Here is a 72,089-nt window from a genome sequence, read left to right as displayed (position 1 = left end):
AGTTCAAAACGTACATGTTTGGGATCGAATGTAGAGAATGACAAGTTCTTCTATATGGCATCTCTTCTATCTATTGGAGAGAAAGTTACATCTAGACATACCATTCTTTCCATAGTGGCTTCTATATTTGATCCGTTGTGATTCTTGGCCCCAATAATCCTCAGAGCAAAAGAAACACTACAAGAATTATGCAGACAGAAGTTGGGATGGGACTAGCCCAAACCTGAAAATGTGAGGCCAAGGTGGGAGAGTTGGATAAGAGACTTGCAAAACTTGAGAAAAGTTCAGATACCCAGATGTTTTGTGCTTCATGATTTCAGAAAGTACAAGAAAAAAGAACTTCATCATTTTTCAGATGCCAGTAGTTGTCACGGATGGTGTTGCAGAAAACAAGAAGTAACAAATCAAGATCCGACTGACTTGATCCCAAACTAAGGAACAAAAGAGTGAGCCCTATTAAAGCCCTACAGCTCTCCCTGACTGCTCAGCCCATGCAAAGATCTCTGTGATAGAAAGTTCCATGTCCACGTACCTAGACTGAGTGACACCTGAAAACCCTATAATAGTGAGGGGACACGACCACTGGATCCCTGCACTTAATACGGAGGGAGTCAGGGTCACCTAGAATCAAGCCAACAGGAAAACACAAATAAAGGGATAGACTTATCTGAGAAAGCAGCAGTAGAAAACTTCTAGCAGTGAGCACAATCCAGGAAGTAGTATAAACCGCAAAGTGAGGCAGTATGGGAGGGGATATAAAAGGAGGCAATCACTGCTAATAGATGACAGCTGGAAGAGGGAGAAGAGATGTCAAAGCGAAACCAAAACAAAAGAACATCATGCAGGAGGTACTGAAGAACGTCTGTCAGAACTTCTCAGAGATCTGGCGGTGACAATAGTTATGGTTATGGTCTGTGCTCCTACATCAGAGTAATAGGAGAATAATAGATGCACTGTGCCCTGGTTATGGGGAAGGCCAGTATTCAGACAATACCAAGACTTGAACTGACAGCAGCCGTAGTTTCAGCATCAGTAAGCAAGTTTCTGAGAGAAGAATTGAAATTGAAAATAGATTTAGAATATTTTCTGACAAACTCACAAGTTGTCCTAGGATACATAAACAACGAAGCTTGAAGATTCCATATTTATGTCGCCAACAGAGTTGAGAAAATTCGGGAAATAGCAAATCCAGAACATTGGCATCACATTGACACAAAGCATAACCCAGCAGATCATACTTCAAGAGGCCTGAAAGTAACATTGTAAAATTGGTTCACAGGCCAAGAGTTCCTTTGTGAAAAGGAAATCACACCCAGTAAAGGTTACACAGAATTGCCTATAGGTGATCCAGAAGTAAAAGCTGTACAAACATTGAGCACTGCTGCTAAGTGTCCAGATGACATACTTGAAAGGCTAGCAAGATGTTTAAAATGGAATATGGTCATAAATGTAGTAGCTCAAATTCAACATTTTGTAATCAGAAAGAAGGAATAGTTGAATGTAGAAGAAAGAATGAAAGCTGAAGAAACAGTTATAAGACTCATTCAACAGAGATTCTACAGTGAAGAGTTAAATAGACTTAGAACATAAAAGGCTTCCAAACAACCACCCATTGTACAAGCTTAATCTTGTTCTGCAGGATGGTATACTGAAGGTGGGAGGGAAACTGGAAAATGCATTGTTACCTAGCAGATTGAAGCAACCAGCAATTCTACCCAAGAATTCTACCTTCACAAGATTGATTATTGATATCTACCACAACAAATCCTTGCATCAAGGAAGAAGCTTTACCCAAATCTGTTTGAGAGAAGGTGGTTCCTGGATAGTGAAAGGAAGCAAAGTTATAGCAAAGTATATAAGTAAATGTGTAGTCTGCAGAAAGGCACGTAGATCTACCGAAGAACAAAGAATGGCAGATTTACCGGAAGATCATGTAAACCCATCACCATTTCTTTATAGTGGAATGGATTGTTTGAGCCCATTTATTACCAAACTGAACCGCAAGGAGTACAAGAGATATGGACTAATATTTACATGTCTGAGCTCCAGAGCAATGCACCTGGAAATGTTAGAGGATATGTTAACTAACGCATTAATCCACGCCTTGAGATGTATTATAGCCATTAGAGGCACTGTCAGAGAGCTTAGATCTGACCAAGGATCTAATCTTGTCGGTAGCAAAGAATGAATTGAAGAAAGCTCTAAAAGAAATTGATAAAGAAAAAGTAACTGAGTATTTGTTAGAAAAACAGTGTGATTTTCATAAGAATTCTCCACATGTAAGCCATACAGGAGGAGTTTGGGAAAGACAAAACAGAACGATAAGAAATGTGTTAAGTTCAGTGTTGAAAAAGAACGCCAGAAAAATAGATGATGCTTCGCTTAGGACCCTATTCTATGAAGTAATGTCTATTGTTAACAGTCGTCCACTTACAGTTGATAATATCAATGATCCAACAAGTTTGGACCCTTTAACTCCCAACCATCTACTTCACCTTAAGTCTGATTACATACAGCCACCACCTGGCAAGTTCATCAAAGAGGATTTATATGCTAAAAGGAGATGGCGAAGAGTTCAATATCTATCAGATCAGTTTTGGAATAGATGGAGGAAAGAGTACTTAGCTAATTTTATGCTAAGAAGTAAATGGCAAACACCCAGAAGAAATGTCCAAGTTGGTGACATAGTGTTAGTGAAAGAAGAAGATTTACCTAGAAGTCAATGGAAATTGGCCAAAGTTCTAGAAGTTAAAAAGGATGAAGACAGACTAGTAAGAAGAGTGTTGTTACAAATAGGAGACTCAAAACTTGACAAAAAGGGAAAACGTCTCACTACTCCTCTCAGGTTGGAACATCCTATACAGAAGTTAGTTGTTCTACATGAGAGTGATAAAAGACACTTGGAAGTTGAGAACCTGATGGAAAATTCCTCAAATTCATGTTCAGGTCCTACCACTAAGGACATAGAATTATAGGTAATTTTGGTGGGATTGTAGCTGACAAGCTAAGACCTGTCCTAGGTTGCTAATATAGCTTATATGTTTATATAGCTAAACCTGCCATAAAAAACCATAATACAGTTCCTATGTTTTTGTGTTAAAGATAAAAGCTATTTATGTGTTAAAGACAGAGTTATTTACAGTGACTTCATGTTTGGATGTCATAAAACTGTTATATATATTGTGTTCACAGAAGCAGAAAAGATAATATGCCTTTAAGATTTATTATATAATGTAAGGTAAGCTCAATGACACAGCAGAAACAACAGAAAGCATAGAGTTAAACTGTTGTTGCTGGGCAGGAGTCTCGACCAATCACAGCTGGCTTCACACACAGCCAGTGTGGGAAATTCCCCTAGCAGGAGTTGCTGGAATCATTATTCATCAGAGAGAGGAGCTGAACAGACACACACTCCACTAAGAGCTGTGTTTTATGGAAGCAAGAGGCCAAAATAGGTATTTAAAACAGTTATATAATGTTCCTACTGTTAATATAGTGATTAGAACTGTATACTGAACTAGTTATATATGTGTTTACTTACAGTTGTACCAATTGCAAATACCATACAAATGAACTACTGAGCCATACAATCATACAATCCAAACAAATTGCATACAAATGCGAACTGCTGATACCAGATCATAAGCAATAGTATAGAGCAAACTGCAAACCAAGTAGAGAAAGTAAAATATTGGTTAACCTCAGATATACCTCTCAGAGAGATCATAAAGTACTTAAATAACTAAAAGTGAGAGTAAAGATACTCAAGAGAGAAAGATATCCACCATTTTATGTTGAATGACAAGATTGAACAGTTGAACCACCATCTTATGCATACCGCCATTTTATAAATCTTTATGCAACACGTGTTTTGTACATGGACTATCTGCTGCAGAGGCGGCAGTGTTATATATGAAGAAAAGTTGAAGTTAATAAAGAAGTTATTTCAAGCATTTGGTGTGCTCTTTATACCTACTGTTTCCATAGAACGGCTTTAGAGGAATTACAGACAGTCTGGCTAGACTAAAAAGTCAGAGATATCAAAATTCTTCTAATGCCACAGCGCAAAAGGCACTTTATAGTGCTGCTCTTGCAACAAGCTGAGCTGTGGTACAGTGAAGCACTGTGGTACACTGGACACATAAAACACACCCCATAAACACACTGGGAACATCCTGCACCAAACACTGATATACTGGAAACAAAGAACACACCATATTAACATACAGGGCACATGCTGCACACACCAATGGTACACTGGACAAATAAAACACACCCCATTAACACACTGGGCACAGGCTGCAAACACCAGTGGTACACTGGACACATAAAGCATACCCATTAACACACTGGGCACATGCTGCACACACCAGTGGTACAATCGGACACATAGAACACGCTGCACACACTACTGGTACAGTGAACACATAAAACACACCCCATTAACACATTGGGCACATGCTGCACACAACAGTGGTACACTGGACACATAAAACACACCCCATTAACACACTGGGCACAGGCTGCAAACACCAGTGGTACACTGGACACATAAAGTACACCCATTAACACACTGGGCACAGGCTGCACACACCAGTGGTACACTGGACACATAGAACACGCTGCACACACTACTGGTACAGTGAACACATAAAACATACCCCATTAACACATTGGGCACATGCTGCACACAACAGTGGTACACTGGACACATAAAACACACCCCAATAACACACTTGGCACATGCTGCACACGCCAGTGGTACACGGTACACATAGAACACACTCCATTAACACACTGGGCACATGCTGCACATCCCAGTGGTACACGGGACACATAAAACATACCCTATTAACACACTGGGCACATGCTGCACACACCAGTGGTACACTGGACACATAGAACACACCCCATTAACACGCTGGGCACATGCTGCACACACCAGTGGTACACTGGACAAATAAAACACACCCCAATAACACACTGGGCACATGCTGCACACACCAGTGGTACACTGGACCCATAAAACACACATACACTGGAAACATAAAATACACCCCATTAACACACTGGGCACATGCTGCACACACCAGTGGTACACTGGACCCAGAAAAAAAAACACATACACTGGACACATAAAACACACCCCATTAACACACTGGGCACATGCTGCACACACCAGTGGCATACTGGACAAATAAAACACACCCCAATAACACACTGGGCAGATGCTGCACACACTAGTGGTACACTGGACACATAAAACACACCCCATTAACACACTGGGCACATGCTGCACACACCAGTGGTACACTGGACACATAAAACACACCCCATTAACACACTGGGCACATGCTGCACACACCAGTGGTACACTGGACACATAAAACACACCCTATTAACACACTGGGCACATGCTGCACACACCAGTGGTACACTGGACACATAGAACACACCCCATTAACACGCTGGGCACATGCTGCACACACCAGTGGTACACTGGACAAATAAAACACACCCCAATAACACACTGGGCACATGCTGCACACACCCGTGGTACACTGGACCCATAAAACACACATACACTGGAAACATAAAATACACCCCATTAACACACTGGGCACATGCTGCACACACCAGTGGTACACTGGACCCAGAAAAAAAAACACATACACTGGACACATAAAACACACCCCATTAACACACTGGGCACATGCTGCACACACCAGTGGCATAGTGGACAAATAAAACACACCCCAATAACACACTGGGCAGATGCTGCACACACTAGTGGTACACTGGACACATAAAACACACCCCATTAACACACTGGGCACATGCTGCACACACCAGTGGTACACTGGACACATAAAACACACCCCATTAACACACTGGGCACATGCTGCACACACCAGTGGTACACTGGACACATAAAACACACCCCATTAACACACTGGGCACATGCTACACACACCAGTTGTACACTGGACACATAGAACACACCCCATTAACACACTGGGCACATGCTGGACACACCAGTGGTACACTGGACACATTAAACATACCCAACTAACACACTGGACACATGCTGCACATGCCACTGACATACTGGACACATGTACTGTACATGTACTTTTAACAATACACCACATCACCACATTGCTACAAGATTCAGTTACGCACATAACTCACTGGTAACTCATGGCAAGCAGGATGGTGGCATAGACCTGAGGCACCCCTCCAATACTAACCTTGTGTACCCACTAGGCCATTCCCATTTTCACAAAGCTCCACCCATTAAATAAACGTACACCTCCTTCTTAACTCTCTTTCCACCTTATAGCCATAAGCCTCTCCAACTGCCCCCCATTCCCGTTACAGTCTGGTTCTGCTCTCCACTCATGAGCTGGGTAACGGTACAGAAAACAAGCCTAGCGCTGATTGGCTGAGGCTCCACTAAGCAGCACTATGCTAGATTTCTGCCCTGCCCCATAGCTTTATTGCAGAGTGTGCAGCATCTTCTAGTAAGATGTAATTTTGAACACCAGTGGGCAGCAGCCGCTCTGATGTTAATGCTGATTGTGCATGCATTCATCAGCCGGCCCACACTGCTCAACGGCCCATCTGGCATTTGCCTTTTTTTCTTTCTAGTTTCCATGGTTACAGACTACAATCAAACCTTATGTAGTCATATCCCAAAGTCACGTTTTCTCTCTTCCTAATCTGCAGTTTAGCAAGAACAGGACAAAGATGAAACAGAAAAACATGACAGCAGTTTTAGACTACACAGAATTTGTCTGCGGCCTATAATCACTGAGACACTTCTGTCTGTAAACAGAAAAGTGTAGTATGTGAGCAGACAGCCTATCACACACCTTATATACCCAAGCCAGTTCATGAGACGTGACTTCTTTCATGAACTACACATTGCCGACATCAAAAGTAGGAAATGGTCATAATACGTAATGTGACTCGATGGTATATCACTTGCATGTTAAATTAAGTGGGACAAAATTCTGCATCACAGCAAATTAGAGTACGTACAAGTAATTATAGTCCCAGAGGGGCAAAAAATCCAATATATGAGCTAAAAGGGTTGCAATAAAGTTCATTGGGTCTGACAGTAATAATAGCATGAACTACAGCTGAATCAGGCATAAAGCCGCTTCCGTAGTTTAAAGGTGTTTAAGAGGGGATCGATTTGCTGTGCCTGATAAAAAGATGAGAGTTCTTAATCAGAGTCTCATGGCTCTTGGTTAAATAATACTATCCAATAATTATTTTTGGTTTCCCTGATTTCCCAAGATAGCTGCCACCTTTATAAAATTGTCCCTCAGTTTTCCTTTCTTTATAGAGAAATTACACAGAGGGTTTCAGTTTGTATAAAGCAAAATTTCACCTACCCTACTTCCGCATCTGGGTCATTCATTTCTTAGTCAGAATGATTTTTTATTGAAATATCACAAGTAAATATCAGCTTCGACATAAATGATACAAATTAAATGTGGGTTATTCATCACATGTTATTATTTGCATAACATTAGTGTACCCACATTATAGTACATTTGATATCATGTCTTGACGGTATATTTTATTTTTAAAGAAGGTAGAGTACAGTTAGCCTACCAAAACATTTTAACAATTGCCGTTATAAATTTTCTTTTGTCATTTTTGGACATATAAAAGTGTTATACATTCTCATAAATTAGTACAGGTTTATGTGACCTGTAATACATAACTGTATATAACCATACATATAACAATAATAACTTAGGGTTGATCGGCTCTTACCAATGTCCTATCTTCTGTTATTTTTCTGGAAAGTGCTTTAACCAGGTATCCCACTTTAGTTTTGTGTAATTGCTTTTCCCTGAGCATATCCCATACAATTTTTCATTTAAGTAGTTCTTTGAAACCATCTCGATTAGAGTTGAGCGAACACCTGGATGTTCGGGTTCGAGAAGTTCGGCCGAACATCCCGGAAATGTTCGGGTTCGGGATCCGAACCCGATCCGAACTTCGTCCCGAACCCGAACCCCATTGAAGTCAATGGGGACCCGAACTTTTCGGCACTAAAAAGGCTGTAAAACAGCCCAGGAAAGAGCTAGAGGGCTGCAAAAGGCAGCAACATGTAGGTAAATCCCCTGCAAACAAATGTGGATAGGGAAATGAATTAAAATAAAAATTAAATAAATAAAAATTAACCAAAATCAATTGGAGAGAGGTTCCATAGCAGAGAATCTGGCTTCCCGTCACCCACCACTGGAACAGTCCATTCTCAGATATTTAGGCCCCGGCACCCAGGCAGAGGAGAGAGGTCCCGTAACAGAGAATCTGTCTTCATGTCAGCAGAGAATTAGTCTGCATGTCATAGCAGAGAATGAGGCTTCACGTCAGCCACCACTGCAACAGTCCATTGGCATATATTTAGGCCCAGCACCCAGGCAGAGGAGGGAGGTCCCGTAACAGAGAATCTGTCTTCATGTCAGCAGAGAATTAGTCTGCATGTCATAGCAGAGAATGAGGCTTCACGTCAGCCACCACTGCAACAGTCCATTGGCATATATTTAGGCCCAGCACCCAGGCAGAGGAGGGAGGTCCCGTAACAGAGAATCTGTCTTCATGTCAGCAGAGAATTAGTCTGCATGTCATAGCAGAGAATGAGGCTTCACGTCAGCCACCACTGCAACAGTCCATTGGCATATATTTAGGCCCAGCACACACACAGGCAGAGGAGAGAGGTCCCGTAACAGACAATCTGGCTTCATGTCAGCAGAGAATCAGTCTGCATGTCATAGCAGAGAATGAGGCTTCACGTCACCCACCACTGCAACAGTCCATTGGCATATATTTAGGCCTAGCACACAGGCAGAGCAGAGAGGTCCCGTAACAGACAATCTGGCTTCATGACAGCAGAGAATCAGTCTGCATGTCATAGCAGAGAATCAGGCTTCACGTCAGCCACCACTGCAACAGTCCATTGTCATAAATTTAGGCCCAGCACCCAGGCAGAGGAGAGAGGTCCCGTAACAGAGGATCTGGCTTCATGTCAGCAGAGAATCAGTCTGCATGTCATAGCAGAGAATCAGGCTTCACGTCAGCCACCACTGCAACAGTCCATTGTCATAAATTTAGGCCCAGCACCCAGGCAGAGGAGAGAGGTCCCGTAACAGACAATCTGGCTTCATGTCAGCAGAGAATTAGTCTGCATGTCATAGCAGAGAATGAGGCTTCACGTCAGCCACCACTGCAACAGTCCATTGGCATATATTTAGGCCTAGCACACAGGCAGAGGAGAGAGGTCCCGTAACAGACAATCTGGCTTCATGTCAGCAGAGAATCAGTCTGCATGTCATAGCAGAGAATGAGGCTTCACGTCACCCACCACTGCAACAGTCCATTGGCATATATTTAGGCCTAGCACACAGGCAGAGCAGAGAGGTCCCGTAACAGACAATCTGGCTTCATGACAGCAGAGAATCAGTCTGCATGTCATAGCAGAGAATGAGGCTTCACGTCACCCACCACTGCAACAGTCCATTGGCATATATTTAGGCCTAGCACACAGGCAGAGCAGAGAGGTCCCGTAACAGACGATCTGGCTTCATGTCAGCAGAGAATCAGTCTGCATGTCATAGCAGAGAATGAGGCTTCACGTCAGCCACCACTGCAACAGTCCATTGGCATATATTTAGGCCTAGCACACAGGCAGAGGAGAGAGGTCCCGTAACAGACAATCTGGCTTCATGTCAGCAGAGAATCAGTCTGCATGTCATAGCAGAGAATGAGGCTTCACGTCACCCACCACTGCAACAGTCCATTGGCATATATTTAGGCCTAGCACACAGGCAGAGCAGAGAGGTCCCGTAACAGACAATCTGGCTTCATGACAGCAGAGAATCAGTCTGCATGTCATAGCAGAGAATCAGGATTCACGTCAGCCACCACTGCAACAGTCCATTGTCATAAATTTAGGCCCAGCACCCAGGCAGAGGAGAGAGGTCCCGTAACAGAGGATCTGGCTTCATGTCAGCAGAGAATCAGTCTGCATGTCATAGCAGAGAATCAGGCTTCACGTCAGCCACCACTGCAACAGTCCATTGTCATAAATTTAGGCCCAGCACCCAGGCAGAGGAGAGAGGTCCCGTAACAGACAATCTGGCTTCATGTCAGCAGAGAATTAGTCTGCATGTCATAGCAGAGAATGAGGCTTCACGTCAGCCACCACTGCAACAGTCCATTGGCATATATTTAGGCCTAGCACACAGGCAGAGGAGAGAGGTCCCGTAACAGACAATCTGGCTTCATGTCAGCAGAGAATCAGTCTGCATGTCATAGCAGAGAATGAGGCTTCACGTCACCCACCACTGCAACAGTCCATTGGCATATATTTAGGCCTAGCACACAGGCAGAGCAGAGAGGTCCCGTAACAGACAATCTGGCTTCATGACAGCAGAGAATCAGTCTGCATGTCATAGCAGAGAATGAGGCTTCACGTCACCCACCACTGCAACAGTCCATTGGCATATATTTAGGCCTAGCACACAGGCAGAGGAGAGAGGTCCCGTAACAGACAATCTGGCTTCATGACAGCAGAGAATCAGTCTGCATGTCATAGCAGAGAATGAGGCTTCACGTCACCCACCACTGCAACAGTCCATTGGCATATATTTAGGCCTAGCACACAGGCAGAGCAGAGAGGTCCCGTAACAGACGATCTGGCTTCATGTCAGCAGAGAATCAGTCTGCATGTCATAGCAGAGAATGAGGCTTCACGTCAGCCACCACTGCAACAGTCCATTGGCATATATTTAGGCCTAGCACACAGGCAGAGGAGAGAGGTCCCGTAACAGACAATCTGGCTTCATGTCAGCAGAGAATCAGTCTGCATGTCATAGCAGAGAATGAGGCTTCACGTCACCCACCACTGCAACAGTCCATTGGCATATATTTAGGCCTAGCACACAGGCAGAGCAGAGAGGTCCCGTAACAGACAATCTGGCTTCATGACAGCAGAGAATCAGTCTGCATGTCATAGCAGAGAATGAGGCTTCACGTCACCCACCACTGCAACAGTCCATTGGCATATATTTAGGCCTAGCACACAGGCAGAGCAGAGAGGTCCCGTAACAGACGATCTGGCTTCATGTCAGCAGAGAATCAGTCTGCATGTCATAGCAGAGAATGAGGCTTCACGTCACCCACCACTGCAACAGTCCATTGGCATATATTTAGGCCTAGCACACAGGCAGAGCAGAGAGGTCCCGTAACAGACAATCTGGCTTCATGTCAGCAGAGAATCAGTCTGCATGTCATAGCAGAGAATCAGGCTTCACGTCAGCCACCACTGCAACAGTCCATTGTCATAATTTAGGCCCAGCACCCAGGCAGAGGAGAGAGGTCCCGTAACAGACAATCTGGCTTCATGTCAGCAGAGAATTAGTCTGCATGTCATAGCAGAGAATGAGGCTTCACGTCACCCACCACTGCAACAGTCCATTGGCATATATTTAGGCCTAGCACACAGGCAGAGCAGAGAGGTCCCGTAACAGACGATCTGGCTTCATGTCAGCAGAGAATCAGTCTGCATGTCATAGCAGAGAATGAGGCTTCACGTCACCCACCACTGCAACAGTCCATTGGCATATATTTAGGCCTAGCACACAGGCAGAGCAGAGAGGTCCCGTAACAGACAATCTGGCTTCATGTCAGCAGAGAATCAGTCTGCATGTCATAGCAGAGAATCAGGCTTCACGTCAGCCACCACTGCAACAGTCCATTGTCATAAATTTAGGCCCAGCACCCAGGCAGAGGAGAGAGGTCCCGTAACAGACAATCTGGCTTCATGTCAGCAGAGAATTAGTCTGCATGTCATAGCAGAGAATCAGGCTTCATGTCAGCCACCACTGCAACAGTCCATTGGCATATATTTAGGCCTAGCACACAGGCAGAGGAGAGGTTCATTCAACTTTGGGTAGCCTCGCAATATAATGGTAAAATGAAAATAAAAATAGGATTGAATGAGGAAGTGCCCTGGAGTCCAATAATATATGGTTATGGGGAGGTAGTTAATGTCTAATCTGGACAAGGGACGGACAGGTCCTGTGGGATCCATGCCTGGTTCATTTTTATGAACGTCAGCTTGTCCACATTGGCTGTAGACAGGCGGCTGCGTTTGTCTGTAATGACGCCCCCTGCCGTGCTGAATACACGTTCAGACAAAACGCTGGCTGCCGGGCAGGCCAGCACCTCCAAGGCATAAAAGGCTAGCTCTGGCCACGTGGACAATTTAGAGACCCAGAAGTTGAATGGGGCCGAACCATCAGTCAGTACGTGGAGGGGTGTGCACACGTACTGTTCCACCATGTTAGTGAAATGTTGCCTCCTGCTAACACGTTGCGTATCAGGTGGTGGTGCAGTTAGCTGTGGCGTGTTGACAAAAGTTTTCCACATCTCTGCCATGCTAACCCTGCCCTCAGAGGAGCTGGCCGTGACACAGCTGCCTTGGCGACCTCTTGCTCCTCCTCTGCCTTGGCCTTGGGCTTCCACTTGTTCCCCTGTGACATTTGGGAATGCTCTCAGTAGCGCGTCTACCAACGTGCGCTTGTACTCGCGCATCTTCCTATCACGCTCCAGTGCAGGAAGTAAGGTGGGCACATTGTCTTTGTAGCGTGGATCCAGCAGGGTGGCAACCCAGTAGTCCGCACAGGTTAAAATGTGGGCAACTCTGCTGTCGTTGCGCAGGCACTGCAGCATGTAGTCGCTCATGTGTGCCAGGCTGCCCAGGGGTAAGGACAAGCTGTCCTCTGTGGGAGGCGTATCGTCATCGTCCTGCCTTTCCCCCCAGCCACGCACCAGTGATGGACCCGAGCTGCGTTGGGTGCCACCCCGCTGTGACCATGCTTCATCCTCATCCTCCTCCACCTCCTCCTCATCCTCGTCCTCCTCGTCCTCCAGTAGTGGGCCCTGGCTGGCCACATTTGTACCTGGCCTCTGCTGTTGCCAAAAACCTCCCTCTGAGTCACTTCGAAGAGACTGGCCTGAAAGTGCTAAAAATGACCCCTCTTCCTCCTCCTCCTCCTCCTCCTGGGCCACCTCCTCTTCCATCATCGCCCTAAGTGTTTTCTCAAGGAGACATAGAAGTGGTATTGTAACGCTGATAACGGTGTCATCGCCACTGGCCATGTTGGTGGAGTACTCGAAACAGCGCAACAGGGCACACAGGTCTCGCATGGAGGCCCAGTCATTGGTGGTGAAGTGGTGCTGTTCTGTAGTGCGACTGACCCGTGCGTGCTGCAGCTGAAACTCCACTATGGCCTGCTGCTGCTCGCACAGTCTGTCCAGCATGTGCAAGGTGGAGTTCCACCTGGTGGGCACGTCGCATATGAGGCGGTGAGCGGGAAGGCCGAAGTTACGCTGTAGCGCAGACAGGCGAGCAGCAGCAGGATGTGAACGCCGGAAGCGCGAACAGACGGCCCGCACTTTATGCAGCAGCTCTGACATGTCGGGGTAGTTGTGAATGAACTTCTGCACCACCAAATTCAGCACATGCGCCAAGCAAGGGATGTGCGTCAAATTGGCTAGTCCCAGAGCTGCAACGAGATTTCGCCCATTATCACACACCACCAGGCCGGGCTTGAGGCTCACCGGCAGCAACCACTCGTCGGTCTGTTGTTCAATACCCCGCCACAACTCCTGTGCGGTGTGGGGCCTGTCCCCCAAACATATGAGTTTCAGAATGGCCTGCTGACGTTTACCCCGGGCTGTGCTGAAGTTGGTGGTGAAGGTGTGTGGCTGACTGGATGAGCAGGTGGAAGAAGAGGAGGAGGAAGCCGAGAAGGAGGAGGTGGCAACAGGAGGCAAAGAATGTTGCCCTGCGATCCTTGGCGGCGGAAGGACGTGCGCCAAACAGCTCTCCGCCTGGGGCCCAGCTGCCACTACATTTACCCAGTGTGCAGTTAGGGAGATATAGCGTCCCTGGCCGTGCTTACTGGTCCACGTATCTGTGGTTAGGTGGACCTTGCTACAGATGGCGTTGCGCAGTGCACACTTGATTTTATCGGATACTTGGTTGTGCAGGGAAGGCACGGCTCTCTTGGAGAAGTAGTGCCGGCTGGGAACAACATACTGTGGGACAGCAAGCGACATGAGCTGTTTGAAGCTGTCTGTGTCCACCAGCCTAAATGACAGCATTTCATAGGCCAGTAGTTTAGAAATGCTGGCATTCAGGGCCAGGGATCGAGGGTGGCTAGGTGGGAATTTACGCTTTCTATCAAATGTTTGTGAGATGGAGAGCTGAACGCTGGCGTGTGACATGGTTGAGACGCTTGGTGACGGAGGTGGTGGTGGTGGTGTTGGTGGTACATCCCCTGTTTGCTGGGCGGCAGGTGCCAACGTTCCTCCAGAGGCGGAGGAAGAGGCCGAGGCGGCAGCAGCAGAATAGGCCGAGGCGGCAGCAGCAGAAGAGGTAGCAGGGGGAGCCTGAGTGACTTCCTTGGTTTTAAGGTGTTTACTCCACTGCAGTTCATGCTTTGCATGCAGGTGCCTGGTCATGCAGGTTGTGCTCAGGTTCAGAACGTTAATGCCTCGCTTCAGGCTCTGATGGCACAGCGTGCAAACCACTCGGGTCTTGTCGTCAGCACATTGTTTGAAGAAGTGCCATGCCAGGGAACTCCTTGAAGCTGCCTTTGGGGTGCTCGGTCCCAGATGGCGGCGGTCAGTAGCAGGCGGAGTCTCTTGGCGGCGGGTGTTCTGCTTTTGCCCACTGCTCCCTCTTTTGCTACGCTGTTGGCTCGGTCTCACCACTGCCTCTTCCTCCGAACTGTGAAAGTCAGTGGCACGACCTTCATTCCATGTGGGGTCTAGGACCTCATCGTCCCCTGCATCGTCTTCCACCCAGTCTTGATCCCTGACCTCCTGTTCAGTCTGCACACTGCAGAAAGACGCAGCAGTTGGCACCTGTGTTTCGTCATCATCAGAGACATGCTGAGGTGGTATTCCCATGTCCTCATCATCAGGAAACATAAGTGGTTGTGCGTCAGTGCATTCTATGTCTTTCACCGCTGGGGAAGGGCTAGGTGGATGCCCTTGGGAAACCCTGCCAGCGGAGTCTTCAAACAGCATAAGAGACTGCTGCATAACTTGAGGCTGAGACAGTTTCCCTGGTATGCATGGGGGTGATGTGACAGACTGATGGGGTTGGTTTTCAGGCGCCATCTGTGCGCTTTCTGCAGAAGACTGGGTGGGAGATAATGTGAACGTGCTGGATCCACTGTCGGCCACCCAATTGACTAATGCCTGTACCTGCTCAGGCCTTACCATCCTTAGAACGGCATTGGGCCCCACCATATATCGCTGTAAATTCTGGCGGCTACTGGGACCTGAGGTAGTTGGTACACTAGGACGTGTGGATGTGGCAGAACGGCCACGTCCTCTCCCAGCACCAGAGGGTCCACTAACACCACCACGACCATGTCCACGTCCGCGTCCCTTACTAGATGTTTTTCTCATTGTTATGGTTCACCACAACAACAAATATATTATTTGGCCCAATGTATTGTATTCAAATTCAGCGGGATATAAATTTGAGGCCTAGTATTTAGGCGCTGGGTGACCGGTATGGATTTAGTGACAGAATTAGACTTGGAAATGCACAGAAGCGTGTGTGTGTGAAGTTATTCTGAATGACCCAATGTGCACCTTGAATATTATATACCCTTTTAGGGATAGATTTCAAATAGCTCTGATATAGCAGAAACCACTAAATTATGAAATTGCTAAATTGGGAATTGTATTTCAACCCAGAACAAAAAATGTGCTTTGACGGACACTAAATAACTTTCCCAGCCACAACAGGACAGCGTTAACGAGAGATTTAGCAGGATATAAATTTGAGGCCTAGTATTTAGGCGCTGGGTGACAGGTATGGGTTTAGTGACAGAATTAGACTTAGAAATACACAGTAGCGGGTGTGTGTGAAGTTATTCTGAATGACCCAATGTGCACCTTGAATATTATATACCCTTTTAGGGATAGATTTCAAATAGCTCTGATATAGCAGAAACCACTAAATTATGAAATTGCTAAATTGGGAATTGTATTTCAACCCAGAACAAAAAATGTGCTTTGACGGACACTAAATAACTTTCCCAGCCACAACAGGACAGCGTTAACGAGAGATTTAGCAGGATATAAATTTGAGGCCTAGTATTTAGGCGCTGGGTGACAGGTATGGGTTTAGTGACAGAATTAGACTTAGAAATACACAGTAGCGGGTGTGTGTGAAGTTATTCTGAATGACCCAATGTGCACCTTGAATATTATATACCCTTTTAGGGATAGATTTCAAATAGCTCTGATATAGCAGAAACCACTAAATTATGAAATTGCTAAATTGGGAATTGTATTTCAACCCAGAACAAAAAATGTGCTTTGACGGACACTAAATAACTTTCCCAGCCACAACAGGACAGCGTTAACGAGAGATTTAGCAGGATATAAATTTGAGGCCTAGTATTTAGGCGCTGGGTGACAGGTATGGGTTTAGTGACAGAATTAGACTTGGAAATACACAGTAGCGGGTGTGTGTGAAGTTATTCTGAATGACCCAATGTGCACCTTGAATATTATATACCCTTTTAGGGATAGATTTCAAATAGCTCTGATATAGCAGAAACCACTAAATTATGAAATTGCTAAATTGGGAATTGTATTTCAACCCAGAACAAGAAATGTGCTTGAACGGACACTAAATAACTCGCCCAGCTACAGCACTAAGGACAGATTTAGCTGGATATAAATTTGAGGCCTAGTATTTAGGCGCTGGGTGACAGGTATGGGTTTAGTGACAGAATTAGACTTGGAAATACACAGTAGCGGGTGTGTGTGAAGTTATTCTGAATGTACCCTATGTGCACCTTGCAATATGATCTACCCTTTTAGGGATAGATTTCAAATAGCTCTGATATAGCAGAAACCACTAAATTATGAAATTGCTAAATTGGGAATTGTATTTCAACCCAGAACAAGAAATGTGCTTGAACGGACACTAAATAACTCGCCCAGCTACAGCACTAACGACAGATTTAGCTGGATATGAATTTGAGGCCTAGTATTTAGGCGCTGGGTGACAGGTATGGGTTTAGTGACAGAATTAGACTTGGAAATACACAGTAGCGGGTGTGTGTGAAGTTATTCTGAATGACCCTATGTGCACCTTGCAATATGATATACCCTTTTAGGGATAGATTTCAAATAGCTCTGATATAGCAGAAACCACTAAATTATGAAATTGCTAAATTGGGAATTGTATTTCAACCCAGAACAAGAAATGTGCTTGAACGGACACTAAATAACTCGCCCAGCTACAGCACTAAGGACAGATTTAGCTGGATATAAATTTGAGGCCTAGTATTTAGGCGCTGGGTGACAGGTATGGGTTTAGTGACAGAATTAGACTTGGAAATGCACAGTAGCGGGTGTGTGTGAAGTTATTCTGAATGTCCCTATGTGCACCTTCAATATGATCTACCCTTTTAGGGATAGATTTCAAATAGCTCTGATATAGCAGAAACCACTAAATTATGAAATTGCTAAATTGGGAATTGTATTTCAACCCAGAACAAGAAATGTGCTTGAACGGACACTAAATAACTCGCCCAGCTACAGCACTAAGGACAGATTTAGCTGGATATAAATTTGAGGCCTAGTATTTAGGCGCTGGGTGACAGGTATGGGTTTAGTGACAGAATTAGACTTGGAAATGCACAGTAGCGGGTGTGTGAAGTTATTCTGAATGTCCCTATGTGCACCTTCAATATGATCTACCCTTTTAGGGATAGATTTCAAATAGCTCTGATATAGCAGAAACCACTAAATTATGAAATTGCTAAATTGGGAATTGTATTTCAACCCAGAACAAGAAATGTGCTTGAACGGACACTAAATAACTCGCCCAGCTACAGCACTAACGACAGATTTAGCTGGATATGAATTTGAGGCCTAGTATTTAGGCGCTGGGTGACAGGTATGGGTTTAGTGACAGAATTAGACTTGGAAATGCACAGTAGCGGGTGTGTGAAGTTATTCTGAATGACCCTATGTGCACCTTGAATATTATATACCCTTTTAGGGATAGATTTCAAATAGCTCTGATACAGCAGAAACCACTAAATTTTTAAATTGCTAAATTGGGAATTGTATTTCAACCCAGAACAAAAAATGTGCTTTGACGGACACTAAATAACTTTCCCAGCCACAACAGGACAGCGGTAACGAGAGATTTAGCGGGATATAAATTTGAGGCCTAGTATTTAAGCGCTGGGTGACCGGTATGGATTTAGTGACAGAATTAGACTGGGATATGGCCAAAAAATAACCACACTATTGCTGGTTAAATGCACTTGGTGATGGGCGCAGCTTGCCCCTGATGTAGTATATGGCCAAAAAATGAACAGACTATTGCTGGTTAAATGCACTTGGTGTCACAGCTTGACCAACCACACTACTGAGGGTTAAATGCACTTGGTGACGGGCGCAGCTTGCCCCTGATGTAGTATATGGCCAAAAAATGAACAGACTATTGCTGGTTAAATGCACTTGGTGACGGGCGCAGCTTGCCCCTGATTTAGTATATGGCCAAAAAATGAACAGACTATTGCTGGTTAAATGCACTTGGTGTGATAGCTTGACCAACCACACTACTGAGGGTTAAATGCACTTGGTGACGGGCGCAGCTTGCCCCTGATGTAGTATATGGCCAAAAAATAAACAGACTATTGCTGGTTAAATGCACTTGGTGTGACAGCTTCACCCTGATGTAGGCTTTAGCCAAAAAACAAACGCACCATTGAGGGTTAAATGCACTTGGTGACAGGCGCAGCTTGCCCCTGATGTAGTATATGGCCAAAAAATAAACAGACTATTGCTGGTTAAATGCACTTGGTGTGACAGCTTCACCCTGATGTAGGCTTTAGCCAAAAAACAACCACACCATTGAGGGTTAAATGCACTTGGTCGCAGCTTGTGCTGGCGCACCACAAGACACAAAATGGCCGCCGATCACCCCAGAAAAATGTGACTGACAAACGGTCTGGGCAGCCTAAAAACAGTGAGCAATTGAGGATCAGCAGCTCAATGATCCACAGCTGCAGATCGATCAGTTAATCAAGTCCTTTGGAGGAGTTAATCTGCCTAATCTCGCCCTACTGTCGCAGCCGCAACCTCTCCCTACGCTAATCAGAGCAGAGTGACGGGCGGCGCTATGTGACTCCAGCTTAAATAGAGGCTGGGTCACATGGTGCTCTGGCCAATCACAGCCATGCCAATAGTAGGCATGGCTGTGATGGCCTCTTGGGGCAAGTAGTATGACGCTTGTTGATTGGCTGCTTTGCAGCCTTTCAAAAAGCGCCAAGAAAGCGTCACAAAAGCGCGAAGAAAGCGACGAACACCGAACCCGAACCCGGACTTTTACGAAAATGTCCGGGTTCGGGTCCGTGTCACGGACACCCCAAAATTCGGTACGAACCCGAACTATACAGTTCGAGTTCGCTCATCCCTAATCTCGATCACATTCTCTATCTTAGGAATATTGTTTGATTTCCAATTTTTGGCAATCAAAGATCTGTATGCTATGCAGATGTGTGTAAGAGGGTATTGAGCTTCTGAGGTTATATTATCCATTTCCAGGTTTAGCAGCACCAATTCAGGGGTTGTTTTAAAAGGTTTCTCCATTATCATATTAAATAGAATCTCTAGATCCTTTTTAAGTTTGGTAAGTTTTGGGCATGACCAAAAGGTGTGCATTAGGGTGCCCCTTTGGTTGCATTTTCTCCAGCATTCATCTGAGCAGGTGTTATAGAATTGGTGGAGCTTAACCGGAGTATAGTACCATCTGCTATACATTTTAAAAAACTGTTCCCTGTGATTCGTGCAAATGGTGGCTTTTTTGAACAATTTTGCCGCCTTGTTCCAATTATTTAGTGTTATATTTCTGTTTAGATCTACTTCCCATTTCTTGTGATATGAGACACTTTCCTGCATTGTATCGTTATTGCAATAATCATAGATCTTTTTAAAGTTGTTGTCTCTTAAACCACTTATAGAGTGATCCAAGAAATCCGATAGTTGTTGTGGCATCTCTATTTCTGTTGAAGGGTATTTTTCCCAAATGATTTTTAACTTTTTGTGCATATCCCTATCTGTTTCTGTTAGGTTGTATTTTACTTTAAGTGACTCATACGTTTTGAAGTTATTGTCCTCAATTAGTTGTCTTATGTGGACTAATCCTTTAGAGGTCCAGTTTTCAATGTTTTTAAGTGTGATAAAGTATTTTAGTGATGCAATCTCTAAAGGGTGCTTAATTATGTTTAATGGTTTGTTATGTTTGGAGATTTGAATGTTCCAAACCTCCGCGGTGCTTTTTACGGTGGGCAGAATATTCCTTGTAAGTTCAGGGAGTTTGTTGGAGTTTAGTATGAAGTGTGTCCAATTTTTAATCTGAGTTGCCTCAGACTCTATTTCCACCCAAATTTTTGGTTCCTTTATATGTCTTATCCAGTCCATTGATTGTTGCAACATAATGGTATTATGATAAGCTTCTATGTTAGGAAGGGAAATTCCGCCAAATTGTATCTTTTTTGTGATAATTTGCATTGGGATTCTAGGTTTCCGTTTGTTCCATATAAAGTTGTTAGCTTGTGTTTGGAAATTTCTTAGTATGTATTTTGGAATAGAGACGGGTATTGTTCTGAATTTGTAGAGTATTTTAGGCAGAATGAGCATTTTGTAAAGGGTTAGTCTTCCAAACCAACTCCATTCTCTTAACGTTAACATATCTATATCTTTCTTGAGATTTTTGAGCAAGGTATGGAAATTTTCTTTTAATAAGAGATTTCTATCAGGTGCTATTTCTGATCCTAAAAATGTTATTGTTTTGTGATTCCATATATAGTTGAATTCTTCCATAATTTTGGTTCTGGTATCTTCATTAATGTGGATCCCCAATATATGAGATTTGTTTTGATTTACTTTATGGTAGGAGATTTTTCCAAATCTATTTAATTCTATCTGGGTTTCTCTAATGGACCTGAGTGGATCAGTCAGTGTTAGTATCATATCATCTGCGAATAATGTAGTTTTATATGACTTGTCAGTTATTTTAATGCCTTTTATATTCGGATTCATTCTTATGTGTGCTATCAAAGGTTCAATTGCAAGGATGAATATAGTTGGGGAAAGCGGGCAACCTTGTCTGGTTCCATTATTAATAAAAAAAAGTATCTGAGTATATTCCATTACATTGAACTCTTGCAGATGGGTTTTTGTATAATGCGAATATCGCTTTAATCAGTGATTCCGGGAAGTCGTATTGAGATAGGACCAGTTTGGCATAGTCCCATTGGATTCTATCAAACGCCTTCTCTGCGTCCAGGGAAAGTAGCAGAGAAGGCGTTTTCCTGGTTTTTGCCCAGAAAGCTAGATCAATGATCTTTCTAGTACCGTCATAAGGCTGTCTATTTTTGGTGAAGCCTACTTGGTCTAAGTTGATCAGGGACGGTACTAGATCTTTCAGCCTGTGCGCTAGAATTTTTGCGTAGATTTTGACGTCCGCGTTTATCAATGAAATCGGGCGAAAGTTTCCTAGGCTAGTGGGGTCCTTACCTTGTTTAGGGAGTGTAATTATGTTGGCTGATAACATTTCTTGAGGGAATTCTCCTTGTTCCATTGCTTTATTAAAAGTTTTAGTCATATGAGGGATCAGAATGTCATTAAAGATTTTATAATATTCAGATGAAAATCCATCTGGGCCCGGCGCTTTCCCTTGTTTTAAAGATCTGATAGCTAACTCTGTTTCTTTTTCAGTGATAGAAGATTCAAGCGATTTTTTAATTTCTGGGTTAATATTTGGAAGTTTGCATTCTTTTAGGTATTCGGAGATTTGTTCTTTAGTCGGTTGGTGAGTATTTATATCTCTTTTTAGGTTGTAAAGTTTTTCGTAATATTTGGCTATTGAGTTAGCTATTTCTATTGGATTTGTTATTTTTTCTTTTGTAATTTCGTCTATTAAGTATTGTATTCTGAACTGAGTTCTGATATTTTTGGATTGTCTGGCCATTAGTTTTGTTGGTTTATTAAAGTCCCTATAGTAGTGTGCTTCTATTCTTTTCGTTGTTTTTAGATGGTTTTTAAGTAAAATGTCGTGAAGTTTCAACCTAGTCTTAGTTAGGGCATCTAATGTGGAGAAAGAGTTGTCTGATTTGTGTTTACCCTCAAGATATTCCAATTCTTTTAATGTATTTGTAAGTTCTCTTTTATGAGATTTATTAAATCTGGCCGTCTGTTGAATTATTATCCCTCTTGAAAAGGCTTTGTGCGCTCTCCAAATCATAGTGGGGTCAGAATGTGAGGAGGAATTGAATTCGAAGAATTCTTTTAAGTTTTTCCTTATTACTTGGTTTGATTCTTCATTGTTGAGTATGAATATGTTATTTTTCCATGAGAAGGATGTGGGGGATGGTGCAGAGTTTTTAATTTTTAGCAGTATTGGTGCGTGATCTGACCAAGTTATATTCTTTATAGTACTCGATACGATATGATTAAATGTATCAGCTTTAGCTAAGAACATATCAATTCTCGCGTATGAGTTATGGCATTGTGAGTAGTGTGTGTAGTCTTTTTCAGAGGCATTTAAACATCTCCATATGTCGTATAATTCCTTGTCTTTTAGCCACTTGTCTAAGAAAATTCTGTTTTTATTTTTCTCGCTGTTTGTATCCAAGAGTGGGTCCTGTATTGCATTGAAATCTCCTCCCAACAAGAGAATACCTTTAGTTAGCCTGTCTATTTTTTTATATAATTTGTTCAGGAAATGTATTTGTCTAGTATTGGGGGCGTAGATATTCACTAACGTATATGTGGTGTTATTAATTTTGCCGTTTAGGATGATGAATCTTCCTTCGTTGCTTTTTGTAATTTTCTCCTCTTGGAAGGTTAGCGTATCCTTAATAAGGATAGCTACACCTGCTCTTTTGGTTGCTGCATTAGCATAGAAAGTTTTCGTATAGCCTTTGATTTTTATTTGTGGGTTGTCTCCTTCCTTATAATGTGTTTCTTGGATGAAAACTAAGTCTGGCTTAAGTTTCTGTAAGTCGTGTTTCAGGAACGATCTCTTTTGAGGGCTATTTAGGCCTCTTACATTGTAGCTAAGCAGTGTAAATGTCATTTTGCTTTCCTGAAACTAGTAAAAGCAAAAGGGCAGAATAATCTTAGTGGATATGCTGAGTGTGGGTGTAGAGTGCGTCCGGAGGAAGTCACTTACGTTTGTATTTTTTCTTACTTCCTTGAACGCGTAAGAATTTTTCAAGGTTTGAGATGAGATGAAGTCAAGTCTTGATGATGTCCTTTTTTCTGGATGATCTGTGTGTGGGTGTTTTGTACCTGTATATATAAATAAGTTGCAATTTAAATAAAAGCACAGTGTACGACAAGAGCCGATCAAGCCCAATCTAAGTGGTAAGTAAACTGACAATTAACAAGAGTATAAAATATTTAGGTCGACAGAAGTGAAGAGGGAGTGGTAAGTAAAAGTTATAAGATGCGTGAGCACCAGTGTGGCAACCCAGAAAGAGGGCAACCCCACCAGGGCCAACTAGTAATAGAGAAGGAAATAAAATAAAATAGGAATAAGAATAAATAAAGAAATAAAGAAAAAAAAAAAAATGAATAAATAAAAGATGAGATTATAGAGGTTATAGAAGAGTAGCCTTTGCTACACAATTGGGGGTCAATTGTAGGAAAGACAGGGGAAAAGAAAGTAAGAGCACTTGGAGTCTTGGTAATACATATACTCTAGTGTATACTGCAATACTGTAAAGATTGTCAACATGTTATAAACTGTTGTAAAAAGATACTAAATGGTTTTATCAACGCAGCCTCATCTCTTCATCTTCAGCGCGGTCTTTCTCTTTTTGATGGCCTTTCAGGTGGACGATCCTCTATTTCTGGTGAAATGTCCCATTTATTCAGTAGTTCCAGGCCTTGTTCTGTGGACGTAATTATCCTTGTTGTTCCTCCATCCGGTATCAATAGTTTCACAGGGAAACCCCATCTGTAGGGTATATTGTGCTTGCGAAGAGTGTTAGTTACTGTTTGATATTTTTTCCTCTGTTGGATTGTGTACTGTGATAGGTCTGTATAGACTTGTATATTTTTGAACTCTTCTGGGAGTTGTTTGCATTTTCTGAATTCTTGATTGAACTTTTCTTTGATATTATAAAAGTGTATTCTAGCGATAGTATCCCTTGGGATTGAAGGGTCTAGTCCTCTTGGTTTGGGTAGACGATGGGCTCTGTCTATTTCAAAATCCTGAGAGGAGCAATCTGGTAGAATCATGCCCATTAATTTTTGTAGGTACTGTGTTAGTTCCGAGGGCAAGACGGATTCTGGAATACCTCTGAATTTTAGGTTATTTCTTCTATTTCTGTCTTCTAAATCAGCTATTTTAAGTTGTAGCCTTTCAATTTCATCTGAGTTGCAGTTAATGGTGTCAGCGATCTCGTTATGCGATTTACAGATCTGGTCTATTTTGTTCTCTATGTGAGTTACTCTGGAGTCCATTTTTTCCAACTTTGTGTTAGTTGATAAGAAGACGTTGCTTATTTCCTTTGTAAAGGATTTGTGTAGTAGCAATATTGTCTCTTTTATAAAGGATTCAGAAGCTGCTTTGTCAGTGGCGATGATAGAGTTTAGGTCTATTCCCTGATTAGGCTCAGGTGTGGTTTTTGACTGATCTGTTTGAGGTGTCTGGGTTTCTTCATTTAAGGATCCGCTGAAAGATTTTTTCCTTGCTCTCTGTTTTTGAGGGCTCGCAGTGTCTGAGGAATTGTCAGAAAAATTTTCGTTTTCCGTGTTATCTTCTTGTTCCTCATTTCCCACGATTTTGTTGTTGATTTTGAGGTTCTTAGTTTTGGGGCCTTTAACCTTGTTTTTTTGCGAACTTTGCATGGCGTATATGTCTGGGAAATCTTCTTCAAGATAATTTTTTGAATGATAGGCTTTTTTTGATGAGGTTTGCCAAGCTTCAGGGGTATTTATCCCTCTGGTATGGTAAGGGTGATTATGCTTCTGTTGCATCTCACTCAATAGAGGGGGAGTTATACTGAGTAGTTATAGCAGGAATACTTTCTGACCTTTGTACTGCAGCAGGTTAAAAGTTCTCTTGCTACTGAAGAAGGACTTTTTGCAGTGACTCTTTTTGCAAGAGGTAGTATCTGTGACGTATCTTATATAATAGTATACCCCGTTTTTAAAATATCCCACAGTCCTACCAGGTTACTTGTTTTGGTTGTTGTGCAGCTGGGCGCTGGGACTTGAGGGGTTAATAAGTGCAATTCTGTTCCTGGTGCTGCTCTCTTCAGAACTGTGTCTCTGTATTTCAGTGCCTTGCTGACAAAGGCACTCTGGGCAATCTTTCCCAATTATAGGTCACACTGCTGCCAGGCTATGATCTGAAGACCGGGGTACCTCCTCTACAACCACGGTGCTCTGTGCGCCCTCCCTCTCGGTTACATGTGAGGGACGCGACCGCTGCGCTGTTGTCTGCTGCACCCCGTGACTGTCGTGACCGCTGTGCTCCCGTCTGTCGCACCTCCGATGCGCTCCCACTTACAGCTCGGTGAGTTGCGGCAGTCTCTCTGTCTGGCGATTAGCCCAAGATGTCGCTCCTTTCTCTTCCTATTGCTGGCTCCGCCCCTTTTGTGATGCGTTCTTTCGCGCTTCTTCCTTCTAGCGCCGCGGCTTTGCCTTTGAAGTAGAGATAAGTTCTTTTATCCTTATGTTTTCCGGAATATAAATTCCTTCAGGGCGAAGTTCTAGCCTCCAGGACAGCTTCTTGGGGTCCCCACGCTTATCTGACAATTGTAGGTTGCTTTATTTAGTAGCTTTAGCAGGTATACACCAGGAGCTGTGTCTAGCTGCTTCCTCTCTGCATGGGCTCCAAGCTCCGCCCCCGGTCATTCATTTCTAAGGGGGCGAATTAAGAAACATTTTTTATTGCCAACTTGCATCAGAAATTCAGAAATGAAGCAACATTGCAAAAAGTCTTGATTAAAAACGACAAATTATTTCCTACTTTTGATGTCGGCAATCGGCAGTGTAGCTCATGAAGAAAGTTACGTCTCATGAACTGGCTTGGTGGGTATATAAGGTGTGTGATAGGCTGTCTGCTCACATATCCCTTGTTGCTGACTGTTATGGGTAAAACGGGGTAATTTATCAGATTTGTAAAAAGGAATTATTACTTGTTTTCAGGCCAATGGTGGCAGTATTTTTGAATGAACTAGGGGGCTGCCAGATGTGTGTCTAAAACAACAGTTCACCCTACTGAACCCTACTGTGTATGGGGCTGCAAAGCACAGCACCTCTGCATCGGCAGAAAAGGTTTACTGTAACGGTCACGTACACACACACACAACACACACACAGGGGGGAGGATAGTGACCACTGCGCTCCACCCTCACCCCTGGCCCTGCCTACTTGCCTCACGAGTCCTGATGACAGGGGACAACTGGACGCCAATCCCTAACTTAGGATACGTGCGGGAAAGACAGACAAGAAAAATAACGGATAGTGAACAGACCGGGACAAAACCAAGAGGACAATGCAGTACAGAGGGATAAGCAAAGAAAGGTCAGGAGAAGCCGGGGTCATAAATACCAGGAGAGTTGAGAAGTACCAAAGGAGTCCGCAAAGAATAGTCAGGTGGGGCCCGAGGTCAATATACCAGGAAGGATGCGTACTACAGGAGGAGCAGGCAAAGGATCGTCAGGGAACAGGATCAGGTAAGTACACAGGTATCCAACAACTGCCAGGAACCTAAATTAACAGGCAATCTGTGGCCAGCAGGCTGCCTATATTTATAGTTGGAAGTGAGGGTCATGTGACGTGGCCAGCGCCACATGACCGACAGACCGACCAGTCGAGCACCGAGTGATCAGCTCGGCGCTCAAGGCAGACCTAGGAGCAGGGAGCCTCGCAGCTAGCAAAGCCGCCCTGGGAACGAGGTCAGACACAGATCCTCACTCCCGAAGCTAAGCATCAGGTCTGCGGCTGATGGGAGACCGAGTGTGCCTTCGGCACCCCGTTACAGTTACATTTTCGCTGCAGTATTGGAATTGGACCTCCACTGATTGGCAAAGGGTTGACTTCTCCAATGAGCTACTTTTTCTCCTTCATTGAATAGATGGATGTTGGCGTGTTAGGCGAGAAACATCAGAGAACAAAGGGACATCCTAAAACATTTAATGTGAAAATAGCTTATTGTAGCTTAATGTACCATAATGTGCCTAAACCTCAAACAATTGCCTTGAAACTTTGCACAACCTAAGATCTCAGCTTCCCAAACCTATCCTGGAAGTTTCATGGATTTTGGATACCCACAAGGCAAATGAGTGACATTAAGCTTGTTTTTTGGGGAGCTTTATGTGGCTTAACGTACAAAAAACAACTCAGATGTTAACCAATTTCCCACCAAACGCCGCATCCTACTAGATTCTCTCTATGCCAACATATTCTGAAGGTTTTGGGTCATTTGATGAAACATACCAAAAGTTATTCACATTAAACTTTTTTATTCCTTTTCTAAAACATTTAGCTTAATGTAAAAAGAGCTTAATGTACCATAATGTACCTAAACATCAATCAATTGCCTTAAAAATTCACACAACCTAAGATCTCAGCTTCCCAAACCTATCCTGGAAGTTTCATGGATTTTGGCTGCCCACAAGGCAAATGAGTGACATTAAGCTTGTTTTTTGGAAGCTTAATGTGGCTTAACATACAAAAAACAACTTAGCTGTTAACTGATTTCCCCCAAACTTCCTATACTACAAGACTCTCTCTATGCCAACATATTCTGAAGATTTTGGGTCATTTGAGAAAACATACCAAAAGTTATTCACAATAAACTATTTTATTCCCATCCTAAAACATTTAATGTGAACAGCTTAATGTAAAAAGAGCTTCATGTACCATAGTGTACATAAACCTCAATTAATTGCCTTCAAAATTTGCACAACCTAAGTTCTCTTATTGAGTGACGTTAGGCTCGTATAGCCGCTACTACCTTTTGTGCAGCGGCTATTAGAAATGTAAAGTATTATTCACAAAGCTAGCCGCAGGATCAGCCATCGCTCCGGCTCAGGTCTTAGTTTATCTTGGATGTGGTGACACAATGGGTATTCCAGAATGCATCTGTGGTTGTTGGGCCTCCAATGAGTCACTGCACCTTGTGAGGAGGAGTAGGCTACCTCCAGGTACACCTGCGTTTAAATTATCGACTGAATCAATATGCTCCCATTTGGAGACTCATATAAATAGAGCTAGGACCACACTTTACAGAGGTGCCTTGATGGTGCAGTGTGTCTTCTACATATTTTTGGCCAAAGGTTTGTGCAACTAAAACCTCAGCTTTTAATGTATACAGTTAGACAGGGTATTTGCCTGTGCTCCTATACATCTAAGTTGTTTTTTGTACGTTAAGCCACATTAAGCTCCCCCCCAAAAAAGCTTAATGTCACTCATTTGCCTTGTGAGTAACCAAAATCCATGAAACTTCCAGAATATGTTTGGGAAGCTGAGATCTTAGGTTGTGCAAAGTTTTAAGGCAATTGATCGAGGTTTAGGCACATTATGGTACATTAAGCTCTTTTTTACATTAAGCTAAATGTTTCCAAAAAGGAATAAAATTGTTTAATGTGAATAACTTTTGGTATGTTTTATCAAATGACCCCACATCTTCAGAATATGTTGGCATAGAGAGAGTCTAGTAGGATGGGAAGTTTGAGGGAAATTGGTTAACATCTGAGTTGTTTTTTGTACGTTAAGCAGTATTAAGCTCCCCAAAAAACAAGCTTAATGTCACTCATTTGCCTTGTGGGTAGCCAACAACTATGAAACTTCCAGGATAGGTTTCAGAAGCTGGGAACTTAGGTTGTGCAAAGTTTCATTGCATTTTATTGAGGTTTAGGGACATTATGGTACATTAAGCTACATTAAGCCATTTTCACATTAAATGTTTTAGGATGTCGCGAGAACAAACACTCCAGCACCATCCATTGCTGGAAGAACACAAGCTGGTGGTGGTAGCATTATGGTATGAGCAACTAGGGGTGGGTTTGCACTTGCATTATGGCATTCCGTTATAGGTTGAGTTTATAATGTAATATAATGGAATTCACGGATGGAATCCAAAACGGAAATCTTTAAGAGTTTGGTTTCCGATATGCAGAACAGAAAACAAAGTCCTGTTGACATGAAATCCAGCAGCGGATTGCAAGTAGCCCCCAAAAATGAACTTGAAGACTGTCTCAGCAGGTTGGTGTATTACAAATGACGTGTCAGGGACTGCTGAAATCTCTGAACCTGAAACCGTAGTAAATTACGTGTGTGCAGGAACTGATTGCTGACAGACATTTGGACCCATTGCTGTAAGTTCATGACAGACGAAGCTTGGTTTCATTTATCAGGTCGCATAAATTCTGAGAATACAAGGTATTGGTCTGCTGAAAATCCCCATTTGACTCACAAAACAGCACTTCGTGACCAGAAAATTGGCATTTGGTGCGCAGTGTCAGGAACACGAAGAGTGGGTCCAATTTTCTTCAAATCAATTGTGAATACTGCAATTTACCTGGACATCTTTGAACAGTTTTACAGCCAACTACTACCAGAAGAAAAAATGTCCTGCTTTTTCCAACAAGATGAGGAAAGATGCCTCACCTCACAGAACTCACTGGTACAGGTTCATGAACTGTTTACGGAAGAGCGAACTGTAAGCAAGGGGTTATGGCCACTACATTCCCCAGACTTGTCCACATGCAATTTTTATCTGTGGGGAAATTTAAAACAGAAAGTTTACACTAACAATCCACATCCCCTCGATGAAATCAAGGAAAACATCACAAACACATCGCTTTACTGGGCTTGCTGTACTAAGTGGGCTTGTGAATAAGTGGAGTTTAAAGAACCGGAGTTCAAAACAAGGAGCAAGAAACTAAGGTTTGCTAGGTTTTCCTTGTGTATTGTTGGCTTGATTCTAGCTAGTTATCCAACTGCAGAAGACAGGGTCTAAATCTTAACTCATATTTACCTTTTTCCTTCTTTACTGTTCATCCCCATCTAAACATGTGTTTAGATGCATGTGTCCTGTGCAATGTATGCGTGCCTTGAAGAGCCATTCGAAGTTGAATATGTTTGCACTAGATGCAAGCATGTTGCATAATTGGAAGTCCAGATCTTGGATCTAAGTAAGCAGTTTGAAATACTTAGAGGCATTGCAAAACTGGAGAGAGGCTTAGAACTCACTGTGCAGGCACTGACTAGGGTCAGTGAAATGTAGGTGGGATTAGGAGGGCAAGATTAGGACTATCAGGTCAGCTGCAACAAAGCAAAAATATTGTCAGCTTCAGGATGAGGATCATAGAAACGAGCCCTGGGTTGACTATAGAACGGAAATCTAGTAGATCAAAACCTTGTTATAGGTAATTCAAACATTCTGAGGAAAAAATATACTACTACATTATTTGCACCAAGTTAGAGGATCTGAGAAAGAATAATTACCATACATAAGATAGCTAATCAATGTGGCATAGCTAAGGGTGATGGGTGCCAGTGGGGCACCAACAAGCCACTCTGTACTAGTCAGGATGTTTAAATACAGGGCTGGATATTGACTCCAGTTGAGGAACACATAGTCATGCCAAGCCAATGACATACCAAGTGAGTGCTGGCATTTCTGTAGCATGTTATTACTTTCTATAGCACTAGTGGAAGAAACATGGTAGACTAGGAGTCACTAGTCAAAGAGCCAACACTATTTTATATCAGCCAATCAATAAAATTAAGTCAATATTGAGGTTCCAGAATCATATGGTGAATCTTTCCAACCTCCTGATTCAAATTCTGTAACAGGTCCCTCCACCAATTGTTAAATGGCATTTACAATGTAGTACTAGCTTCTAATGGCTAAGGAGCATTTAGGCCTCAACAGGCTCCCAGCTCTTGGTATCACTTTCCAATTTCTGGGTGAGTTGGATATAATATGTTGTCTTTAAATGAGGCTCCAATATTGCAATAACTTAATTTCATCTGCAATTAATTTAGAAACTCCACTAATCATGTACCACATCCATCAGGGCCGACCTGCCCATCTGGCAAATCTGGCAAATGCTAGATGATTTGGTGCCTGGGTGGGCCTCCCCAGGCCCCAAAACTAATTGCCACTACAGTAACAACTGTATTACTGAAGCACTATAAAGTGGCCTATATCAATTAGTGGGGCACTATATAGGGTCCTATATCAACTACTTGCAGCACTAAAGAGGGGCCTATAAAAACTACTGGTGACACTACAAAGAGGCCTATGATAACTAATGGGGGCACTATAAAAGGGCCTATGATAACTACTGGGACACTATTGAGGGGTCTATGATTACTGGGGCATTATAGAGGGGCCTATGAGGGGCAATATAAAGCGTATTTATTACAATTGGGGGCACTATACATAATTCCCATAGAAGAGAATGGAGAGGCTGCACCTATGCCCGACTGGCCACTCCATTCATTTCAGGATAGCTGAAGGGGTACAGAGCACCCATTCTTGTGATCGGTGGGGGTCCCAGTGGTAGGATCCCCACCGATCTAATCAGTGGCGTACATAGAGAAGTAAGTGCCCCATAGCAAGGATCAAACCAGGCCCCCCCACACAGGACAGAAGGGTTTCGGTTTTTGACTAAACCCTTTTCAATGACTAAATGACTATTTTCATTTACTAAAAGTTCTTCCTTTAGCGGGTAGAGTCCTGACCAAGTTTTCACCTCCAGTGGAAGAGGAGATAATGCCAACTAACACTGGGCCCCCTCTTGCCCTGGGGCCCATAGCAGTTGCATGGTCTGCTGCTATGGTAGTTACGCCCCTGGATCTAATAGTTATCCACAGGATCTGCAGGTTGGGGGACACCTGGGAAATAATGACCATAAAATAATAACCTTCAAATTATTTAGCCAACTAAGAGAGGTCATTGGCCTAACTAACTGGAACAAAGTCCTCAAAAATAAAAATACAGCCACAAAATTGGATATTTTTAAAAGCATCCTGAAATCTAATTGTGAGAGGTACATACCTTATGGAAATAAAAGGGCAAGGAACAAGAAAAAAATCCAATGTGGATAAATAGAATTTTAAAGAAAGCAATAAATGACAAAAAAAAAGCATTTAAATCACTAAAACAGAAGGGCAGAGTGGAATCATTGGAAAACTATAAGGAAAAAAATTTAAAAATAGTAAAAGACGACTAAAAGCAGCCAAACTAGAGACCGAAAGATTAATTGCTAAAGAGTAAAACTAACCCTAAAATGTTCTTCAATTATATAAATGGTAAAAAGTATAAATCTGAAGGTGTTGGGCCTTTACAGAGTGAAGAGGGGGGAGTTGCAGACAGCGATGAGAAGAAAGAAATGCTTTTAAATATTTTTTTTCTCCACTGTATTCACTCAGGAAAATAAACTGTCAGATGAAATTCAGAATGTAAAAGTAAATTCGCCATTAAAAGTACCCTGTCTGACCCAGGAATAAGTACAGTGACGTCTAAAAAAGATTGACAAATCGCCAGAACCAGATGGCATACACGCCCATATCCTAAGATAATTAAGCAATGTCATAGCAAGACCCTTATTTCTAATATTTAAGGACTCTTTACTGACAGGTAGTGTTCCACAGGATTGGCGCATAGTAAATGTGGTACCAATATTCAAAAGGGGTCCAAAAACAGAGCCTGGAAACTATAGGCCGGTAGGTTTAACATATGTCGTGGGTAAACAGTTTGAAGGTTTTCTATGAAATGCTATCTTGGAGTACCTCAATGAAAATAAGCAAATAACGCCATATCAGCATGGCTTCATGAGGGATCGGTCATGTCAAACTAATTTAATCAGTTTCTATGAGAAGGTACGTTCTAGACTTGACTGGGGTGAATCAATGGATGTTGTATATTTTTACTTCTCCAAAGCATTTAATACTGTACCACAAAAAAGGTTAGTATATAAAATGAGAGTGCTTGGGCTGGGGGAAAATGTCTGTATGTGGGTAACTGGCTCAGTGATAGAAAACAGAGGGTGGTTATTAACGGTACACACTCAGATTAGGTCACTGTCACTAGTGGGGTACCTCAGGGGTCAGTATTGGGCCCTATTCTCATCAATATATTTATTAATGATCTTGTAGAAGGCTTGAACAGTGAAATATACATTTTTGCAGATGACACTAAACTGTGTAAAGTAATTAACATGGAAGAGGACAGTACAGATGTATCTGGATGGAGGCTTGGGCAAATAAGTGGCAGATAAGGTTTAACACTGACAGATGTAAGGTTATGCACATGGGAAGGAATAATGCAAGTCACCAGTACATACTAAATAGTAAAACACTGGGTAACACTGACATAGAAAAGGACTTAGGAATTTTAGTGGACAGCAAACTAAGCTGCAGAAACCAGTGTCCGGCAGCTGCTGCTAAGACCAATAAAATAATGGGTACGATATTATTGGGTACAATATGGAGGGCACTACTACTAACAGGGGCAGTCTCGTGAAGCCTTATCACTGTAGGAGGCACTATTAGTAATGAGGCAACTCTGGGAGAGAATGAGAACTGGTAGAACTTTTCAGAGTGCTATAAGTATGGGGGACCATCTCTATGGCACTGTTATTTCTGCAGTATAGTATTTGGGACAATTGAGGAGCACAGTGGACACAGTATTGGGGGTAGCAACAGGATGACTATATTGGAGCACTAGTTGGGAAAGCATGTTGAAAAACTCAGGAAACTAAGATTTTTGTGTAAACTCTGCAGTGACGAAACACAGCTGAAATATGTCATCATTATGGTCTTCTCCCAATGGAGAAGATGAGGAAAGAGAACATCTACATTAGAGGAGACATCTCTGGATGTAAGAGGTATGTGGTGCTGTATTCTCCTGGCTGTTTAATAGTGGTGAATGTAATGTAATGTCCATACAAATATACCATTACCACTAGGACAGGCGGGAGGGGGGTAAACACTACACAACAAGTGGGCCTATCTGTTTAAAAATGTGACATCAGCTTAGCTTGATACTATTATAAAAATATCACAGGAGAGACTGATCATAGCCAGATATTAATATACGGTATTTAATCATTAAAGGGTTTGGTCAGTAGTACATATATTGCATATATTGGTGGCCTACTCTCCACCCTGACAATCAGTTGCTCTAGCACATATGATTTTTGATCGGTCTATATTATGCTTTTTGTGAGGCAAGGCAACCAAAAAATGGCTGCTTTGACACTGTTTTTATTTTTTGCAATGTTCATCTGACAGGTTAGATCATTTATTATTTTTATAGAGCTGGTTGTTACGGAAGCAACGCTATAAAAAAGGTCTACTTTTTTTGTTTGTTTCATTTTTACATAATAAAGCATTTTTGAACAAAATAATTTTTTTGTGTCTCCATTTTTTTATTTTTTTATGCCGATCGTCTTGTGCAGGGGCTTGTTTTTGGCAGGAAGATTTGACGTTTTTATTGGTACAATTTTTGTGTACATATGATTTTTTAATCATTCAATATTACATATGCCCTTATGCAGGGCTCATTTTTTGCAGGATGGGGTGGCGGTTTGATTGGTACTATTTTGGGGTGCATATGACTTTTTGATCGCTTGGTATTACACTTTTTGAGATGTAAGGTGACAAAGAATTGCTTTTTTGGCACAATTTTTTTTAAACGGTTTTCACCTAAGGGGTTAGGTCATGTGATATTTGAATAAAGCAGGTCATTACTGACGTGGCAATACCTAATATGTATACTTTTTTGAATTTATTCATGTTTTACACAATAAATGATTTTTTGAAACAAAAAAATTATATTTTAGTGTCTCCATATTCAGAGCCTGGTGCCCACCCGATCAGCATGATGTAGTAGTACGTCATATTGTGGAAAGTCACTTCCTGCTATGACATACTATTACGTCATTGGTCGGGAAGGGGTTAACATATCCTTTTTTTTTTTGTATACGTTAAATGGATGGCAAAAAACGTGATGTGAACCCAGCCTAATAAGGATGAAGCGTCATGACTCGGGAACAAAGCCTCAGATCAACAAAAGAAAATAAGCGTTTTAATCAGGTAAATCACAGCTATGTGTCTATGCAAACAATTTGATAGGGAGGTTGCTGGTGGCAGATTACCTTCAAAACAACACATTATTTTTTTGCATCTTAAACAGGCCCCTCATGACAAAAAAATGTGTCTCCGCATCTGGGATCAAATACGCGCACTAAGTATAATATTAGTAGAAAGGAGCTTTGTAAAAATGAAAAATAATAAGCCTTTTCCTGCTGTCATATTGACCAGCAAAGCGAGGGTTAACCTGCAGATGTCTTGTGCAGAAGTATCCACCACTCCTGCTGATTCAGTAGCATGAAAGGCTTTTCTTAGCACGAGGACACCTGAACACGCAGTGATGTCATACAATGGCTGACTCATTTTCACTAGGTCTTCCCTCTGAATTATGGATGTCCTCCCAAGCAAGCCTCTCCGCTGTAATGATCCCAGAGTGACTCACCACTTAACAAATGGCTATTCCCACAGCATTTGTTACACAAATCTTACCAAATCTTACCATAATCTTACATGGAAAGCAGAAGTCAGGAGATGAACTATACACCCGTAACATACAACTAAGTATTTTTCTTTCCACTCCTTTTTTTTTTGTGACACCCTGTAAATTATCCTGTGACAGATAAAGTGACACTCTCCTTGTGACTAACATTGGTCACATAGTAAAATCCAGCTTCTTTGCAATATATCTGTATTATATTTCTTGATATTTTTCAGTTCTTTTTTGGGGAAACTGTCAACAAGCAGGATAGCTGATGATGGATCTTATTTGGATTGTAGATTCTTTATGATTATGTTTCTTACCTCTGAAGATCAACCATGCCCAACCAGTCCATTAGTGGTCGCCCCTAAATAACACTGTGTATGGCAAGAGAAACCAGCACGTACGCAGTGCCATGCATATGTTGGTTACAGTGCAGTTGACACATAGCTTAGAGGTTGCAGTCTCTGATGGCAACTCAGGTTGGCGTTAAGAACTGGTACAGAGCTCAAAGCATAACTGTTTTTTAGTCATCACAGGGCCACAGTGGGAATGACACTGTCTTGTTTTTTTGTCATAGGCTTGCCAGGGTGACATGGCTTAGACCCGTCCATAGTACTGGAGCACACTGAAAGTGGTCCGAGACCAATTGCAGGATACACAGGGCCTTCTCCGGTCTCTCTACACATTATACCCAAGAAATACAGTAGCCCTGTTCAAGATCAAGGAGCTGCAATTTGTCCCTAACCATTAAGCATGACCACTGATAAGGGTTGCATTACGTCATAAATATAAGCCTAAAATGATAGATCATCCAAGAGTTGTCACATAGCCCGTAAAGAAAAGGGGAAGTACAACAGGTGTGGGGTTTTAACAACAGAATCAAAAAATCAATATGTCTGCAACAAACCACTGTGGGTACAAAAATGAACCCCAACATCACAAGAGTCTTTGACCGAGAGATGAGCCTGTGGTGTACCACCTCTTGACCTAATTACCCAAAGATCAAAAACTCTGGCCTCAAAAAGCCGCCAACTTGAAGGTTTGACCTATTGTAACCTGAGGATGACCCCACAAGGTCAGAGCCCAATCAATATCATTTTGGAAATTCATGTTCAGTATACTAGGCCTATTAAATTTAGGTGCACCTCGTCTTTTTTTTTTTAGAGAATTAACTCCAATCAGGTCATCTACCACTGCCTGGGTATGGGTCTCAGAAACTAGGTGGACGTCTCCCCACTCAACTCTCATCACATCAGGTATAACCATCGTCTGGTCACTACCAATAACCACCTCAATTTCGCAAGACCTTAATATGGTAGCTACCCTCGCAGAGTTTCTAACGGTCACAGCACATACGTCACTTTAACTGCTCGTGCCATTATTAAACCTGACTTCTCGGGGCACCGATGAGATAACCCCCACCTGGGACACCTCCCCAGCAACCATAGAACCCCGTGGAGACCGCATATCCACCTCTGGTACGTGTGGTACCCCCTCTAGTATTGTCACACTTTCCTGTTAGTTCACCCCATTGGGGTCCCCCAGCTGTACTTTCTCAATACTCATCAACACCTTTGTCTTTTTTATAAGTTTTCTTCTAGTGGGCGCCATTCCCCTGACCACATCCTACGACGGAAAAGATATGTCATTATCATCACATTTTTCACAAGACATCACATTTTCATTATGCACTTTATCAGCACCATTGTTTCTAATGGTCACTTCAGTCCCAGTTGTCACCATAGTCTCATGTGCAGTGAGAACTACCTGACAGTCCGTTTTCATCGCAGGTCTTTCCAGCATATGTATCACTTTACCAGTCTCAGGTTTCACTATCATGCTACCTCTCACCCGGGCTGACATAGGGTCTCTAATTTTTGCCACCCCAAGCCTAGCCTTGGTCACGGGCATTTTGGGCAACACAATGACCTTCTTCCCTGCAGATTCCGCCGAGGGAGCCACCGCAACAGGCTTACCCGCCTGTTCAGACACTGCATTTTCCACTCCACATAGTCACATCTCCTTGCAACAGTTCCTTGCCTCTGCAACTTATTAACTACCAGCCCAGCAGGTAGCAACTGTCGTCAGCTCACTGTCACGGGTCTGCCTGTCCAATAAACACATGAATGTTCTTACCGCCTGATGTTGCGGATTCGGCAGTCTCGGGGGATGAAGATATTCCAAGGTCATCTCTGCCGAGATCTCCAGCCTTCTCAGGGTTCCCAGTACCACGACCACGGGCAAACTCCTTACTGCAACCGTTGCCACCGGAAACAACCTGGCCTGGAGTCCAGACCTTTCTCGGACGGTCACTCCAGCCGCAGCCTTTAGGACTCTGTACACAGTCGCAGGGAATATAGGAACTCCTGAGAATCGCACCGCTCTCCACCTCCTTGTTTTTCCGACGGCTGCCCTTGACAACGGCATACATCCGCTTTTCCCCCGGGACTCCCACAGCAGAACTTGAAGTACTCCCACTGTACTATATTTGCCCATTACGAACTCTGGCCTCAGGGTCTCGCATTTTAACAGCTCCCACTGCATGGAGCTATAGTCCATCACAAAGACCAGTGACACCTTAGTTTTTGTCTCTGGGCCTCTTGTTACAAAGTCCAGAATTGTGGGTAGGAAAAGAGACACTTGCTGGTGGGAATATAGTATAACCCCCAGCGGGATTCCCCCGATCACCAACTCGCAGGACTTTTCCCATGGGCTCCACCATTTTGCAGGTCAGTTTTATATCAGCACTTGCTCCAGCGAACAAAAAGGCTTCTAAGATGTCATTGCCCCTAGCAACCACTTTGCCTTGCTCTCTGCTGTAATTTTTCAGCATGGACACTTGCCGATGCCCTTAGCAACCAGTTGTCTCTTTTCAGCAGGGACGCTTGCCCGCATCCTCCACCAATTGTGAGAGATTAGCTCTATCTCTGGTCACAGATATCTCACTGAAAACCGTGTTGCAGTCCAAACAGAAATTTTTTGGGGGCACACCAGCAATACCAGAACAATGAAACAATAAACATACACCTGCCCGGCTGGGCACCTTGACTCAACTATATAGTGCTGTTCAGATACAGTGTCAGATCCGGCTTCCTCAGGCAAGCGTATACCAGCCCCCAGGCTTTAATATGGTCAGTACAGGCTATTTCCCAGCCTCATGCTTTCTCAGCCAAATCCCGGCTGAAACCACACATCCAGAGCCTCACCTGGTCTCTGGTTGTAGCCACACCCAACTGACAGTCTGGGATGGGCTTTTACTCCCCAGTAATGATTGTGGCACCTGGTTCTGCCTCAGACCTGCTGATTGATGGGGAAGAGATGGAAAAACCTGCCATACACCTCCCCTAACAGCCACGAGGCCTATCACTGCCTCACACTATGTATACATTGTTTTACTGAGAATACTATGAATCACTGATAATACCTCTCATGTGTAAACTATAAGTGACTGATATGTATACACATTTGCACAGAGAATGCTATCAATCACTGATAACACCTCACTGTGTACAACTATCAGCTATCTATGTATACACACTTACAGAGAGAATGCTATCATCACTGATAACACCTCCCCTATGTATGCTTTAAAGGGATTGTCCACCTTTTGGGAGTGTTTGGGTAGGCCTCCTCTCCTTTCCAGATCTGCAAAGGGAAGCATACTTACCTACTCCCTGTGGCTGGGTCCTGGCCCTTTCATTCCACCACTGCCTTGCTAAGGTCCTCCACTGTTAACATCCACTTTGATGCTTCCGCGGTGACTTGCTTCTCTTGCGTCATGTGACCAATTTGCATGACACAAGGGGGACAGGTCTTATGTATGGTCAGTCATCAGCTGCAGTGGCATCGAAGCATATGTTGACAGCAGGGCACCTCCGCGAGGAAGTGGTAGCAGGGGGACAAAGGTGCCGTGACCCAACGGTAGGGAGCAGGTAAATATGTTTCCCTCTGGCTAGGAGGGTAGTCTGCCCAACACCCCCAAAAGATGAACAACCCCATTAAGTAATAATTCCACTGGAATGACTGTTGGATCATTTGTTGGGCTGTTATGGGCTGCTAAACAGTGGAGACACTCTTCCCTTAATGCAATTCTACACTGATATCAGTCCTTTTCTTATCCTTCTGAATAGAGATGAGCGAACTTCTCAAAAACTTGATTTGGCTGAATTGCGTTAAAAAATGGCTATTTCCTGGCTGCAGCGAGCCTTTATAGTGGTGTAGAACACTGTACTGCCTTGCAGTAACACGCATAGGGAGTCTACTGAGGTACTGAAACAATACTGTGAGTCAGTATGAAATGCAGATCTTAGAATCTCTGCACACTTCTCCTATTTGGTCAGTCATGGGGCCAAAACTGACCAAATAACTCAAGTGTGGTCTCCTGATGCTGCTGCCACCTCCGCACTGTCACTGTGCCACTCTCTGGCCTCCTGATGCTGCTGCCACCTCCACACTATGTCACTTTGCCATTCTGTGGTCTCCTGATGCTGCTGCCACCTCCAAACTAGGTCACCTTGCCACTCTGTGGTCTCCTGATGCTCCTGCGACCTCAACACTATGTCACCTTGCCCCTCTGTGGCCTCCTGATGCTGCTTCCACCTCCACACTGAGTGGCAAGGTGACTGTAGTAACAGTTCCACATGTCGGCGGCACCGTGCACTTTGGCAGACACCGACAGGCTCAAATACTGCCCCACCTTTTGTTCTACATACGTGTGCACGGCTGGTACTGCCTTTTTGGCATATAAATGAAGGCTTGGGACCAGTGGCGAACACACAATCCATGGGGCCCCAGTGCGAAACTAATCCATGGGGCCCCCTCCCTGTCGCCACCCCCCCAACCTGCGTCCAGTCCTCCCGCCTTATGCGCGCATATGTATGTATGTATGTATATATATATATATATATATATTATATACTCAAAGCCAAGAAAAATCCAGCTTCCAAGATGCAAAAGGTGGAATCTTTATTGTGTGTTTAAAATCCAATACAAGACATCACAGGTTACAGTAACGCTTTTCAGACCACAAGTAAATCAGGGTCCTTCATCATGACCATGGTCCATGTGATGGACCATGTGATGACCATGTGATGAGCGCAGTGATGTCATCAAAGGTCCTTTAGCCAGGTCCTGAAGAAAGTAGAAAGAAGATCAGATCAGCTACGCGATCAAGTGGATGGGGAGTTAAGTTTGTTTATTATTCTTAACCCCTCAATGGACATTTTACTAAGCATTCTGTATTAAGAATTCTATTATTTTCCCTTATAACCATGTTATAATGGAAAATAATAAAATCTACACAACACTAATCCCAAACCCGAACTTCTGTGAAGTCCGGATTCGGGTCTGGGTACAAAGCATGCCGATTTTTCTCACGCGCGTGCAAAACGCATTAAAATGCTTTGCACCCGTGCGGAAAAATCTTGCATTTTCCCGCAACGCACCCGTATCTTGTCCAGCCCTCATACGCGACGCCCGTGTGAAAGAGGCCTAAGAGCAGCAGTGGCAGAGAGACAGGCCAGCAGCAGCCATTTCAGTCAGATTAGAGCCAAAGCTGCAGAGTGGCTGTAATCTGACTAAAATGGCTGCTGCTGGCCTCAGTGAGTCTCTCTACCACTGCAGAGAGACCTCATATCAGCCAACTCAGCCCCCATCAGACTTCAGATCAGCCCAAAGACCCCCATGAGACCCCCACTCAGCCCCCATCAGACCTCAGATCAGCCCAAAGACCCTCATCAGACCCCCACTCAGGCCCCATCAGACCTCAAATCAGCCCAAATACCCCCATCATCATCAGACCCCCATTCAGCCCGCATCAGACCTCAGATCAGCCCAAAGACCCCCACTCAGCCCCCATCAGACCTCAGATCAGCTCAAAGACCCCCATCAGACTCCCACTAAGCCCTATCAGACCTCAGATCAGCCCAAAGACCCCCATCATCATCATCAGACCCCCCACTCAGCCCCTATCAGACCTCAGATCAGCCCAAAGACACCCATCAGACCCCCACTCAGGCCCCATCAGACCTCAAATCAGCCCAAATACCCCCATCATCATCAGACCCCCATTCAGCCCGCATCAGACCTCAGATCAGCCCAAAGACCCCCACTCAGCCCCCATCAGACCTCAGATCAACCCAAAGACCCCCATCACCATCAGACCCCACTCAGCCCCATCAGAACTCATATTAGCCCAAAGACCCCCAGTCAGTCCCATCAGATCACAGATCAGCCCAAAGACCCCCATCAGACCCCCACTCAGCACCCATAAGACCTTATATCAGGCCAAAGACCCCCATCATCATCATCAGACCCCACTCAGCCCCCATCAGACCTCAGATCAGCCCAAAGACCCCATCAGACCCCCACTAAGCCCCCATCAGACCTCAGATCAGCCCAAAGACCCCCACCCAGCCCCCATCCGAACTCAGATTAGCCCAAAGGCCCCCAGGTCCCCCAATCAGCCCCCATCTGACCTGAGATCAGCCTAAAGACCCCACTCAGCCCCCATCGGCTCAGATCAATCACCGGCGGCAGCCCAGAGTGACCCCTATTCCCCCAGGCCCCAAAACTTACCTGTTCTGCGCTGCGGGGCTACTATTCCTCTTCGGGCCTCCAGCAGAAGTCGCTCTCCGCCACTCCCAGGCCACTTTATGGTGATGCTGCATATGTTGACGCAGGGACATGGTGCTAACATTGGCACCCTGGCCACACTTCACCTTCTGCCCACAGATTCTACAAATGGCCATGTTCACCTCATCAGGCTGCTTAACAAAAAACTGCCACACCACTTAGTAGATGATTTTACCCCTAACACTCTGCACTGACTGACTGCTACCGCCGTTGCTTCCGTGTACCCCTGCACCACTACTTTCTGGACAGGTAGGCTCCTGCAAAGCGGATGGTCTACCCTGGGGATATTTTGATCCCAACCTCCCACTGCTGCCACCCTGCTGACTCCGGGCCACGCTCGTGACTTGCTAGCTCAGCCGCTGCCTCATGGGCAAGCTGCCTCCTTCTGCCCTGAAGTGCAATAAGCTACATCATCATCGTTGAGTACTGTCTGCACGTCACTGATGTCCTCCTCAACAGTCTCTGGGTCAGGAGCCTGACCGCTTGCAACACCAGCTCCCATGCCACTCTTCTCATCATTACTTTCCTACCTGCTGGAGGAAGCGGCGGATGTCTCCTCCACATCTTGGCTGGCCAGTAGCTGCTGACTGTCCTCTAGTAGCTTTTCCTTGCTGTATAGTGGAGCTGAGCCCACAGCATATAATACTTCTCTGGCTGAAAAGGACAGAGGCAGGTTGAGGACAGGTGAGGACACAGGGCCTGTTCCAGGTCTATGCCAACTATGGGTTGTGTCTCATGAACCCACCGACTCTTGGCTGGGGGTGTCTGATGCCACTTGGGACGAAGTGGATAACCGAGTCAACCATTCAAGAACCGCTGGATTGCTGGTCAAGAAACGACCGCTAGATGACACCGGGAGCTCAGGCCTCTCGCTGCGACTGCTGCTGCTTTGCCCCCTTCCTCTGCTGCGTCCTGTGCCTGCGCCAGAAACATTTAGGCCTCTGTCACTCCACTCTGCAGGGCCTGTCACGTCTCTGTCTGACATAGTGTCAGATCAAATAAATAAATAAAAAGGAAATTCAAACACCCCCAAAAAGTCAGTAATTTTCTCACTTCACCACACAACGGCTAATAAGCCCTTTTTTTCCACTAATACACGCCAAAAAGTGCTTTAGAACATATAACTGCACCACTGAACGGCAACTAGGCCCTTATTTTTTTCCACTTATACACGCCACAAAAGGCTTTAGAACATATAACTGCAAAGCTAAATGGCAAATATATATTTTTTTGCCACTAATTCACGCCAAAAAGGGCTTTAGAAAATATAACTGCACCGCTGAATGGCAAATATATATATATTTTGCCACTAATACACGCCAAAGAGAGCTTTAGAACATATAACTGCACCGCTGAACGGCAAATAGGTCCTTACTTTTTTCCATTTATACACTCCATAAAAGGCTTTAGAACATATAACTACACCAATGAATGGCAAATAATATATATTTTTTGCCACTAATTCACCCCAAAAAGGGCTTTAGAACATATAACTGCACCGCTGAATGGCAAATATATATATATTTTGCCACTAATACACGCCAAAGAGAGCTTTAGAACATATAACTGCACCGCTGAACGACAAATAGGTCCTTACTTTTTTCCACTTATACACTCCATAAAAGGCTTTAGAACATATAACTACACCAATGAATGGCAAATAATATATATTTTTTGCCACTAATACATGCCAAAAAGGGCTTTAGAACATATAACTGCACCGCTGAACGGCAAATATATATATATTTTGCCACTAATACACTCCAAAAAGGGCTTTAGAACATATAACTGCACCGCTGAACGGCAAATAGGTCCTTACTTTTTTCCACTTATACACTCCATAAAAGGCTTTAGAACAGATAACTAGACCAATGAACGGCAAATAATATATTTTTTTTCCCACTAATACACGCCAAAAAGGGCTTTAGAACATATAACTGCATTGCTGAACGGCAAATAGGTCCTTACTTTTTTCCACTTATACACATTCCATAAAAGGCTTTAGAACATATAACTGCACCACTGAACGGCAAATAATATATATTTCTTTGCCACTAATACATGCCAAAAAATGGATTTAGAACATATAACTGCACCGCTGAACGGCAAATAATATATATCTTTTTGCCACTAATACAAGCCAAAAAGGGCTGTAATTGTCTCACTTCACCACACAATGGCAAATACTTTTTGTTGCCTCTAATACAAGCCAAAAAGGGCTTTAGAACATATAACTGCACAGCTGAATGGCAAATAGGCCCTTATGTTTTTTCCACTTATACACGCCACAAAAGGCTTTAGAACATGTAACTACACCGCTGAACAGAAAATAATATATATTTTTTGCTAATAATACATGCCAAAAAGGGCTTTAGAACATATAACTGCATCGCTGATCGGCAAATAATACAGGTGAAACTCAAAAAATTAGAATATTGTGCAAAAGTCCATTTATTTCAGTAATGCAAATTAAAAGGAATTGCATTAATGCAGCTTAAAATTCGAATTTTGTGAAAAGGTTCAATATTCTAGCTCAAAGTGTCACACTCTAGTCAGCTAATTAATCCTTACCCCCTGAGCAAAGGTACCTCAAAATTGTGACTTTAAGATTACATAAACTGTAAGCCATAATCATCCAAATTATAACAAATAAAGGCTTGAGATATCTCGCTTTACATGTAATGAGTCTATCTCATATGTTAGTTTCACCTTTTAAGTTGCATTACTGAAATAAATGAACTTTGCACAATATTCTAATTTTTCGAGTTTCACCTGTATATATATATATTTTTGCCACTAATACACGCCAAAAGGGGCTAAAATTTTCTCACCTCACCATACAATGGCTAATAAGCCCTTTTTTCCCCACTAATACATGCCAAAAAATGCTTTAGAACATATAACTGCACCTCACAAGGGCTAATAAGAGGTAGAAATATTTCCTTGTAATAAACCCTGTTAATGGCTGTATCAAACAGCACTTGCACCCCAATAACAAGAATGGTTTGCTGAAATTACAGAGCTGTATATTGGTAATTTGGATCCGCAGTCAGTGCAGCAAGGTGTAATAGGATTGTCCCTATTACCCAGGCTGTAAACTCCCCTACTGAACCCTGTTCTGCTCCAATACTGTGGAATGATTCCCCTGTATCCTTTCCCTGAACTTCTATACAGCAAAATAAAAGTTTTAAAGTCTTTTCTACCACTGTCTCTAGTGCCTGCTGACGTCTCTCCCTGGTCTAAGCACACTGGAAAATGTCTGAATCCAAGATGGCTGAGGCTATTTATAGGGCTGTGACATCACAGGGCTGGCTGGCTGCTGATTGGCTGCATGCATGGCATTGTGGGTGATCCCTCGTTCCCAGAGTTCCTTGCTCCATGTCCAAACACGTGCAGCATCCATTTTAGGGAAAAAATTCATTCGTTAGCCTGAAGCATGAGGAATATCGGATTCGGTGCGAATTGAATTGATCCTGAAATTGGGATCGAATTCTACTTTGTCAACTTCGATTCGCTCATCTCTACTTCTGTACCTTAAATAATACATAAAAATGTGGTCTGCTCGCCTCGTGTCATCACTCAGTAAGAGATCATGTAACAATTACGCAAAACTAATCTGCTATTTTATTTTAGATGCACTTTCATCTCGCATTTTCTGTTCAGATTTGCTGGTGACGAGGAAATTAACACATCAAAGAGAAGTTGGATGAAGATGTAGCTAATATCATGCTTGTCTCTACTTTTCCAAACATTATGGGCATTAATTCATTTATAAAAGCTTTGCGATGCACCAAAGCAAACTTACACTAATTTACAGGAATGTATCAGGCAATTGTATACATAGCAATTCCACAATATGATTTTGTAAGAGTTCATTTGGAGCCATAGGGAATTGAACAACATACATCTGCAGTTTCATAGACACAGAATATGCTGCCATAAAATGTAGATCAGTATGCAGCAGGTCAGCAGGGGCTTAATGCAGGGAATGAAAAGGCCGGCATCATGGGACTAGAAGATGTGAGACCCAACATGGTTGCAGCCAATCATGTTTTGAATATTTTTTTGGGAAGGGAAGTACACTTTAACCACTTCAGCCCCTCTAGCTTAAACCCCCTTAATGACCAGACCACTTTTTACAATTCTGCACTACACTACTTTCACGGTTTATTGCCTCCTTTTCTTCTCACTAATAGAGCTTTAATTTGGTGATATTTCATCGCTGCTGAAATTTTTACTTTTTTTGATATTAATCGAAATTGACCGAAATTTTTGCAAAAAAACGACATTTTTCACTTTCTGTTGTAAATTTTTTCAATTAAAACTACATTTTTATATAACTTTTTCTCTAAATTTATTGTTCTACATGTCTTTGATAAAAAAAATGCAATAAGTGTATATTTATTGGTTTGGGTAAAAGTTATAGCGTTTACAAACTATGGTGCAAAAATGTGAATTTACGCACTTGGGGCCAGATTTATCATTACTCTGACAGCTCACTCCACTATCACATATGGCTAAAGTCAGTTTTATCCAAGTCAGATTTATGATCGGCCCTTTAAGACTGTAATAAATGTGGTTTGACGGTAGCAGTTTATCCGTCAGTAAGCAGCTTTACAAAAGTCGCACATCTTTACGAAAAGTTTGCATGTTTTTATGAAAAAGTCGCATGTTCTATTAAAAAGATAAGCATGGACCTCACTGGAGTGAAATTGCGACTTTTTTGCGACTTTTTGAATAGTCCCAAAAGTAAATCTGTCTAGAGATTCATTTAGATAAGAAAACACGCCCACTTTCAGAAAACTGGCGAGCATAGTGCAGAGCAGAAAAAAGTCGCAAATTTGTGCGCAGTTTTAGCGTTTGGGACTTTTTCACTCCATTATTCTGACCTGAGCTAATGATAAATCTGCCCCTTTGACTTTTCTGAGCACCTGTCATGTTTCCTGAGGTTCTACAATGCCCAGACAGTAGAAACACCCCACAAATGACCCCATTTCGGAAAGTAGACACCCTAAGGTATTCGCTGATGGGCATAGTGAGTTCATTAAAGTTTTTATTTTTTGTCACAAGTTAGCGGAAAATGATTATTTTTTTTGTATTATTTTTTTTATTACAAAGTCTCATATTTCACTAACTCGTGACAAAAAAATAAAATTCTACATGAACTCACCATACCCCTCACGGAATACCTTGGGGTGTCTTCTTTCCAAAATGGGGTCACTTGTGGGGTATTTATACTGCCCTGGCATTTTAGGGGCCCTAAAGCGTGAGAAGTAGTTTGGAATCCAAATGCGTAAAAATGCCCTGTGAAATCCTGAAAGTACTCATTGGAATTTGGAAAGTGTCACACATGTGGTATCGCCGTACTCAGGAGAAGTAGGGCAATGTGTTTCGTGGTGTCTTTTTACATATACCCATGCTGGGTGAGATAAATATCTCTCTAAAAGACAACTTTTCCCATTTTTTTATACAAAGTTGTCATTTTACAGAGATATTTCTCTCACCCAGCATGGGTATATGTAAAAATACACCCCAAAACACATTGCCCTACTTCTCCTGAGAGTCCTGAGTACGGCGATACCACATGTGTGACACTTTTTTGCAGCCTAGTTGCGCAAAGGGGCCCAAATTCCAATGAGTATCTTTTAGGAGGGCATTCTTAGGCATTTGGATTCTCACGCTTTAGGGCCCCTAAAATGCCAGGGCAGTATAAGGCTACTTTCACACTTGCGTTCGCAATTCCGCTCGTGAGCTCCGTTTGAAGGAGCTCACGAGCGGACGCGAACGCCTCCGTCCAGCCCTGATGCAGTCTGAATGGAGTGGATCCGTTCAGACTGCATCAGTCTGGCGGCGTTCAGTCTGGCGGCGTTCAGCCTCCGCTCCGCTCGCCTCCGCACGGACAGGCGGACAGCTGAACGCTGCTTGCAGCGTTCAGCTGTCCGCCTGGCCGTGCGGAGGCGTGCGGATCCGTTCAGACTTACAATGTAAGTCAATGGGAACGGATCCGCTTGAAGATGAGCCCATATGGCTCAATCTTCAAGCGGATCCGTCCCCCATTGACTTTACATTGAAAGTCTGAACGGATCCGCTCAGGCTACTTGCGAACTTAGAAATTTTTCTAAGTTATTAATGCAGACGGATCCGTACTGAACGGAGCCTCCGTCTGCATTAATATGATCGGATCCGTTCAGAACGGATCCGATCAAGCGCAAGTGTGAAAGTAGCCTTAATACACCACATCTGGCCCCATTTTGGAAAGAAGACACCCCAAGGTATTCTGTGAGGGTCATGGCGAGTTCATAGAAGTTTTTTTTTTTTTGGCACAAGTTAGCGGAAATAGATTTTTTTTTCGCACAAAGTCTCCCTTTCCGCTAACTTGTGACAAAAAGTTTAATCTTTTTTTTTTTAATAGCGTTTATTTAATACTTTTCAAGTTATTACAACAATCCCAAAGGGAAACAGTCCAATATGACACAGTCGCTTGCATGAGCAAGTACATTAAATCCATCATCATCATTTTTATGACAATAGGGAACAAAAACCGTAAATGCGATACAGTATCTCATTGTCACCCCAGACGCCATTCCTCCAAGTGAGAGTCTGCCAATTCAGGAATATCCACCGACCATTTAACAAATGATCGCTTGATAGGAGACTCCTGCATCTTGATAATTTCAACATAAAAGGAGGAAATCGGCTTATGCGGTTTCTCTCTCCTGGCGATAGATTCCAGTGGCCCACACTCTAATTTCAGGGCTAAGGACTGAAACTGCTTCTCACATGCATGTCTCAACTGGAGGAAACGATAAAAGCTCGTGCAGGGTAGCAGGAAGTCTGCACGCAAACTCTCGAAGGAGCGGAAGACCCCGCCCTGGAACAGCTGCGTCAGATACTTCAGGCCCTTCCGCGGCCAAAATTCAAAGTCTGAAAGGTAAAAGAGCTCGGGGAGATGCTTATTACGCCACAGTGGGATGTACGGGGACCAGGTTTCTCCCGTTTGGCTAGTCATGCGCGTGTCCACAAACCTCTCCCATGCCTCCAGAACCGTCACCATAGCCTCCGTGTTACTTTTGGTACCCAGGCCTTTGCCTCCCCTATATACCAAATTCGTCAGGGCCTCATACGACCCTACCAGCGCCGCCTCCAACACCACTGCCGGATTATTGGGGTCCGCCCTGATCCACCAGGAAGCATACATCAAGCGAGTCGCTATATATTAAACATACATATCCGGGAGTTGTAAACCTCCCTGCAAATAGGAGGCTTTCAGTGTCTTCCTTGCAATCCTTGGGGACCTGTTACCCCACAGGAATCGGGTCATGACTTTGTCTAAAATATCGAAATGGGGGGGGCCTGGCCTGCGCTTGGAGGAGATGGCCGCTTGAGCTCACAGCTCTCTCCAGCCATAACGAAACTAGCGACTAAACCCCAGCAAACGGTGCCTTAACTTATCATCTTGGTCCGTGATTCAAAGTTAAGATGCCTAAGAGAAGGAAGACTATCGCAGGACCGAAGAAAATATCGGATTTTTACTTCTCACAGCAGCATGAATCTGCGCGGGAAGGAGCGATGTCACCTGCTTCTTCTTTTACATCCGAACCTGCGCCAGGCATAGAAGAAGAAGAGACCTCTACCAGGAGACGCAGCGGATCGGAGCCTCGGTCCCTTCCTGCACCAGCAGGTAATCAGAGACGATCTCCAACACACTCGGGGGGGCACGATGCAGCACAGGGCGGCAGCCATTTTGATGGCACTAACGGGCCGCGATCACCAGCCCTGCATACTACCTCAGGACAGCGAGAGGCAATAGGAGGAGAGATCACAGCTCCTCTAGCTCCACAACCCGGCTGTGTATTTGAAGATATGCCTGCCTCGGAACAGGCTGTTACTGAAGTCTCACTGAAGAACATGCTTCAGGCGTTTAAACATTCTCTGCATTCCTCTATGAGAGACATTGTTCAACCGCTTAAATCAGCTATATCTGAAGTGGAGAACAGAGTTGAGCATATTGAGACTAAAATGGGAGAACTAGTCTCTTCACATAACGAGCTCATTGATGCACACTACAGTCTAGATGAAGAGGTCAAAATGATGCAATCCAAAATGGCCGATCTGGAGGACAGATCGCGCCGCAACAATCTCAAACTCAGAGGAGTTCCTGAAACAATTCCACCAGCAGATTTACCAACATATCTGCAAGAGCTCATTAAAATTCTCCTGCCTCAGTCTTTGCCATCAGATCTTATCATAGATAGGATACACAGAATTGCAAAACCTGCATTTCTAGCTGAATCAGTGCCAAGGGATGTGCTTGCACGTGTGCACTTCTGTCATGTGAAAGAACGTCTACTTCAAGCTGCTAGAAATCAGGTCCCACTGCCTGAGCCTTATAGCAAAGTTACTCTCTACTCAGATTTATCCGCGGCAACCCTGCGGCAACGCAGAGAATTCCTACCAATCACTACGGCCCTGAAAGAAAATAATATTCTTTATAGATGGGGCTTTCCTACACGCCTAATTATCAAGTATAACAAAGATCTGCATGTGATCAAGAATCTTACTGAAGGTACTAAACTTTTCCAGGATCTCCGGATCAAAGCATCAGCGGAAATAAAGAGAAGACCTTCTCCGCGGCATGCAGTACCAGATTGGCGCCGTGCACCAGATTGATGGAGTGCACACATCAGCGCTCCTACATATCCAAGTTATTGGTTGGGGGGAACCTGTTATGAGTTCAAGTTGAACTTTCCCCTTACCTTTTGGGATGGAAAATAAGGACATAAACTCAACCCATCCTTATTACCAGATAAGTGTTAATGCAGATCTTCCTCTGCAATGTAAGCGTTTTGTTAACATACGAAAACGTATTGGCAGAGACTTTGCTTTTTTTGCTTTTTTTGTTGCTATTTGTTCAACATGTTTTACCTTTTTGTCTGTTCTAGCAGTGGGTAAGAGATCAGTGAAATTTAGTGTGAGACTGCGATGTATGTGGACAGTCATTGCTGTGGGTTTGGAATCTCCGGACATCCTCTGGTATCAATTAACCCTTAGGTATTAAAATGGTGCTGCACGTAACAGCTCTTAATGTAAATGGACTGAATAGTCCATATAAACGGAAACAAATGTGGATTGAGGCAATGAACCAGAAAAGCGATATTTTTTGTGCAGTTGAAACACACATTCTGCTTAAAGACGCACACCGTATACGGAACCGGGGATTTCCGGAAGTGTTCCAATCCCACTACTCTACTAAATCTAGGGGGGTCTTGATTGCAGTCCGAAATACTGTAGCATTTAAATTGATAGACCAGTGCACGGATGATCAAGGTAGATTTGTAATTATAATATGCTCCCTTAACAACGTTATTTACACTATAGCTGCGATATATGCGCCAAATAAATATCCGACACGCTTTTATACGAAAATTATGACCCGTATAAATAAGTTGAAGCAAGGTAAACTCCTTGTATTAGGAGATTTTAATTGCATAATAAACCCCCAGCTAGACACGACAACACCCTCTAGATATACTTCCACTAACTCACTAAGGTCGCTGATATGGCAGGAAGGTCTCTATGATGTGTGGAGGGCGCTACATGAGTCGGAGAGGGACTACTCGTTTCACTCGGCATCACATAACAGCTACTCTAGAATTGATATTATATTAGCTGACAAGGAAGTGCTCCTCCAGACCATCCAAGCTTCTATTGGCATAATATCATGGTCAGATCATGCCCCAATTAGCATTATATTGGAGGAAAGTTATAGGACCACGCCAGCTTCAGTATGGCGATGTAATTCTTTCCTCTTGAATGACCCATCGTCAAAAAAAGTTATTGAACAGGATATCAAAACATATTTTGAGCTTAACCACAATTCAGTTAGTGACCCGTTTTGTCTCTGGAACGCGCACAAAGCGGTTATCAGAGGGTCCTTTATAAAATTGAATTATTCAGTGAAGAAACTGAGATCCCAAAAACTAAAGTTATTGACCCAAGAAATACAAAATCTTGAATCTCAGAATAAAGCCCTTCAAACGACAGCTCTTCAGATGCAGTTACATACTCTCCGGTTGCAACTGAGAGATCACTTACTGGCAGACTACAATAAACAATTATTTTATACTAAAGCACGTTATTATTCACAAAACAATAAGGCTGGGAAGTTATTAGCTAATAGGCTTAAACAACAGATTCAAAAATCCCGAATCCCTTATTTAATAGACCAACATACGAAAGCAAAAATATCACATCCTACAAAAATTGCAGAGCAATTTAGACGTTATTATGAATCCTTATATAACTTAAAAGAGGACCCACTTACTATTCAGCCTTCTTCATCGGACATCCAGTCCTTTTTACAAAAAGCTAATCTCCCATCCCTCACTAATGAACAATTAGTCACTTTAAATGAAGCAATCTCAGTGACCGAGGTAACCTCAGCCATACGTAACCTACCAGCAGGTAAATCGCCAGGGCCAGACGGACTAACAGGAGAATACTACAAATCGTTTACCCACTTACTGGCGAAACATCTCCAGGTGATTTACCAACGAGCTATGGATGTGGGCTCGTTTCCGCGAGAAAACCAGGAAGCTTTAATAGTTACTTTACCCAAACCAGGTAAAGAACCTGATAAGCCTCAGAATTTCAGGCCTATATCTTTACTGAATATAGACTTGAAGGTATATGCCAAGATCTTGTCTGTGAGAATGGCTCCCTTATTACTGAACCTTATACACGAGGATCAAGTAGGTTTTGTTAAGACTAGACAGGCATTCGATAATACCAGGAGAGTGCTAAATGTATTGCATTATGTCACATCTTCCAAAATTCCATCTTTGATGGTATCCTTGGACGCCGAGAAGGCGTTTGACCGTATTGGATGGTCGTACGCCTTCTCGGTACTATCTCGCTTTGGGTTTAAAGATGGAATACTGCAAGCTATTAGAGCGTTATATTCGGCACCCTCAGCTAGAGTACTAACTAATGGCACACTATCGAATAAATTTGATATCACAAACGGTACACGCCAAGGTTGTCCGCTCTCACCATTAATATTTGTTCTTTGCATGGAACCGTTGGCTACTCTACTGAGGTCCGATCCAGATGTCAAAGGGATAAATATACGTGACCGGGAGCACACTATCTCCCTTTATGCTGATGACGTAATTTTGACCTTAGCAGACCCTGAAATATCGCTGGCCAAATCCCTGGAATGGATCAAACAATTCGGGCACATATCATTATACAAACTTAATACTTCAAAATCTCAAGCTATGCCGTTAGGTCTTACATCCCCTCTTATAGAACGGTTAAAATCCCAGTTCCATCTAGATTGGCAAACTGAAACCATTGGTTATTTAGGTACAAAAATTACCTCCACATTTAACCAGCTATATAAATATAATTACCTACCCATGCTATCCAATATCAAAGAAGAGTCAACCCGATTATCTAAATGTGAAATTTCGTGGACCGGAAGAATAGCGGCCTTTAAAATGCTACTGTTACCAAAGCTGTTATACCTGTTTCGTACAGTACCTATAAAAATACCGACTAAATTTTTCACGGATCTTCAAACATGCATATCCCGGTTTATATGGGCAGATCGCAAACCTAGGATTAAGTACTCTTTATTAACTAAACATAAATTATATGGGGGATTGGGTGTCCCTAATATGAGGGCATATTACATAGCTTCGCAAGTGGAAATGATTGCCAAATGGAAAAGCGAAGAGGTTACAAATTGGACACATATAGAGAATAGCCTTATATCACCGATAACACTACACGCCCTTACTTTTGAGGACAGGGACATAATGACCGAATTACCACTAATTTCTCCTTTGACACGAACCACATTGCAGTGTTGGAGGGAATTCCACAGAACTGTAGATGGGAAAGACAATATTTCTTGGGAATCAGTACCACTGCAGTATTTGACTATACACATCAGAGACTTGGATCTTTCCAATTGGATGAGGGGAGGTATCTCATGTGTATCTCAGCTGTATGATACTGGAATTTTGCAGACTTTTGAACAGCTAGTACGGAAATACCATATTCCTAATACTGACTTTTTTAAATACTTATGAATACGGCATTTCCTCAGCACTCATCCCAAAGGAATTAACATTGGGGATACAAAGGTAGCATCTATCCATAAGTTTAAATCTAAAATTATGAGACACGCCTATGGCTTAATAGACTCCCAATTTTGCTTCCAGAAATCTCAACCGTTTTTACGGTGGGAAGATGATATAGGATGTACCTTTGAAACTAAACAATGGGAATCTGCTCTCAAATTAGTTCAATTGGCTTGCAAATGCAGTACACACTACGAGGCTGCTATGAAAACATACTTACGTTGGTATATGACACCTGACAGGCTGCACAAAATTTACCCTACGACATCACAGTTGTGTTGGAGACATTGTGGCCAAAAGGGCTCCTTATTACACACTTTGTGGGACTGTCCTGTTCTTCGGAAGTATTGGGAGGAGATATTTCGTATCCTGTCTTCCATTGTGGGAGTGACAATACCTAATAAGGTTCATATTGCACTACTATATTTGGACCTAGAAAAACTGCCTTCAAGCAGTAGAATACTGGCATGTAAGATCCTAGTTTTGGCCAAATTGGTCATCGCCAGACATTGGAAAGATACGGTGGCTCCTGCAGTGGAAGAGACGATATCAGCTATAAATACTACCTGGAAATATGAAGGAGCGTTAACCCCTTCTATTTTCTCAACAAAATATTTCGATAAAGTTTGGCATTTATGGTCTATTAGTACATTTAGTACATTTACTATGTAACCCTACAATTGGAAATACACAGCTTTGACTGGAAGTTGATAGAGATGTCTCATGCACACGATATATATGATATACTGTACACAATAGCTCACTGATCTCATTGCTGTTGTTTTAGTTGACTTTTCTTTTCTCCCTCCTGTGTTTTGTTTTTCCTTTTTTTCTTTTACCTCTTTGTTTGTGTTTATAATTTTCCTTCAGTACTATACTGAAGGTTATTCGCACCAGGGTACCACAGAGTACGCTTACTAGAGGTGTTGTAAGATTTATATTTTATATGCCAAGGTGTTTAATTATTGTCAAAGTGTTACCCAGGTCACACTTCAGTGGCCGCAAACACTTGAATGGGAGAATGCCAGGTTGTTTGCATCCTAATGGATGTCCTGGATTCTAGCTATATTGTGAACAATATGCCTTGCTCTGATATTTGCAGTCTATTAATGCGATACTGGTGTTCTTATTGACTTTGCAATGAAAGCGGCTGTGTCCGCTACTTTTGCTGTATACATGTTTAAAAAACTAATAAAAACGATTGGATTTAAAATATCGAAATGGGCCTTAGGGATCCTCACTGGGGCCGCTCTATACACATATAATAGCTTAGGTAACAACACCATTTCAACAATGTTAATTCTGCCCACTAAGGTAAGGGGGAGATTTTCCCAGGCTTCCAACTTGCGCGTGACATATTCCATAGTGGGCCTCAAATTCAACTGACAGAACTGCCGAGGGTCTCTATGAATATGAATCCCTAAGTATAGGAAGCTGTCTACAACCTTCAGAGGGGACACTGGTGAGATGTCTATCCCATCCTCCACGTCCACTATGCATAGACTGGACTTAGGCCAATTCACTCGTAGTCCCGAGTACCTGCCATAACCATTCACCACATCTAACAAAGACTCAAAGGAGGGGCCAGGGTCAGCTAAATACACCAACAGGTCATCCGCATACAGCGATACCTTCTCCTGTATCCCAGCTATCGTCCACCCCTCTATCAGAGAGCTATTATTGATTAGTTGCGTGAGGGGTTCCATTATCAGGGCAAACAACAATGGTGACAGTGGGCAACCTTGCCTGGTGCCCCTATACAGCCAAAAAGGTCGAGACGTAACACCATTCACCCGGATACGTGCCGTAGGTGCCTGATATAACAGCTGGACCCATTTGATAAAGTAGGGGGGGAATTGAAGGCGGGACATCGTCTCCCAAATAAAGCACCACTCTACCGAGTCAAAGGCTTTCTCGTTATCAAGAGAAGCCAAGGCCCTCGATCCCGCATTATCATGTCTGACCTGCAAATTAGTGTATAGCCTCCTAAGATTGATGTCCGTCGTCTTCCCAGGCATAAAGCCTGACTGATCCGGGTCAATGATGGATAATACTACCCCACTCAGTCTTCTAGCCAAGATTTTTGGCCAATATTTTCGCATCAGTATTCAATAGGGAAATTGGTCTATACAACGCGCAGTGGTCCGGAGGCTTCCCAGCTTTATGAATCACCACAATGGTGGCCTCACCAAACGATGGGGGCAACCCACCAGATTCATAAGCATAAGTGAACAGTTTCAGTAGACGTGTAGAGTACAAATCAGCATCCAGCCCATACCATTCAACTGGGAAGCCATCCGGACCAGGGGATTTCCCTAATGCCATAGCCTCTATCGCGGCTTTGATCTCGCCCTCGTCAATAGGTCCCCCTAAGTACGTGCTATCCGTCTTGGCCAAGGGTGTAAGGGGGATGGTTCGAAGGAAGGATCAGATCTCACCCGGGGTCAAGCTGAGTTTAGAGCTATATAGGTCCGCATAGAATTGAGCGAATTGCTCGCAGATCTCCCCGGGCCAATGTACCTTCGAGCCATCACCACAGGTAACGTGAGGGACTACTGTCTGTGGCATCTCAGTCCTGGCCAGAAAAGCCAAGGCACTCCCATTCTTGTCCCCATCAGCAAAAACTACGCACCTCTGATAGAGTAACTTCTTCTGGGTATACTCTGTTAAATGTAAAGTGAGCTTCCTCTGTGCCTCATCCCACATCCTACGGCTCTCTACATTCAGGTCCTCTATGTATACCCGCTCTGTCTCCACCACCTCTTCCTCCAACTTGACCCTAGTAGCACTCAGTTCTTTCCTATGCGTAGTTATCGCCTGGATCAAGGTACCACGCAGCACCACTTTAAAGGCCTTCCACTCCACCGATGGGTTAGTCGATCCCTCATTAAATTCCCAGTAATCTTTCATCCCTTGCTGCGCCGCCCAAACTACAGGCAGGACCTCCAGCCATTTACTATTGAGCCTCCATGATCTTTCAGTCAGCGCTAGGGGTTGTCTCAGAATTACCAGTAAAGGGGCATGGTCAGAAATGCCTCTCGGCAAGTAGTCAGCACCCGCCAATTAAGGCAACAGGTCTCTACTGAGGAATACCAAGTTAATCCTAGATAGTGCCGCATGTGAGGCCGAGTGACAAGAATACTGACGTATCCCCGGATGTAAATACCTCCAGCCCTCTGTTAATGCGAATACCTCTGCCCAGGAACACAGTGCATCATTATGAGTGCCAGTCGGGCGAAGCCGGTCCAGTGAATGATCTAAGACCGCGTTGTAGTCCCCAAGCACAATCAGAGGCACCGGGGGCATGGAGGCTACACGTTTTATAATCTCGTCCAGTATCTCCCTACGAAAAGGAGGGGGAACATAAACACCCACTATCAAATATTCAATGCCTCTGATTGCAGCGTGAAGAACCACAAAGCGCCCCATCGTATCAGTGTATACCGAGAGCGATCGGAAGGGAAGGGATTTGGCAACCAGAATTGACACTCCTCTAGCCCTGGAGCTATAAACCGCATGATAAGCCGCGCCAACCCAGCGTCTCAGTAGCGCCAGGATTTTCTGCCCCTGCAGATGTGTCTTCTGCAATATCAGTACGTCTGGATTGTGATTACGCAAGAAGTTAAAAACCAGAGATCTCTTCAGTTGGTCATTAAGACCTCTGACATTCCAGGAGACAAAACGACAGAGCGTCATCATGGCGGCTTGTTAAAAGCATATCTCCAAAAGAAGCCGCACCGCCCAAGCCAAGCATTCACACACACATACCCACTCGTCACATTCAAACCAACAAACTCCCGAGATGCCCGGAACATCAAACCCAGCCCCCCACCCTGCCCAGATGACCCCAACATATCCGAGCCTAAGTGCCAACCCCCCACTTGCCTCACTAGTGAAAATAGGGACGAAGACCCTTACCCAACCCGCTAAACTAGGTAAACCTCTGAACCTAACCTAGATAGCAGATAACCTAACCGTCACACATTCAGCTCCATCATACAGTAAAGACATCTGACAGTATAGGCTGAGACCCCCATCACGAAAGTCTCCATATACTCAGCCCCTGCGGTCCAGCCAGTCCGAAGCCTCTTCAGGGGTAGCGAAAAATTTCACCAGCTCTCCATCTTGTACTCTGAGTCGTGCCGGATACATCATGGCATATATCAGTCCCTTCTCCCGCAGCCGGGTCCTCAACGCCGTGAACTGTCTGCGTTGCTTCTGCACTTCTGTAGAGAAGTCCGGGTAAAAGGAAATCCGGGCGTTATCAAACTGAATGTCCTTTAGACGTCGGGCAGCCGCCAGCACAGCATCCCGGTCCCTATAGTTCAGGACCTTGAAGATGAAAGGACGAGGTGGGGCCCCCGGAGGCAGAGGGCGGGTGGGATCCTGTGGGCCCGTTCTACCGCAAAAGTCCCTAAGAGGTGTATAGGGTCTAGGACCTGTTTAATAAGGGTTTCCGCAAATTCCTCAGGTGCTGTAAGGCATTAATCGCAGAATCCCCCCTCTGAGCTCCATCTTCCACCTCGCCCAGCCGTCTCTCAACCTCAGTGGTCCTTTCTCTTATCTTATCAATGTCATGCCTGAGGAGAGTAAGATCAGCTTGCACATGGTCAATCTTGACAGTAAGCGCCGTCTGACAGTTAGTAATGGCCGCCATAACTTTCGCTAGGTCCACCTCCGATTGTGCAGAAGAGGCCCCAACCTCCCTATCCTCCGTTTGGCTCATATTATCCAGCATCAATTTAGGCGGGATAGCTGGGCCTGGGGTGCCCGTTTTCCGGCCCATAAAGCGTCCTCCCGTTCACCAGCAGCAGGAATAGTGGCCAGCCAGCCGACCCTTTCAGTCCGGAACACAAGGGTGTCAGTCCCACCAATTAAGTAAGTGAGTCTCTACCTGGAATCCAGGGGCAGCCCCACCGCTACCCAGCGCAGTGATCCTTTCCACCGGGCACACCCGGTCTGTACAGCAGAGACAGACAAGCGTAATGGCAGGAGAATTTACGGCACCAATAGGTCCGGCGCCAGTCGCAGACAGCAGAGGCCTCAGTCCCCGGGCTCGCGGTTAATATGGCGCCTATCGCGCCAGACACGAGGGGGGAACAGAACTGCAGCTGTCACGGACGGTGTACAGGAAACAAAACAATGCAACATGCATACATGACTCACTGGATCCAAAGCTAAGGAACCAAAAGGGAGACCCCTGCACAAAACCTGGCACTTTCCCTGGCTGCTCAGCCTATGCAAAAATCCCAGAGGTGGATGGTTGCATATCCACGTACCTCAACTATATAACACCTGAACACCCTACAATAGTGAGGCGACACAACCACCGGCTCCCTACACCAGACACAGAGGGAGTCAGGGTCACCTGGGATCCAGCAAACAGAAAATAACAGATAAATGTACAGCACTTAACTTAGTAGCAGACTGGGAAATAGGATCAGCATGCACACACACTCCAGGAAGAAGTATAAGCCGCCCAGTAATGCATTATGGGGAGGAATTTAAAGGGAAGCAATCAGTCCAACTACATGACAGCTGAGAGAGGCTAACGAGATGAGGAACTGAAGACCACAACAAAGAAAACTCAAGGAGGAGGTTCTGAAAGGCTTCTGTCAGAGCTTCTCAGCTGTCTGGTTGTGACAGCAGCAGGCCGGCCGGTAGAGAACCTGGGGGTCACAACGACCTGCAGCACTCGCGTACCGCCGCCAGTGAATGTAATGTCTTCACGCCCCACTCCTCCCGCTCTCACCGAGAGTACCTCCGTCCGGGGTGTCACGCAGTAAGTAGGCCGCACTCAGGGGGAACCAGACGAGCAACGGCAGTCACGACCGCAGGGCAGGCAGGAGAACTGCCAGTAACCAGTCCGGGTGTTGAATAGCGCAGGGAGTCTCCAGCATAAGAAAACAGGAACCGAGCAGTCAGAATCACAGGATAAGCACAGGATACTAGCGGAGCTGAAGTAACATGCGACCTCACGCCATGACAGTCAGGCCACGCCCCCCAAAAAAAGTTGAATCTTTCATGGACTCAATATGCCCCTCAGCGAATACCTTGGGGTGTCTACTTTCCGAAATGGGGTCATTTGTGGGGTGTGTTTACTGTTCTGGCATTTTAGGCGGGGCTAAATTGTGAGCAATCCTGTAAAGCCTAAAGGTATCCTTTGGACTTTCGGCCCCTTTACGCACCTAGGCTGCAAAAAAGTTAGTAAGGAAGACTAATGAATCTTTTGATGCATGTGTCTTTACAGAGGAAGAGGTTCTAAGTCAGCTGTCTAAAATTAATACAAATAAGTCACAGGGGCCTGATGGGATACACCCAAAGCTATTAAAAGAGCTCAGGGCTGAATTAGCAAAACCATTAACAGATTTATTTAACCAATCACTGGCAACAGGAGTCGTCCCAGAAGATTGGAAATTAGCAAATGTGCCCATTCACAAGAAAGGTAGTAGGGAGGAATCGGGCAACTATCGGCCAGTAAGCCTGACATCAATAGTGGGGAAATTAATGGAAACCATACTTAAGGAGAGGATTGTGGAACATCTAAAATCCCATGGATTGAAAGATGAAAAACAGCATGGGTTTACTTCAGGGAGATCATGTCAAACTAATCTTATTCATTTTTTTGATTGGGTGACTAAAATAATAGATGGCGGAGGTGCAGTAGATATCGCTTATCTAGACTTTAGTAAGGCTTTTGATACTGTCCCACATAGAAGGCTTATCAATAAATTAGAGTCTTTGGGCTTGGACTCCCATATTGTTGAATGGATTAGGCAGTGGCTGAGGGACAGACAACAGAGGGTTGTAGTCAATGGAGTATATTCAGACCATGGTATTGTTACCAGTGGGGTACCTCAGGGATCTGTTCTGGGACCCATATTGTTTAATATATTTATCAGCGAAATTGCAGAAGGCCTCGATGGTAAGGTGTGTCTTTTTGCTGATGACACAAAGATTTGTAACAGGGTTGATGTTCCTGGAGGGATACACCAAATGGAAAAGGATTTAGGAAAACTAGAGGAATGGTCAAAAATCTGGCAACTAAAATTTAATGTTGATAGATAATGCACCTGGGGCGTAAAAACCCAAGAGCAGAATATAAAATCAGCGATACACTTCTAACCTCAGTATCCAAGGAAAGGGATTTAGGGGTCATTATTTCAGAAGACTTAAAGGTAGGCAGACAATGTCATAGAGCAGCAGGAAATGCTAGCAGAATGCTTGGGTGTATAGGGAGAGGCATTACCAGTAGAAAGAGGGAGGTGCTCATGCCGCTCTACAGAGCACTAGTGAGACCTCATTTGGAGTATTGTGCTCAGTACTGGAGACCATATCTCCAGAAGGATATTGATACTTTGGAGAGAGTTCAGAGAAGAGCTACTAAACTGGTACATGGATTGCAGGATAAAACTTACCAGGAAAGATTAAAGGACCTTAACATGTATAGCTTGGAAGAAAGACGAGACAGAGGGGATATGATAGAAACTTTTAAATACATAAAGGGAATCAACAAGGTAAAAGAGGAGAGAATATTTACAAGAAGAAAAACTACTACAAGAGGACATTGTTTTAAATTAGAGGGGCAAAGGTTTAAAAGTAATATCAGGAAGAATTACTTTACTGAGAGAGTAGTGGATGCATGGAATAGCCTTCCTGCAGAAGTGGTAGCTGCAAATACAGTGGAGGAGTTTAAGCATGCATGGGATAGGCATGGGATGGTATTCAGTATATTGGGCAGACTAGATGGGCCAAATGGTTCTTATCTGCCGACACATTCTATCTTGAAATGGGAGATGAGAACACTGGTAGGTCAATGATGCAAAATATCACTGGTAACATAGCAAATTAAAATGACTTCACTGATAGCATTATAATGGAAGATTTACATCAGTTATATGGTGATGATGGTAACACCAGCAGTAGGATGATAATGTGACCTGACATAACAGGCAACATGAGAACAGGAGATGATTTAGTAATTTAAGTAACTTGATTATGACATCATATAATAGTAGGAGGTGACATCACTGGTTACATGGTAATAGGACATTAGAACATTGGTAAGATGACGTGCAAAATTACATCACTGAAAACATAGAACTGGCATCAGTGATAATATGATAATAGAAGATTATATCACTTCTAACATGATAATGGAAGATGACCTCCAGTAATACTATAGTGGGACATAGGTAAAAAAAAAATGAAAAATGGAGATTCCAGAGCGCTCCTAATTTATTAAATTTATTAAAATAAAGCACAAAAGTGCTATTCATTTCAAGAGTGAACCACTTTCAAGAGAGTGGTTCACTTTTGAAATGTGTAGCACTTTTGCACTTTATTTTAATGCATTTGTCAACTTTAGGAGTGCCCTGGAATCTCAATGTTTTATTTATTTTCACCTACCTGCTACCTGCGCTGCATTTCTGACAGTCCACTAAAACCGTTAAATACTGCTGTTACATTGTTGGCTTTGAAAAACTCACTTTTTGTGCTAGATAGTACATTTAAAGCCTGCGCTGCATTTCTGACAGTCCAATAAAACCGTTAAATACTGCTGTTACATTGTCGGTTGAAAAAAACTCACTTTTTGTGTTAGATAGTACATTTGCGGCCTGCGCTGCATATCTGACAGTCCACTAAAACCGTTAAATACTGCTCTTATATTGTCGGTTTAAAAAAGCACACTTTTTGTGCTAGATAGTACATTTGCGGCCTGCGCTGCATTTTCTAACAGTCTGTTAAAACCGTTAAATACTGCTGTTACATTGTCGGTTGAAGAAACACCCTTTTTGTGCTAGATAGTACATTTGCGGCCTGCACTGCATTTTTGACAGTCCAATAAAACCGTTAAATACTGCTGTTACATTGTTGGTTGAAAAAAACTCACTTTTTGTGCTAGATAGTACATTTGCAGCCTGCGCTGCATTTCTGACAGTCCAATAAAACCGTTAAATACTGCTGTTACATTGTCGGTTGAAAAAAACTCACTTTTTGTGCTAGATAGTACATTTGCGGCCTGCGCTGCATTTCTGACAGTCCACTAAAACCGTTAAATACTGCTCTTATATTGTCGGTTTAAAAAAGCACACTTTTTGTGCTAGATAGTACATTTGCGGCCTACGCTGCATTTTCTAACAGTCTGTTAAAACCGTTAAATACTGCTGTTACATTGTCGGTTGAAGAAACACCCTTTTTGTGCTAGATAGTACATTTGCGGCCTGCGCTGCATTTCTGACAGTCCAATAAAACCGTTAAATACTGCTGTTATATTGTTGTTTAAAAAAAACACCCTTTTTGTGCTAGATAGTACATTTGCGGTCTGTGCTGCATTTCTGACAGTCCAATAAAACCAGTCAATAATGCTGTAACATTGTTGGTTGACAAATTCACATTTTTTGTGACCGTGAAGTAATTGTATTAAATTCGCCTGTCACACTGTGACCTCAAGAAATGTTTCCTCTTTATGACACCGGCACTGCCTTACTGTCCGTGAACTTAATTGTTGACTATTGGCGGTTACATTGTCGCCTGACATAAACCATCTGTTAGTTTGGTGAGTAAACGCATAGAATGAGGAGAGCGTCAAATAAGGGACGTGGCCCTGGTCGTGGTGCTGCTGGGTCTTGGTGGAGCTCCTGTTGCAGGAAGAGGACGTGGTCGATCTGTGCCAGCTACATGCACAAGTGAAACACCTTCCTCAGGTGCGAGTAGGCGACAGAACCTTCAGCGTTATTTGGTAGGCCCGAATGCCACTCTACGAAAGGTGAGGCCAGAACAAGTACAGGCAATAGTAGATTGGGTCGCTAACAGTGCCTCTAGTTCCTTCACATTGTCTCACACCCAGTCCCCTGCTGAAATATCAGAGTTGGCACCTTCCCATGGCCTTCAGTCTTACACCTCACCCCCTTGCAAATCAGCCAAGCAGTCTGAGCCCCAAGTCATGCAGCAGTCTCTTCTGCTGGAATCGAGGTCATGCGAGTGACCTGTGTAGTTCGGAGGAAGAGGCGGTGGTCGCACAGAGCCACCAGCACAGCAAAAGAGGGAGCAGGGTGCAAAAGCGGAGCTGCCGTCCCCTAGACAGTACGCCTGCTACTGCCCACCGCACCAAGGGACCGAACACACCAATCCAGCTCCAAGGAGTTCCCTGGCATGGTAGTTCTTCAGACAATGTGCTGACATCAAGACACGAGTGGTTTGCACACTGTGCAATCAGAGCCTGAAGTGAGGCATAAACGTTCTAAACCTGAGCACAACCTGAATGACCAGGCATCTAAGTGTAAAGCACGAGCTGCAGTGGAGTAGACACCTCAAAAACCAAGAAAGGTCTCTGGCTCCTCCTGCTTCCTCTTCTGCTGCAGTCTTGGCCTCTTCATCTCCCTCTGGGGAGACAATGGCACCTGCCACCCCGCAAAGAGGATCTGCCAGCAACGCCACCACCTCGGTCACCAAGCATCTCCACAATGTCCCATAGAAGCGTTCAGCTGTCTATTTCCCAAACACTGGAGCGAAAAAGGAAGTACCCCCCTACCCTTTCCTGATCCCTGGCCCTGGATGCCAGCATTTCCAAATTCCTGGACTTTGAATTCCGTCAGGCATTCCGTTTGTTGGACATGGACAGTTTTAATAATCTGATGGCAGTGGCTGTCCCACAGTACGTTGTGCCCAGCCACCACTACTTATCCAGGCGAGCCATCCCTTCCCTGCACAACCAAGTGGGGGACAAAATCAGGTGTTCACTGAGCAATGCCATCTGTGGCAAGGTCCACCGACCTATGGATACGTGGACCAGTAAGCACGGTCAGGGACGTTATATCTCCCAAACAGCACACTAGGTAAATGCAGTGGCGGCTGGGCCTGAGGCGGATAGCAGTTTGGCGCATGTCCTTCAACCACCGAGGATTGCAGGGCGTTTCTCTTTGCCTCATATTGCTTCCTCCTCCTACTCCGCTTCCTCATCCTCTACCCCCTCTTCATCCGGTCAGCGTAACACCTTCACTACCAACTTCAGCACAGAAAGGGGGAAACGACAGCAGGCAGTTTTTAAACTTATCTGTTTGGGGGACAAACCCCACACGGCGCAGGAGCTGTGGACGGGTATGGAACAACAGACTGATGAGTGGTTGGTGCCAGTGACCCTCAAGCCAGCCTGGTGGTGTGCGATAATGGGTGAAATCTCGTAGCAGCTCTGTTTCTAGCCGGTTTGACGCACATCTCTTGCCTGGCGCATGTGCTGAATTTAATTTAATAACTTTTCCCACATTTCCGCCCGATCAGATTTCAGCCATTGACCTCCCTTGGATGTGGTATCCCTTTCTCAAGCTCCCTCTCTGGCATGGAAACCTGATTCCCCATTACCTGTGATCACCATGGTAGGCGCATAAAAGAACATCGAAAGTTGATAGAGAAGATATCCAATTGGATCGTGGACGTCACGGGGACGTGCAATCAGGCAGAAGTTATCTAGAGTCAACAAAGCAGCAGCAGGGCCTCTCCTGTATAATGTTTCCTCATCCAAAATACCACAGTGACATTCCCTGTAATTTTTTATTACTCATTCCAACAACAGGGCATCTTAAGAGTTTTTTTATATTCCCCAATGTTTTGGGTCTACCAAAATTTGAACAAGAAAATAAAATAAAAAACAACCACCAGTGTTGGCTACCTCCTCCTCCTCCTCCACCGCCGTTTCCACCTACACCACCTCCTCAACCTCCTACTCCATATGTACCTCCTCCTCCTAGATCAAGATTAATATTTTATATTTTTACGTATTTTATGGTATTTTAAGTAATTTCCCTATTCACATTTGTTTGCAGAGCACTTGCCATGCTCTTAACCAAATTTTGCTGTCTTTTGCAGCCCTCTAGCCCTTTCCATGTTTTTTTACAGTCATTTCAGTGCTCCAAAGTTCGGGCACCTATTGACTTCAATGGGGTTCGGTTCGGGGTCAAGTTCGGGTACCAAACTCAAAATTATTTTGCGAACTTCGGCCGAACCCAACGAACCCGAACTTCCAGGTGCCCACCCAACTCTAGTGGTAACCTAAGATGTCATCACATAATAGATGAAGATTACATCACTGATTAAATAGCAGCGGGTGATGACCACTTTTACCTCCAGTCCAGGAAATCTGACAGAACACAGCTGTTAATCATTGGAATTTTTGGGTCCCTTTTGTAGTTTTCTTAAAACATTTACAACTAAAGTAAAATAAATGGAAATAAGCTACAAAAGCTGTATTTACTGAATGATTAACACATCTGTTTTCTCTCCATGCTGAAGCCATAGCTGTGTGCATCTCACATAGCCCTGGGAATATCAACAAGATGTAAAGGGAATTTAAAGCCTGTTCTTACTTTGGGGCATACATTTTTTCATGATACATACAAGTGCCAAGGGAAATGTCCCCATCTCTCTCTTTCATCATCAAAACAGTCATGCAATGTTTAATTCTATATGATTTTACTGGGGGCAGAACATTCCTATATTCAGCCATCTAGAATACATGAAGCTAGATGAAATCTCTTCATAGAATGGATCGAAAACACTGGTCCACTGATGTTTCTTGGAAGGCTGCGGGACTATCAGTTTGGTATGACAATTACAATTTTTGTATTACAGTCCATACACAACTCTTAGAATCCTGATTAATGTATATCTTTCTGCATAGATCTAGGAAAGCTGGATTGCCACCACCATGGAAATATGGTAATAGAGTCTTCTACCTTTTCCAAATCCAGAAATAGGACATAGGATCCCTAATTCCAGATCTTTATCAATAAAATCCAGACAAAGGAGTGGTTACAAAGAGTGTCTCTCTCTCTCTGCTGGATCAGATATAGCCAATGCGTTACACACATAGCCCATTGATTCTAATGAGCACTGTGTTATACTAAATTTCCCATGTGATGGCGCTGCAAGAGAAATTAACATTTTCTGTTGACAGATCACATTTGATGGGGTTCGCAGCAGAGTGACATCTTGAGACAATTTTCTTTTCAGAGGTTATTTCAAAATCAAGGCACTGTCCAAAATGGAGTTAAAAAAAAATGCTTAGAAATATTAATTTCCTTATATTAAAGGGGCATTTCTGACAAAAACACATACCTTAAATAGGGTGGTGGAAGCCTACTGGGAGGACAGTCTAGCTAAAGCATACTGGTTTGCTAGGTCTGTCATAATGTAAGCTACAACACTACTGTGAACATAGTCTTGGTCTGTAGCTTCTTCAATATCTGTTGATCCCTGCCCTTAGTTTACCATCCACTGTGTTCTGGGCAGCCCCTTTATGCACATAGGGGGACATTTCTGAAATCTGGTACACCACATTGCAAGTGTTGGTGCATTTTTTTTTTTGCAAAATGTTGCGACTTTTGGTCTCCTGCACCACTCCACAACACTTTCAAAAATCGGCACACGGTTAAGGCCAAGTTTGCAGATTAAATCACTTTTAAGCGTCATTTATTTTATCCAACATTCACAAAAGTCACAAAAATGTTGCAACTCTCGGCCATCCAAGCCCCAGTCGTAATTTAAATGATATAGGTGTAAACCACATTGCATTTGCGCCAAATACATTATAACTGTGTGCCATTTTATTAATAAAGCGTGCTGGCACAAACCAAAAATAGATTTAAAGGGGTTGTCCAGCCATATATATTGATGACTTATCCGGTCTGCTGTTTGAATAGGAGGCAGCGCTTCCTGTTCATTACATTGCACTTCGTCTCGGAAGTGCAGTGTAATTACAAGTACTAGCTCCATTCACTTGAATGGTGCGTGTACTTGTAATTACACTACGCCAACCCACAGAAGACGACATGTAGTGTAATGACAAGGAAGCAGCTCTCGCATGGAGAGCCTCCTACTCGTCAAACAGCTGATCGATGGAGGTGCTGGATGTGTAACACCCCAGAGTGGTGTTACTACACACCTCTACCCCGCTATTATCTTCTAAGAGCCTTTATACTGTCATCAGATGTAATTTATATTATGTCCTCCACAAATGCACAAATGTGCATACAAAACCATGTTAAATGCAATTGTTCATGTAATTTACCTGGTTACCAGTAGGTGGCAGCAACTCATTGGCAAGTACAAGTTACAGTTTAGTGTATCTGAGCTGAAATTGATTATTCCAGCTTAGCTCCCCCTCTGTGGAGAGGTGGGCTGGACCCATATCCTGCAGCATAGGTGGAGATAGAAGTTAGAGAGGAGTGTAGCCGAACCCCTGATAGGGGTAGGGTGTGTGTGTGGGTGTGTGTGGGTGTCTACTAAGGCAATCGCTGCCAGAAGGCAGCACACTGTGCAATTAACAGTGAGCACTGTCTGGGCATGGATCATGTTATAATAGAATAAATTAAGAAGATAACAGATGAAAGTGCAGAGTGCCCTCTAGTGGATGAACCTTGTAATCAGATATAGGATGACCAAGAATATATTAGTCAGACATAGCTGATAATTTTAACTTTAGAGGTTCCAGATACCACCATTATTTTTTAAGGACAAGAAATAAATGCTATATTTTAATATTAATGACACGTGTAAATCTAGGGACACTTATGGTCCTGAAGACCAATTGTAAATAAACTTATATAGTCCCAACACGTGTCAGGGAGCTATATGTAAAAGATGTTAGATTGTGTGGGTGGAGTTCCCCTGCATAGGGAATGCAGCAAGGACCTAGTCTCAGCTGAGACTTGGCCATATACCCAGCTAGAGCACCTTCAGCTCTGCTGGATGAAAAGCAGAAACTGCAGCTAAACTCCAGAGTTCCAGGAAGCAAGCATCCTCTGAGAATCCATCTGTGAGATAAGTCCAGAGACCTAGGAGAAGCTATTTCCTCCTCAGCTAGTCTGTCCCCACAAAGCAGAAGGTACCAGATAAGTGCAGACGCTAACCTTGCCACAATTACAGAGCTCCACATTTAAAGCAGAAGTACTCATTCCTGCCAATGATTGCCAAAACCTGCTGGGACCAAGAGACTAAAGCTGTATACTGCACGGATGAAAGTTATTTCAAGTAAAGCAACATTTGAACTTCATCTAAAGGTCTGGACATCATTTCTTCTGCAAAATTCCTCTGTTACTCCTACTTTCACTACACTCAAATTTATTGCAAGTTAGCCAGGAGCCAGGAGTCCAGCCGAACCCAGGTAGGAGACACTGTGACATAATTATCACTATCCTACACAGACATTATAGTCAGTGGCGTAGTTAGAAATGACTGTGCCCCACAGAATTTTTTTTGAATGGGGCCCCCCTCTCCCAGTAATTTTCTTGCAACCCCTTCCTTTCGTGCCACCCCCATTCCTGTGGCTAGTAAAGATCGTTCTCTCAGACCAAGCCCAGCAGCTGTTCTATCCATTTCGTACACTGTCTATACTTTCACTTTATATCAATTAATTGTGTAATACTGTTGAGGGGGCCCTGACAAAATCTTTTAGTCCTCCTTTTCCTGGATGGGTCCCTTTTGGGTCATGGCCCCAAAGCAGCCGCTTCCCCTGCTTCCCCTATAGCTACGCCCCTGAGTATTGGCCATTACACCACTCAGGGATTACTAATCTGGGAAGTGTGTTATAACACCTTGGAAGGGCCCTGGGATAGTACTCTGTGCACGCTGCAATTGGCGTCACGACACATACAGGATATATTATCCACCTGACCCGGCCACTGCACTAAAAGTGGCGTCAGCAAACCCATTCCCGGTCACTGCAGATGTCAGACCTCCGCCGATCAGATATTGATGACCTATCCTGAGGATAGGTCATCAATATGTATGGCCGGACAACCCCTTTAAATATGACACAAACAAAAACACAACAAATTCTAAATTCCCCCAATAGTATACTTCTTTTAGGTCTCATTCTCACAACTGTATTTTTGGTCCACATCAGATCTGCATTTTTTTAAGTGAACCCATTCATTTCTATGGGACCGCAATAAATGCAGACAGCACAGACATCATCAAAGTGCTGTCCACATCTGTGAGTCCTTTCCACAAATTATAGAACATGTCCTACTCTGGTCCATTTTGTGTACAAGAATAGGCATTTCTACTACAGGATGCACATGGCCGGTATCCGTATTTTGTGGACCACATAATACACTACGTGCAGAATTATTAGGCAAATGAGTATTTTGACCACATCATCCTCTTTATGCATGTTGTCTTACTCCAAGCTGTATAGGCTCGAAAGCCTACTACCAATTAAGCATATTAGGTGATGTGCATCTCTGTAATGAGAAGGGGTGTGGTCTAATGACATCAACACCCTATATCAGGTGTGCATAATTATTAGGCAACTTCCTTTCCTTTGGCAAAATGGGTCAAAAGAAGGACTTGACAGGCTCAGAAAAGTCAAAAATAGTGAGATATCTTGCAGAGGGATGCAGCACTCTTAAAATTGCAAAGCTTCTGAAGCGTGCTCATCGAACAATCAAGCGTTTCATTCAAAATAGTCAACAGGGTCGCAAGAAGCGTGTGGAAAAACCAAGGCACAAAATAACTGCCCATGAACTGAGAAAAGTCAAGCGTGCAGCTGCCAAGATGCCACTTGCCACCAGTTTGGCCATATTTCAGAGCTGCAACATCACTGGAGTACCCAAAAGCACAAGGTGTGCAATACTCAGAGACATGGCCAAGGTAAGAAAGGCTGAAAGACGACCACCACTGAACAAGACACACAAGCTGAAACGTCAAGACTGGGCCAAGAAATATCTCAAGACTGATTTTTCTAAGGTTTTATGGACTGATGAAATGAGAGTGAGTCTTGATGGGCCAGATGGCTGGATTGGTAAAGGGCAGAGAGCTCCAGTCCGACTCAGACACCAGCAAGGTGGAGGTGGAGTACTGGTTTGGGCTGGTATCATCAAAGATGAGCTTGTGGGGCCTTTTCGGGTTGAGGATGGAGTCAAGCTCAACTCCCAGTCCTACTGCCAGTTTCTGGAAGACACCTTCTTCAAGCAGTGGTACAGGAAGAAGTCTGCAAGGTAAGAAAAACATGATTTTCATGCAGGACAATGCTCCATCACACGCGTCCAAGTACTCCACAACGTGGCTGGCAAGAAAGGGTATAAAAGAAGAAAATCTAATGACATGGCCTCCTTGTTCACCTGATCTGAACCCCATTGAGAACCTGTGGTCCATCATCAAATGTGAGATTTACAAGGAGGAAAAACAGTACACCTCTCTGAACAGTGTCTGGGAGGCTGTGGTTGCTGCTGCACGCAATGTCGATGATGAACAGATCAAAACACTGACAGAATCCATGGATGGCAGGCTTTTGAGTGTCCTTGCAAAGAAAGGTGGCTATATTGGTCACTGATTTGTTTTTGTTTTGTTTTTGAATGTCAGAAATGTATATTTATGAATGTTGAGATGTTATATTGGTTTCACTGGTAAAAATAAATAATTGAAATGGGTATATATTAGTTTTTTGTTAAGTTGCCTAATAATTATGTACAGTAATAGTCACCTGCACACACAGATATCCCCCTAAAATAGCTAAAACTAAAAACAAACTAAAAACTACTTCCAAAAATATTCAGCTTTGATATTAATGAGTTTTTTGGGTTCATTGAGAACATGGTTGTTGTTCAATAATA

This window comes from Bufo gargarizans, chromosome 2 (genome assembly GCF_014858855.1).
Source record: "Bufo gargarizans isolate SCDJY-AF-19 chromosome 2, ASM1485885v1, whole genome shotgun sequence".
Taxonomy (NCBI): domain Eukaryota; kingdom Metazoa; phylum Chordata; class Amphibia; order Anura; family Bufonidae; genus Bufo; species Bufo gargarizans.
The sequence above is the reverse complement of the archived record's forward strand: the minus strand, read 5'-3'. Positions refer to the sequence as shown.